Below are 65,000 nucleotides of genomic sequence, written 5' to 3' on the forward strand. Positions count from 1 at the left end.
TTCTACAAATTCCCTCGCCAAGTTTTTATCGGACAGTTCGATGGGACAATCACAATCAAAGTTATAGTTTAAAGTGCCAATGTCACGAATTTTTTTTCGTACTTTCTGGTTGATAGTGGTACTTAAAATTAGAAATAATCGACCTTAGCGCCTGGCGAGTTCTCCTTGTCTACTTTTTTGGGCACTGAAAGTACCATTTGGCGGCCAAAGAGTATCTTCATAAAGCGCGGCCAAAACGATCATATTACATAGCTGTGACGTAGAAAACTGTGAAGACACATCGGTAACTTTAGTGGAGAGAGGAGAAACCCAGAGGAAAGGACGAACGTATTCCGTGGCCGGAGCGCCAAATGATGTGAGCTACAAGAATAATTCACATCCCAAGTATTTCTATACACTACTTTCCAAAGGATGTAGCTATATGGCCAAAATAGACGCGTTTCGATCGTTGTCATCGAGGACTCTTCAATGTCATCGGCCTTATGCTCCGTACCGGCTTCGAAGACGGCTGTTGCGAACATATACCACTAGTAAAACCAGGGGAAGATAACGAATGAATTTTGCTAAAAAGAATGTCTATTTTGCTAAAAAGAATGTCTATTAAGGGTTCCCACACAGCAAAAACGATTGTTCAACATTCTTTTCGGCTGGCGTTTTGCAACCGAAGAATGTTGGGCTCCTTATTGTTGTTTATTTCACGCGCTACAAATGTACTTATATTCCTTGTATTTCCGCGTGACTACATTTGCACTTTTCTTATCATATGAAAATCGAACCAATTGTAGTTTCCATCCTATTTTAATAACAGAAGTAGATAGTTTGTAATAAAGTTCAAGCCCTTTCCTGAGTTCACCGATATCCTGTTGCGTGAACAGTGCGAAACCTCTGGCGAATGTTGGCATAAACACAAGCTCGAAGCGGCCGTGTATTCTCCTAACCTAAGTTTCCGAAAACCCATCCCACGAGCCATCCATTCTCCTTGTTCTTAAGAAACTAAAAGTAGCAACAGTAGCAATGTCATTGTAATAACAGCACTGCAACGAGATAATTCTTTGAGGTTAACTTGAATCAGATTGCTATAAGGACAAGGACAATATTTGTTTCTTTCTCGGAAATTGTATTTTTTTTTATTAATTAGTTTTAATTGAAGCGGTCGCTTGATTTTGCTATCAATCGTATGATTACAGAACTCCACTCAGTCCTATTACGTTATTGATATGGCGTCATGGTGATGGTAAAGCGCTAAAACTGTCAAAAATCATGCGCCTGCTGCCGATTAAAAGTGAAGCATATGTATCGTAATGTGTTTGTCTACACGAAAATTTTATCCTGATTGTATGAAGCTCCATGAGTTCCGCTCGCTGAGCGCTTTTGACGTGTCTTTTACTTAATTCAGTATTTGAAATAAAGAGTAACTTTGTCTTACCTTTAGGAATTTCGCAAATATAAGCCAACTTCTTAGATCCATGGATGTCAGAAAATAGGCCCTGTTCGCCATCAATAGACTGCTTACATATGTAAGCCACAGTTCCCCCACACTTTGACCTTTCTGTCCATTTAAACATGTTCATCAGTTTCCCATTCACCCAAGTCCAATTTTTGCCTTTTCTTTCTAAGCCAATGTACCATGTATCCCAATGACCATAATGGCAACCAGCATAATCACATGGGCCGTTGGACTCTGTGCTGCGATTTTGAATCTGGTCGTTGATGAAATTCCATTCTTCTTCGGTTTCAATGGAAACTAGGTCTCCTCCTTGACTTTGGCAGATGTCTCTGTTCCTATCCCATCCTTCCCCTTTTTCCGTAAATATATACCAAGAGTTTTGAAAAGAAATGTTTGGGCATTCTATGAAATAAAAACAATGATAATGCTATTAATAATGACTACGATGATGGTAAAAAATAAGAAAATCAAAGCGGCAGTCAAGGATACAAATAAAGTGGCCGGTGGATCGGCGTGTCTTTATTATTATTATAATTATTGGCATTATCATCATCAATATCAATTTCTCTTTGCTATTATAAATAGAGAGTAATACATGGACGTGCGTAGATGTGGGATTTCTCTCCGAGTGTTTAAATCGATAGCTCACGGGTGAGCACAGCGAACGAGTGCGATGTCGAGTTGAACACGAGAATAGAAACTTCATGTCTACAAGCAACCATGTATTATTTTGTTTACAAACACGATAGCCCTTTACTGAGAAGAAAAAAACTACTTTATTAATAGATGAAAATAAAAGAATCGCCACTGCCAATAAAGACCGTTGGCGCACTCAAGATGGAAACGTGCGTTGAATCCCTACAAAAACAAACAATGGGCCTAATTTTCTCTATACAAAATTCACAGTTATTTGGTCCTTACCGACAAAAGAAATATTTCAGGTACATGGCGAAAATCGGCCTGTGGCAAATGTTTTAGTTGTTTATTTTCGTTCTCAGCCGCAAGAAATGCCCTTGCAAAAGCCACTGAAAACTTAGCTTTCGGTTTTTCTCTGCGTATTTTGGTTTTCTTCCCATTCCCAGTAAATTTTGAATGTCACTGTTCATTTGTGATACGAATTTACAGCGTTTTAGAAGCCATAATCCGGAAAAACTCCGACGAATGACCATGGATTAAGAGTGGCGAAGGCTTTGCCGTTCATTCGTCAACCTGACCGAGTGGTGCTAAAGGCGAGTGACGTGTCAACAGCTGACTAGCGATATCAAACACACTTAAAAAAATGTCGTATTTTTCACGTGCATTGTTAAGACTTTTCTCAGAACTGGAAATCCTTGCTTAACATCGTAGTTTATATGATAATTGGCATTATCACTGTTATTATAATATTTGCAGCGTTTGTTGATCAGTGTCATTTAAAAACCCATCCACACTTATGCGTTTATGCGTTTTTTATTTACCTTGCGGCATTTCACAAATGAAGGCCCTGCTATCTTTCTTAGTGATACTGTTAAGGCTCCCACTCTTAGTTATTTTGAAAAGAGATACTTTGCGATGCGTTTTGGCCTTCCGTTCGTTCATTTGAAACTGCATGCAGGCATATCATATCGTTTTAGTGTGGACAGTCAAAAACAGTTCTTCTGAAGACAATGACGTCATAGTGTCATACAAACCTCTTTTTCAGGCCTCCCGTCTTAAATTCAAAATAAATATGGCAGACGAGCATAAGGATATGTTTTTGATGTTTAATTAGAGCTTGATATTGCGTTTAATCAAGCATGCACATTTTGACGAACAAGTACGTCAAAAACGCTATGAAACGGCTGGCGTGGACCCATAGAAAACAATACATTTTTGATAAGACAAAAGCGGAGCGTTTCGAAAACGAATTAGAGTGGACGGGGTCTAATACTTTATTCTTCATTACAGTGTTCGCGATATCTGATCTAATGTTTTGAGTTATTTCATCCTAAATCAGCTTAGACTATTTTTGAGTTCATGTCACTAGTATTCTTTTTAGTTTTTTTTTTAGTTTTGTTTTGTTTGCTTAATTTTGTTTTGTTTTTATTTTTTGTTTTTATTTTTTGTTGTGTTTTTTGTTTCGTTTTTTGTTTTTCCTTTTGTTTTACACATTTTTTTGTTTTGTTTTTTTATTTTGTTATATTTTTTAAAATTTTTTTGTTTTGTTTTGTTTTTCATTGTTAGGGTCAAGGATAACTAAAAGCGTGCATTACCCTCGTTACCCGTCTGAAAAGCCGAACAAAAAATGAATCTAGATGCAATATAGATTGTCATAACTTTTAATTGCTTATGTGTTCATCATAAACTTATTCGTAGCCTGCACACGTAAAAGTCGCGTTAAGTTGTGCATATTATGCAAGCAGTATCTTAATTCTTGAAAAGTTGATCTACAAGGGAAATTTTCATCAGATCAGTTCTAGGAAGGTACGTGTCAGCATGCGATGTACTTTATTAGTTGAATTTTTATTTACCTTGCGGCATTTCACAAATGAAGGCCCTGCTATCGTTCGTAGTGATACTGTTAAGGCTCCCACTCTTGGTTATTTCCGCACAATGTCCACTAAGTGTTGCAACAATGTCTCGCCATTTTGAAATATTCAGTTGTTTTCCACTCTCCCAAGTCCAAACTGTGTCTTTCTTGCATAAACCAATGTGCCACGCACTAGTATTCCAAGAGGAACGTTTTTGAATTTCATCATTGATAAAGTGACATTCTCCTTCGGTTTCAATAGAAACAAGGTCACCTCCCTGATCTCTGCAGGCTTGCCTGTTCTTCTTCCAACTTTCTCCCCATTTCGAAAAAATGTACCAGGAATTATTAAAACATGTATCCTGGCATTCTACGACAAATAAATAAATAAATACACCAAAATATCTAGAAGACTATTGATTATCATATTAACAATATTATTCATAAAAAAATGAGCATTAACATCTTACCTCCCTAAAGGAAACATTGAAATGAATCTCAGCTTTAAGAATGAAAATTGGGGAGATCTGGGTGATAGTCATGTTATTCTTTATCTTTGATATTTTGTTCAATCTTGCGTTTAGAATCACAAGCCGATTAATGTACTTTCAATTGGCAGTCAATAACTAATAATTCTTATAAATAAGTCGGAATTTCCCCTTCTTTAAGTTCTGGTTTAGGTACATATATGTTCAAGTTGAAATGGCGCTGTCTCACCTGTTCCTTCCCAATGCATCATTAGAGCGACAACGACTGCAGAAGAGAAATAAATGGAACATGTGCATTGACCTTTTGTAGCAATAATATCATTTGAAACAAATAGAAAAAAGGTTTCTCGATTTCAAGTCAAACCATTACTAATAAATTGATTAAAGTGAGCGGATGGACTCTTACAAGTCTGGCAAGACAGGCTCATCTCTCCTGCTAGGTTAGCCAATTAGAACACAGGATTCGCTTTGTCTTATCTATGGGTGCTGCGGGCTGTATAATAAACTGCGATGTTATTCTATTGTTTGCCTAGGCGCTAATTCAAAAGTTATTTAATTTTTTTTGCGTCGTTGAGAAAAAGAAATAAACTTTACTGCTTATAGTCTTGTAATTCATCGAGGCTCAAAATGTTGAAAGGATCCTCTGATGTCTAGCCTATACAAAGAAATTGCGATAAGAGAAGCCTGAAAAAAAAAAAAAAAAAGTCCGGCCTCAAGGTGGTTCAATTAAATAGTAGTGAGAATTAGAGTGCACCAGAGGCAGTTTCGCCCCAACACAGTCTTGATAGATTAGAAGATTAACCAAACGTGTTTAAGCTTAACTGAATCCGAAGTTTATCAATTAAAGATTTTGACGCCATACGTTAAAAATTCATTGAAAAATAAAATAAAATTATCGCATTCGACGAATGATGGCATACTCTTGCAGCCATGAGATCGGTGCAAAATATAAACATTATAATACATATTTTTTTTCTTTTTCTAAGTAGGTTTGTTTATTTCTACGAGGTCTTTGTGTCCGCTTTGGAAAAACCCGTTTTACAAAGCAAAAAAAATAATTAAAAAAATAATTAATACAACTAGAGGAAGAAGGCGCTTAATCAAAAAGAAAACTAATCAACAAACCTGTCACATGTCTATATCTACAGCGCAAGATATTCGTTGTTCCCCGTGCAAAACTTTCTTCTGTATATCATACTCAATGTTTTCTTTGAAGCATGATTCTATAAATGAGCTCGAATGAAACTTCCTTTTCGTTTCGCAAAATACTTTTCATTTCGTCTGGTGAAATTTCTTTCGCATTTTATTCATCGAACGACGAATTTCGTTTGGCGCTCAATAGATTTCTTTGTATTTCCCCAGTGACATCCTGTGAGGGTAGCCTCAGAGGATAGTGACTGAGCTTTTGTGTTTCTTTGAAGCCAAATATCGGTGCTAAAACTGTGTTGAGATCGTCAGGACAGAACACTAATTATGGGTAACAATGACGATTTCATTTTTAAAACTGCATAATTATTATTATATAAGTCATCGTGTCAAATTCTTTCAAATCATATTGCATCGTATTGAAACTAAAATAAAATTTTAAAACACACCTACACACATCGCGTGCATAAGTTTTTACTTTATGCCTTACGTATTCATTCATTTGTTCTCAATTTAAACGTGTTTTGTTATCAAGAAGCTGAATTTTAGGTTTAATCTTGGCATGGGCCGCTGCCTGTCCCGCTACCTCAATTTCTTCATCATAGCATTTACTACTAATTTTACATGCGATGTAGTAAGGCTTCTACTTACTCAGCGAACATCCAGCGGCGATCATTTTTACCGGATTGAAGCCCTTTCATCGCATTATTCAACATGAGATTCCGTTAGCAGCTGTCACTGTTTGTTTTGGTTCGCGACTTGGTGGCATCTCTTCTGCTTCAGATGTGTCGGTGTATTTTCAAACCCCTTTGTAGGAGGCCAATGCACTTCAAAACACTTGATCGTTACTTGTTGACGTAAATAAAATTTATTTTTCCTTTATAAACGCACCAATAAGTCTAAAGCATTTTTGGACCAGGTGCGGAAAGATGTTCTGCGCAATAAAACAAAAAAAGAACTGCGACGAGAAAAATTTTACTAATTTCTCCTTTCGTAATAGTGCAGATCATGTAGCATTACCTAGTCGATTTTTTTAACTCTTAAGGACTATTTTATGAGTCAAGTTCGGCGATAGCTATCGTCTTTGAAGCAATTGCTCGAGCTATACTCCTCTTTCTTCTGCACATTTTTTTTTTTTTTTGTAATTTTCATGTATGAAATGTATGACTTTCGTATTAAACGACGAACTTCGTTCTCTGCAGTTGAGATCATACATGTACATGTATTTTCAGCGTGATTTCTCGTTACAATAACTTAAGAAGGTTAGTAACTAGGTTACTGTGTCCCTGAGACCCTACACATTACTTCTGATCGAAGGTGCTGTACCGAACGTCAATTACGAAGCAGTCATAATGAATCAAAACGACCACTTCGGTTTTAAAATCGCATATTTTTTTATGTAAATGTGGCTAACTGTTCCTGATCGTTTAGCTTCGAATCGAAACCAAATACTTCTTGATAGGAAAACAAACTAAAAGATATCCCTTGCATTATTTTTATTTATTTGTTGTGTTATGAAGGGTTGGGTTAACATAATCGAAAGCTGTAATAACCCTGGGTTCCCATACTGGACATCAAGTTTTTCGCGCATGCGTGGTGACGGCATCCTCCATTCATCCTCCATCCATCCATTTAATGTGATGCGAATTCTTGACATCTTGTCTTCGGTTAAATTCTTTGCACATGCTTAAAACAAGCATGGCTAAATAATCCATTTATATCGAATGAGACTGTTTCATTTCGTCATTCTTTTAATAGAATAGAGTTCGATCCACAATCATGCAGTGAGAAAAAACAAATTGAATTAAATAGTTTTGATATCCCCAAGCTCGAGAAAGTAACTATTATTAGCAATTATGACAAAAAAAAAATTATGCTGTGGCAATATTTATGAGCGATGGTGATGAAAAGTTTTCGTACTTCTCGATATATGTCTGTGCTTGTATCTTGCTCGAGTAATATATCCTTAAAGAATCGCTACAAAGCTTTGATATCTCATCTATCCTCTTTTTAACGTAACGAGAGGATACAAAATAGGTGGGCGTAGCTAGGTCTTACTAGGTACCCCCTTCCCCCCTTCTGAAAGGAGGGGGGAAGCGGGGGTGTCGTCGTTACGAATATCCGGCGCGCACCCTACGTTAAGTCTAAGTTATTTTAAGTCTACTATTCAACTGCCCACACACCACCGACATCACTGAGATTAACCTGTGAATGGAAATTGGAGTAGGCATTCTCTTGAAAGACGGTAGATATTTAGTTATGAAAATCTCTAATAATAGACAGTCCTGATGTAGATAGGAAATAACAATAATATTACCGACAATAATAATAATAACAATAATAAAAATATTAATGAGGTCTCAATTAATAAGACTCACAACTTCAATGAAAGCTACAAATGTGATGAAGATCCAGATCAGGTTGTTTGTTGAGGACAGCCAGCAACTGGAAACGAGAATATAAAAAGATAAATTTAAATAAAATAATATTTGCAGCACGACACAAATCAAACACAAAAACACAATAAAACAAGACAACTCTAAGTGAAAAACAAATGGAGTGATAAAGTAAAACTGGGAAGAGATCTTAACAACAGCAATGCGTCCTGACATGCTGATTATTTAAATGAAAAGAGAGAGAGAAGAAACTGCAGCTGTATTATTTACTGTTTCTCATACTATTTTTCACTGGTATAGCTTTTAATTCCATCTTTTCCAGCAGCGATGCTCACTGAAATGCTAACCATGATGATGGGCAAACCTAAACATAAGTAGAATGGAGTTAGTACAACTCGAGAAGTCATGCGTCCGATTTTGAGGCGATTCCGATTCAGCAGCTTACAATAATTTACAACAAGCGAAATAACAATACCCCATGATATGAAGTGATACATATGCACCTTGGTGTCGATGTTATAAAATTTCACAACAAACAGGAAAAAATAAATTCCCTCCACCAGCATCCAACAGAAAGCTGCCATCAAGAAGTACTGCAAGAAAGCTGCAGTTAGGACACAGAGAGCCTGCGAGAGAGAAAAATAAGTTTTTTTCTCGGTTTTTCATGTTATTTTCTGAAGAATATTTTATGCCCCTAAAAAGCAAATAAACCATCAACAGATGAATACCACACTTACCGTATTTTCTGTGGCGTTTATGCCGGCGAGAAAGATTATTTGTCCAGCTCCGAGGGCCACAGAAGGAATCAGTCGTATTTGAGTCAGAGGTTGCCATACGTCTCTAGTGAAACAAGCAAGCAATAAAAAAACTAACAAACAAACAGAAAAAAAAAAACTCAAAGACGAGACAGAAACAAACACAAAACGAAACAATATTTAACAAGGTATTCTATTAATTTTGAACTGTACTAGTTTAGATATCTTACCCGCCTTCGCTCATAAATTTAATTAATCTCTATTCTATTTAAATCATTGTTATTATTGTCATTATTTCATGTGTTCAATATACTTTTTAATTTAATCGATATATTTTTTAAAGAACTCGTCTGTTGAAAGCCCTAAAGCCTTCATTGTCATGCAAAGACTTAGTTCTTTGAGCGTATAGCTACAGTACTTACGTGAGGTAGGAATATAGAATAATTGTCAAAATAATCGCGAAGATGGAGGGGCTCAATCCCACGTAGGTGGTAATTTCCAGAATAGTTTCGTCTTCCTCTGTGAGCTGTGAAGAGAGATGAAGAGACAGCAAACATGTTACTTGAACCAATGAAGTTTTATACCAGTGCTAAGGTAAGGTGAAAATCAATTTATTACCCCTGGGCTACCATTGTAGTCAAGTAAGATAGCAAAATGAGTCAAATGATTGCAGCTGCAAACTGTTACTTCTGAGTTGCTTTTCGAAGTAACCACATGGCATCCTGTCTCTGAAAATCCGCCTGACCTGAAAATTGTTTAAATAATAAATACTACTAATAATAATGATCAAAAGAAAAATGGAAATTACACCGAAAACTCATCAGGGCACCGATAGCTTTAACTTCTGTCTGACTTTCACCGAGGTCATAACCTCTACACATCGTTGAGTACTTTCGAAATTGGCGTTTGTCGACATCTTCTCCCTGTCACTCATGGATTTGCCTTTGAGTGATCACTGTCAGCACTTGCAAACTGAGGAAAATGGTATAGTGATGATATTGATAATCAGGCTTGACACAATTCTTAAATAGACTCTTAAAAAAATACACCCTACAAACAAAGAAACAACAACCACAATAAGACAAAGAAACAAACCAATGAACATATAATTAAAATAAATAGAAGGAGTCTGTAAGCAATGGATATATAGATATAGCTATGAAAACAGAAGAAAAAAAACAGTAACAACAAAACCTCGTCCAAAAAAAGTAACATTCAACAAATCAATGCGTTCATTTAAAGAACAAAAAGATTGGCCTTGAAAGGCCCTATTTAGAACGTAGGGAAAGTTTAAAAGTCTCGTCAAAATCGAGTGAGGAATGATTGACGGCTAATAATTAACCTACCTAGAATAACACTCATTTAAGTATTCATTTCATTTTTCTTTATAATTTGAGAATGAAGAATCAATCACTCCTGGAGCGGGATGAAATATATATTCCAGCTGTTACCTTTCACTTAAACCACTCCAAGACATGCATTTCTTCTTTCCTTCATCAATCTGTACTCGGAATATAAACATTAAAATCATTTACTCGGCATAAATATCACAACGTAAAACTATTGATTCTGATTTTGATTGTGTTCTTACCTTCAGATCTCTGAAAATTAGGATGACATTCTCTTGTAATTTTTCTGGTTTTGGATCTACAGCCACGGCCGTTATCTCAGAGTCCAAATACCTTCGGAAGAAATAGAATATCAGTATGAAACAGTTTTATTTAAAGCATAGTAATTATTTTAATGAAAATAGCAAGCTAGGAGCCTTTACAAACTTACTTAAAGGCTAATTTATCAAACACGGAAAGATCATTGATTCACATGACTAATTATCTCTCAATATGGTTTTGAAAAATTAATGACTCATAGCTCTAACCCCTCGAGTTTCTATTTTGTGTATTTTCGATGGAAGAGGCATTTGGTTAAGAAGGTTTGGGAGGTAACCTCACCATGTGGTGCCCGTTATAGTTCCGAAGGGTTGATCTGTAATCAATACTTCATGGAGATCCTTGTACACGATCCCAACAACCACTGATACTAAAAAAGTAAAAAAAAGAAAGAATAAGGTTACAACATGGAAATATGAAATCTAAGGCAGATGTCTGAATCAAACGCATTATGTAAACCAACACACAAACTTGTATGTGTTTGAAGATGTATTTAAAAACTGAAAAAAATTGTGATTTGTCGTAGCACATCGAAGATTTAAAAACTGAAGTCAATACAAACCGTTGTTGGCAAAGTTTTTAGAGGAAACCTTCAGGCTCGTTTGCAGGTCTTGTTTCTCAAGAGAAAAGTCACTAGCATTTTTGCGGTAGGTTTTTTGTATAGCCAACACTGATGGAGAAAAAAAAATAGAGATGAAATTAAGAGTAACACATTTTCGAAGAAATATTTTTCGTGTTGGTTCGAAATTAAGTCGTAATCCTAATATGATAATTATCCTTGCTTGAGAGCTATGTGTTCTCCACATCATCCTCTAAAAAGTGTAATATTCTAGAGATCATTAAGACATCGAAAACCGGAGGATTTAACGCTTTTTAACATTCTAATCGCCGAAAAAAATTGTTCATTCTCACTATGATTGATTAAAATAAATGGTCAACGGGAGGGATGAACCAGCTCGATCCGGCTACAGCACTGATCAACAGGTCCCATGAAAAAAAAATAGTTAAATCGGTAAAGCAGCCATTCTTTCATCGGTCATAGTGTCAGTCAATAAACAAGTAAGTCAAACCCTGACTCACCAAGTTTTCGGCTGTTTATCTCCACTGAAGAATTCGCTCCGATCATTTGGTGTTTGCCATAATAAACGGCGAATACCTCTAAGGCGACGGCCACCTTAAAGATGGAATTTCTTATTATTTCGATTTCCCCTTTTAGAGGAGGTTTTTGAAGGATTTGGATACTGGTGATGAAGTCTTCAAAAATCCATATACCCTCCTGTAATAACATAACATATCTCCGTTAAAGTAAGATGCTAAAAATTGGGATCCGTGTGAGTCAAACAAGATATTTTAGTGTCACATGAGTATTAAGCCTCAGAACCCTTGATCGTGGTCGAGCATTTAAACAAAACAGTTTGAGGTAACGGTAACGCATTCAATATGCTAGTAAGGCCCATATCTCGTCAATTCTTAGTTAGATTATGGAAAAAAAAATGAGAAAAAAAAAACATCCAGCATGATGGCCAAATGATGTGTAGGATGTGCACAAGTTAAAGAGGTGTCCAAAAACTCGTCTAAGGAGTCGGAATTACCTTTTTCGGGAATTATTTTTTTACTCATGCCAGTTCGTATCTTAAAAATGATAATAATAACGATAGTGAGGATGATCATGTTATAATAACTATAATAATGATAATGATAATGATGACGATGGCGATAATGATACAGTCTTATTTAATCTTGTTCAAAAGAATTCGAAGTTTTTTTCAAGCTTAGAAAATAGTGCATTGTATTGGTCATTCTTTCAAATCATTTCATATAAACTAAGTGGTTCAGTCATAAAAGATAAGCAAATAGTAAATTCATACCATCAAGGACCTGTTTGTACTGATTTCGTCTCCTTTTATTTTGAAAACAAAATCGTTCGCCTGAGGTAGAGAAAGAATAAAGTTGGCGAACAACAAGGTTGTAAATGAAAAGCTTGAGAGAAATATTTTTCCTACCAGATTCTTAACAACTTCCATCGTCAATGGCAGAGGCGTCCGTAGAGACGGAGACGGTGATGATCTTGTTGCCGATGTTTCTGATGATGATGACAGTAACAATGATGCTGCTGATGCCCCTGCTGTTGATATTGCTGCTGATGATCCTGATACTGATGCTGATCTTGCTGCTGGCTTTGATGATGATAGTGATAGTGCTGATGAATATACTGATGCCCCTGCTGGTAACACCGCTGCTGTTGGTGAGTGTGATGGAGATGATAGTAATGGTGAAGGTAAGACTAATGATAAAGGTGACTGTGACATTGATTGCAACAGAGCTGAATATTGAAGAAAAAATATTGTCAAAATAAAAACTGATGCTATGGTAAGACAGGACGAATATTAAAAGAAAATATTTTCTATTTTTTTTTCAGAATCTTAAACAGTTTTTCGTAAAATAAAAAAGAATGTTTTAAGTATTTAATGCACTATTCTACTCACTGTAAGTTTCTGTTCCATGTCCTGTTGAAGTTTTAGTTGCGAATACTCGAAATGTTGAAGCCCCAATAGATGTAATGGAATTCGACATGGATAAATTTGAAGTGATGCTGTGACTATTTGGAAATTTGGTGCAAATGCAGCTTTTATCTTGGCCGCAGACGGTCTGAAAGATTCTCGTCGTGAGGGACCATGACTTGGAAGACAGCATGAGGATTTTGCAACATTGACCATTTCCAGAGCACATTAGCTTATCATGAGAACTGGTTGGCCAAGTCCACGTGATATTACACGTACCGTCACACATCTGTATACAATCGCCAGCGTTACAATGCATATTGCACATCTGTACTGTTCCTGTGAAATGTTGTTTTTTACAATTTATCCCGCTACGGTTCAGGTTACATCTCTCAGCGTCGCACGTTTTTTCACAATCCTGACTGTTACATTCTAGTTCCATGTCACATGTATATCCTTTACCTTGGCACGTCTGTGTTTTACAATTGCTCCCGCTGCAAGTCAGGTTACATCTCTGAGCGTCGCAGGTCTGTTCACAATCCTGACCGTAACATTCTAGTTCCATTTCGCATGCATATCCTTTACCTTGACACTTCTGTGTTTTATAATTCCTCCCACTGCAGGTCAGGTTACATCTCTCAGCGTCGCAGGTTTGTTCACAATTCTGACTTTTACATTCTAGTTCCATTTCACATACATATCCTTTACCTTGGCACTTCTGTTTTTTACAATAGCTCCCGCTACAGTTCAGGTTACAAATCTTAGCGTCACACGTTTGTTCACAATCCTGACTGTTACATTTTAGATCGATTTCACATGCATATCCTTTACCTTGACACTTCTGCGTTTTACAGTTGTTCCCGTAGCAGGTCAGGTTACACCTCTCAGCGTCGAAGGTTTGTTCACAATCCTTATTGTTACATTCTAGTTCCATTTTACATGAATATCTGTTACCTTGACACTTCTGTGTTTTACAATTGCTCCCATTGCAGTTCAGGTTACAAATCTCAGCGTCGCATGTTTGTTGACAATCCTGATTGTTACATTCTAGATCCATTTCACATGCATATCCTTTACCTTGACACTTCTGCGTTTTACACTTTTCTCCGCTGCAGTTCATTTTACACCTGTTAGCCTCGCAGGTTTGATCACAATCCTTACCTTTACATTCTACTTCCATTTCACAAATATTTCCTTCACCTTCGCACTTCTGTGTTTTACACTTTCCCCCGCTGCAGTTCATTTTACACCTGTTAGCCTTGCAGGTTTGATCACAATCCCTACCATTACATTCCAGATCCATTTCACATACATTTCTTTCACCTTCGCACTTCTGTGTTTTACATTTTTCCCCGCTGCAGGTCAGGTTACATTTATCAGCGTTGCAGATTTGTTCACAACCCTTATGGTTGCATTCTTAATGCATTTCGCATGCAAGTCCGCCTTCTTTAAGGCACTTCTGTGTTTTACAAAATTTCCCGCTGCAGTTCAGTTTACACGTGTTAGCCGTGCAGGTTTGGTCACAATCGTTACCTATACACTCCAGATTCAATTCACACAACTCAACTCCAGTATCACACGTCTATTTACAGCCTTCCCCCTTGCATTTCATAAGACAATTATAATTACCACTGCTGCAATTCCGGAGCGGATCACAATGATCGCTGTCCTTCTTACATTTCGATTGACATTTACTCTCATCGCAATCCTCACCGCCCAGCCCAAAACCTGACACAAAAAAACAAGAACAGAAACAAAAAATATATGAATACTAACTATGAAAATGAAAATGACAATAATTATGAAAAATACAGAGGTATCACAAGACCTTCGTTGCGCAAATAAACAACTTTATACCACTTTTGCATGAGACTACTGAATACAATTTCGTTTTGGCTTCCTGAAAAAAGCCTGTGTGGCCACCCGCCACCAAGAATGTTCTAATCTAGGTTTCAGCGGTCTTTGTTTGCGCTCAATTTTATTTCGAAGACTTTTCAAAGGGCAGCCATGAGATGGACTCTTCGGAGTGCGCTTAAGATGCATTCTGAATGAAATCAACCCTTTAAAAGGAGCTTTGGTACCCACTCAACATAGTTATTGATAACAGGAGTGTTCCCCACGACTGGCAACTTCTCGTCATCACTATTTTTTTCCGTTGAGTGAGTTTAGTTCCTGTAAGCTGAACCAAATGCAACCTTCTGGAATATTGTCAGTGGCTGGAGATCAGTCTGAAATATCCTTTGCCAATATAAATGCAAGGCTTGTGATAATTCTACTTTTAGCAAGAACCAGCCGCTTACTCAGTGCTGGCAAACACTGCAGAATATGGATTGTCATGCAAATTATTTCCGTCGGGTTTTTCTGCCGCAATTTAGTCGCATTAAGCCTTTTTACTTAAGTAAAAAATATAAAAGGTATGAAACTAACTTTTCAAGCAAACGCTTCATTCGAATTTTAAAGCTTTTTCAATAATTTAGCATGGGATACATAATACTTGGCGAAAAATAGTGCATTTTTGAATAGTATAGCCCTAGGCTAAAGATACCAACTCGTGGTGACGGTTTTTATTCGTTTTAATGTTACTGTCAATTACTGACAGTTGCCACTCTTTGTTTGTTAAGCCCTTTTACATCGAATGAGGTTTTTTTTTAAGAGTGTTTGCATCGTAGGAGTTGCATCGAAACAACTACGCCTCCTCTTGATGTCTATCTGTTACGTTGCTAAATCAATTACTTTTTACTTTCTTTCTAGTATTTAATTAACGTCATCGCTTTGTTTCTAAGACTCTCCCTAAACAGCTCATATTTCACTCAATTGCATGTTTTCGAATAAGAAGCATTAAATAATACGGCATCGAATGAGTTTTGCGTCTCGTTTTAGTTTCGTTTGTGATTTGGAACTTTTACTGTGTGGATCAGATACATAAGTAATAATTTTCGTTTTTCTTTTCGTAAACAAATTTGTTGATTCAGGTTTTTTTTATTTATTTATCCCCTCATCGGCATGCATGTGAACATTTTCGTGACAATTTCGAATATTCCGTGTTTTCCATGCAACAATAATATTCTCCTCGTGCGGTGCTCCGCCTCAAAAAATGCGCCACTTAGTGCATCATCATTAAGCCTTTGATACACAATTGTTTTATCGCCTTTTGTTTCGATCGCTACTCGTTTTTAATTGATTTCTCCTATAAGTTGGTTCATTTAGTTGTAATCGTTTGAAGTTGACGAGAAACATTGACTGCTAGTGAGGAATAAATTTAAGTTCGGTTCTTTCATCGCCTGCAAGTCTTTGTTAGTTCGTAGTCGTAATTATACCGTCATTAGCCAGCGACAAGTTTTGAGCTTCATTTAATGACGAGCATGACCGTCGCCTTGCTACAACACTTATGTAATTAGATATATTTTTTTAGCTCTTTCTTATGGTCCTCAGTAATTAGTGCAGAGCGGAAGATCTTACCTGCACATGCCACACACAAGAGGGTGTTTTTGACAAAATATGTGACGTTTTTCGTTTCTTAGAACAATAAATGGAGATAGTAGCTCACCGAAGCTTAATTAGTCGTTTAACTTCAAAAACCCACAGAGTTAGAGACTTATTTGCTAGATATGAGTATTCCCTGTTTTCGTCGTATATATGTTAAAATGAAGAATCTCTGATGTCAGACTTTGGGAAGCACAGTCACGCGGAGTATGGAAACGGACAAATCGTTATTTTTCGCCTGGGAGGGAAAAGGAGGATTTTGTAGAGGGGAACACATGGTTTTCAGGAGTAACAGAATGGAGATCAGTCGTCGCTAATGGTGCATAAAGAGGAAGACTGTAGATAATTGACTTCCAATGAGGGGGGGATTATTGAAATACTTCCCAGTCTTTGGGAGGATCGGGTAATTTTTATGTAATACGACTGAAATCCTGCGAAATCCCCACCCCATCCGATCCCTTATCGATACTAATCTACAAAAGAAGATCAATCGTTGGTCTCACAATGTGGTCCCGTCCGATATGGATCCGCATATTGATTTTATGCCTTCGAAGATCTTAAAACACAACTGGTATTGGTAAACCCAGTCCACCTTATCGCTTAAGAAATACTTGCAAATGACTATCTCCTGAAAAAAAAAAAATATATATATATATTATTCTTCATATACAACTGTGTTGATTGCAATCTTTAATTACAACTCACGTTGTAGTTATAATGATAATAGTAATAATAATGTAGTTATAATGATCGAAGATCTTAAAACACAACTGGTATTGGTAAACCCAGTCCACCTTATCGCTTAAGAAATACTTGCAAATGACTATCTCCTGAAAAAAAAAATATATATATATTATTCTTCATATACAACTGTGTTGATTGCAATCTTTAATTACAACTCACGTTGTAGTTATAATGATAATAGTAATAATAATGTAGTTATAATGATCGAAGATCTTAAAACACAACTGGTATTGGTAAACCCAGTCCACCTTATCGCTTAAGAAATACTTGCAAATGACTATCTCCTGAAAAAAAAAATATATATATATATATATATATATATTATTCTTCATATACAACTGTGTTGATTGCAATCTTTAATTACAACTCACGTTGTAGTTATAATGATAATAGTAATAATGATAACAATTTACTGTTTTTAAAAAGTGGCATAACAGCTCTAAAAAGTATGCCGATTAACGGTTTTCTAAAAAATTGACAGGGTTATACGTAGAAGCCAATAATAAGTATTTTTGTTATCAACCAGCTGTTTCACACTTCCCCTGGGGTTTTTCAAAATGTTTTTTTTTTTTTTTCATTTTTCTCTTTTTGTCTATATATATATATATATATAGATATATATAAATATAAAATAAATGTTTTGTTGGTTCCCGTGCCGTCTTTGTTGTCTTTCGTGTAAGGTGAGTGGGACGAGTGTAAGATGCGCTTGTTGTGGCTGTCGATGACCTGTTTGGTGTTGTTCATACAGCTGTAACTGATTTTGATGGTGTTGCACGAAAGACAACAAAGACGGCACGGGAACCAACAAAACATGCAACTGCCGACAAAAGAACAATTGCCCGCTCAATGGTAACTGCCTTCAATCCTCAGTCGTTTATCAAGCCACCGTCACACGGAGCGACAACAACACCTCTGAAACATACATTGGACTCACAGAAACCGACTTCAAAACAAGACACAGAAATCACACCGCATCATTCCGCCACGCCAAGCACAAAAACTCTACCGAACTTAGCAAACACATCTGGACACTCAGGAACGACAACATTGACTACTCTATTTCATGGCGCGTCTTATCATCTAACTCTCCTTACAACAGCTCCAGTAAAAGATGCAACCTCTGCCTAAAAGAAAAATTCCTGATAATTTACCGACCCGACCTCTCATCACTAAATAAGCGTAACGAACTCGTATCTTCATGTCGACACAGAAACAAAGCGTTGCTACGCAACAGCTGAACTTTAAAGTTTTTAAGTTTACCGCGTATTATGTAAATTTTCCTAGTATATAAACGATAGTCACATGAATATTCTTTCATTAAACCCCTGAAGAGTGAAGCGATTCACGAAACAGGCTTGTCGGGATATGTAGTTGCGTCGTTTTTTCCTCTCATAATTTTTCTCTGTTCCACGCGAAAATCGACTTGCAGACTTCCTATAGATATATATAAATATATACCATATAAAACCGTTTTTTTTTAAACGTAGCAATTTAGAAATATGTATCAGATAAAGTAGCTGCTGTTCACTATTGTGCCTCGCAGTAACTGGATGAGGACTACAAACAACTGGGTAAGATTTCACTTGCCTACCTAGAGTGATGCAAGTAATAGCGCCTCTAAGTCTTTCTTTTCTGTACTATTTTAACTTTAGTTAACCCTTCAGGAACATTCCATCATTCTTCCAATCATTCAGAGCTCAAAATATGAATTAAACAATTATTTGTAAGCTAGAAAATGTTCGATTCTCGGAACAGATTTGGATGGTGTCTGAAAGATAGTTTTACAGGCATACCTGATAAAAAGAAATACATATGTGTACTAATATTGCTTGATTTTAGACATCCACCAAAAAAAGTAAAAAAATGATTTAAATGGAAATGAGAATTGAAATGCATTTGATTCAATTTCCCTTCTAAACTTTCTCAATGGACTAGAAGATTAACTTAACTGAATCCGAAGATTATCAATTAAAGTTTTGAAGCCATCATTTAAAAATTCATTGAAAAATAAAATTATCGAATTCGACGAACGGTGGCATACTGCTGTAGCTATGGGATCGATGCAAAATGGAAGTATTGTAATTTTTTCTTTCTTTTTTTCTTTTTGCTTTTTCCAAGTGGAATGAAACTCATTCATTTCTACTGGACTTTAGTGTCCGCTTGAGGAAACACCGTCTTAAAAATTAAAGAAAAAAATAAAAAAAACTAAAAATAATTAGAGGAAGAAGGTACCTAATAAAAAAAACTGACCGAATAATCTACCACGTCTATTTTTATAGGTAACGGTATTCACTGGGAAAATTCCTTGTGTAAAATATACTTCTGTATATCACAATCAATCTTTTCTCTAGGGCACGATTATATAAATGAGCTCAAATTTATCCAAACGACTAACTTATGTTTGGCGCTCAAGAGATTTATGCGAATTTTCCCAGTGACATCCAGTGGAGGTAGCTTCAGAGAATGGCGACTGAGCTTTTTTGTTTCTCCGATGCTAAATATCAGTTCTAAAAACTGTTTTGCTGACCATCAACACAGAATACTTATTATGGATAACAACGACGAATTTATTTTTAAAACTTCATGATTGTAATCATTGTGTTTAATTATTTTCAAATCATTTTGCATCGTATTGAAGCTAAAATAAAATTTAAAAACACAGTTAGACACATTATTTTTACACTATATCTTACTTATTCATTCATTTGTTCTCAATTTAAACTTGTTTTGTTATCAAGGAGCTGAATAAGCTCCAATTGACACATCATTTTCAGGTCTATTCTTGGAATGGGCTGCTGGCTTCCCGCTACATTTCTTCATTGTAGCATTTACTACTAATTTTACATTTACAAAGCATAACCAATCGATGTAATAAGGCTTGTATTTACTCAGCGAACGAAGGGCTGTGATCAATATACCGGATTAAAGCCCTTTCATCGCATCATTCATCATGAGATTCCATTAGCAGCTGTCAGTATGCTTGTTTTGGTTCGTGACTTGGTGGCATCCTGTGTGCTACAGATGTGTCAATGTATTTCAAACCGCTAATGTATTGGACATTTAAACACTTAGTCGCTTCTTGCTGACGTAAGTCAACATTTACTTTCCGTTCAAACAGGCACCTACAAGTTTAAATAATTTTTGGACCAGGTGCAAAGATATGTTTTGCGCAATTAAAACAAAAAAAATGCGATGAATAAGAGCTTTGATCTCTTAAAGACCTCTCTTTAGTTAGCTTTGTTTGTAGGCGGATAAACGCTCGTGCTGCTGCACTAATAATGAGGGCCTGGTGGAAAAAATCATTTTTACCCAAATCCTCTAACATTTCACAAACACAGTTTTCTTTCAGTAATCTGAATCAAATTTATCGTTGCCTCGATACATTCCCGTGTACATGGGTTTTCATTGGAAGCACAGATATATTTGTTAAGTCTTGCATATCCTAGAAAAGTAAAATTTGGAAGGAAAATAATAACATAAGCCGTGAACATATAAAAAGTGACAAGAAAATTTTTGCCAGGAGTTGCGTGCAGCTCCGCAGATTTATCTACCGCAGACGGTTGTATTTCACGGTTTTTCTCCTCACTTTCAAATTCAATGCCTGTGTGGGCTGAAAATAATTCATTTGCATTTGCATTTGCATTTGCATCACAGCACCTTAATGAAATTCTCCAGTGCGCTGCAAAGTCGATCTTGCTTGGGCTGCTACAAAGTTAGCATCCTCTAATTTACAAACTTTTCCTGTGTTCTCCTGACGTCCCAAGTGATTTATTAGGCGTGTTTACCGATAAAAAGTGTGGTTTATAGTGTTAGTTTGTAAGATTTTACTTGGAGATATTGTTTTTCTGTCGTTGTGAGGGCAATAAGCTCGAGTCTCGCCAGAGAATTCTGAAGAAGTCACGATTTTCGGAATAAGCTTGTGGCACTAATCTAGTGAACAATGATTTATGTTTTAAAAAGAACTTTTGTACTCACTCAACAGAGTCATTGATAATAGGACTGTTCCCCATATCTGACAAAATTTCGTCAACATTTCTTTTTCTCTGTGAGGTTAATTTTCTGTCAGCATTATGTTTCCCCAACTCTGATCTTTTTCCCTGTTTGGCAGTATCAGGTAAATGGGAATTCCTTTTTGTAAACCTTTCAAGACGAGTCTCCTGCTAAAAGGATGAGCTTTCTAGCATGAGTTGTTTTAAGTGAACATCATCCTTCTGTTGCTAATAAATTTTGCAGGAAGTTGAATGTCATGCGAATTCTTGACGTCTTGTCTTCGGTTAAATTCTTTGCACCTGCTTAAAACAAACATGGCAAAATAATCCATTAATATCGAGAGAAAGTATTTCATTTCGTAATTCTTTCGGTAAAATAGAGTGCGACCCACAATCATGCAGTGAGAAAAAACAAATTAAATTAAACAATTGTGAACTCTCCAAGCCCGAGAAAGTAACTATTTAGTAGCAATTATGACAAAAAATTGCTCATGTCATTTTTACGGTTGCCTACTCACCATTAAGATTCCTTGTTTACTTAGCTATTGAAATGGTACTTTTGGTGTTTTTAGAGCGCCTAAAAAATTCCAACTGCCACGGAACAAATATGTTTCTACTTGAAATGATTTACTAATTTAAAATAATCCTACAACTTAGATGATAACGCTGTCCTAACTTTCCCTGCCGTTACTTCTCCATGGACACTCAAATATCATCTTTTAATTTATTTAATTCACTTTGGATACATTAGTTTGGAATTTTTGGGGTATGCAGACCATTCTTTATCATACTATCATTATATCGAGAGAATAACAAGAAGTATATCTGGGTCATTTCGCTTAAATGAGATATCAAAGGTATCGCTCAACCACGACTGTGTTCATCGCTATTCCGTTGCATCAATAATTAAGAGCAATGGTGATTAAAGGTTTTCGTGCTCCTCGATATATGTCTGCACTTATATCTTGCTTGAGTAATATATCCTTAAAGAATCGTCATAAAGCTCTGATATTACATCTATCCTCTTGCTAATGCAACGAGAGAACATAAAATAGGTGGGCGTAGCTAGGTCTCTCTAGGTCTCCCCCTCTTCCCCTTTCGAAAGAAGGGGGAAGTGGGGGGTTGTCGTTACAAACGTGTGCGTGCGCACCTCACGTAAAGTGGCGTTAACTTATATCTAACGAGCTTGTAATCACACAGTGGAAGGATTATTCAACATTTCAGAAGATTTTGTGGCAATGGCTTCATATTTAAAGAAACAAACCAAAAAACAGACAAAAACATAACAGAGCAACTTAAACACTCACTCGGTAGTTGGACTTCTCAGGCATCTTAGAATCTTCCCCTGGGGAGATGGGGTTAGGGGTGTGAGAGCGAAGAGAGGGTGGTGAAGATGGATTTAAAACCCCTTCCTCTCTTCCACCTTATAATGGTTTACTCTAAGCATTGATCAAAACTCAGAGGGATTCTTCCCTACGGGACAGTGGAAGTTTGTTTCATTGCTTCTCAGTACACCAATTTTAATCCAAAGTGATCAAAAGTGACTCGACAGGGTACAAAGTGCCTCGTCATGAGAACAAATATAACAGATTACTAAAAGGTATAGTTGGTTCACTCGTTTTTAATTATTTATCATTTTATCTGTTGATTTAATTAATTTATTAATTAAAAATTAAAAACTTGACATTTACCACTGCTATTACAAAAGTACGATCGTATTTGGTATTTTCACAGGTAGCTTAGTGTTACCTTGTGTACTCAAAATGTGGACCAATATTAAGTCGTTATAAATATTGGTGAACAGTGGTTTAAAGGAAATACAGTAAAATGTGTATTAGTGTTAAACAAGTGAGACTTGAATGTATGATACGATTTTAGATAATCGACTCTTATTTTCGTTCTAGTGAATCCAGTTATTTAAGCTTTTTTTTTTCATTCCAACTTATTTTAAGACTGCTATTCAACTGCCCACACATCACCGACATCACTTGGATTAACCTGTGAGCTTTTCCTTGTGGATTTTCATTTTTAAAGTTGGAAAAACGGTATCAATAAAAGTCGTTAAAATTGGATTACTGAATACTGTATTCTGCTATTCTTTGAAGGACTGCATTTCTACTGCCCTCACTTCGCTGGCATCTCTTGGATTAACTTGAGAGCTCTTCTTCGCAGAGTTTCCATGATCTACAGCAGATGGGAAAATGATGTTCATCTTCCTTTTTAATTGCTCTCTAATCTGCAGATGAACAAGCAACCAAGTATCAATTGGTAACCGCCAAAATCTTTAATGATATCTAGCAAATTTACAATTCGTCTTATGTACATCCTCAGTTTGATATTCATCATACCTGGCTGTTCCGCACACAATGAAGAACGAAAATCAGGATTCCCTGAAACAGATAATTATATCAGTATTACACTTTTTGTAATCCGGGTGAGAAAGGTGATAACGGTATGATCGTTTGAGATGAAACCACAATAAAGGTGGCGAAAGAATGAATTAAAGCAAGTCGCATATCTCTTAAACCAATAAAGATTGTCTGCTGTTAGGTAAATTGTTTTGAATAGGCAATATCATCTGACCAAAAGAGACTTTTTTAGGCAAAAGAGTGGTTTGAGCATTTAAGTATGTGAACAGATGGCTGAAATTTAATTATAGACTAACTTTTATTAAAAGCTCACCTGAGTAGAGCTGAAAATGGTGAAAAGGTAGGCGAGAGCTTTGTGTGATGATAGCAAAAGACCAAAAAGCCATGTGACACCCAGCAGTGGAATCATCACCGCGCATGTTTTAATGCCAAGTCTGAATAATGAGAACAACATATCACGAGGATCGATTAACCATTTCTTTCCGTCACGGGAAAAAAATCGTATTGCTTCATCGTTGCAAACGAACGAGAGTGGAATCTAGGCAAATACTGCTAGACTAAATGCGGCAATAATTTGATTTCATTACTCGAGGAGTCTTTGCAGAAAATAGTTTTTACTTACCTTTCCCCCCTCCCTGAATTTTAACTAGTTTACCACAATTATCTAATAAATGTTAAATTTGAAAACTTCCCGTATCTGCTGTAAATGGTTGTCTTCCCCCGTGGGTTGTGTTAATGTGCTCATCTCCTTTATCATTCGGACGAGTATCAAAATGTTGAGCTGAAAAAAATAAGGATTATGAAATGTATCGCTGAAAACAGAAAAATTGTCATTCGTTCTGTTACGAGCGTTTGAAAAAAGAAAATTCTGAATCTTTATAGAAAATTAAACCCTGGTGTTCAGCTAACCAACGCGCTCCGACGTCTCTATAATGAGCAGCAGAGAACTGTGTGCTGCGCCACGCTATTACTTGGTTCATACACAGGCCAAGAGGAATGGAACTTGGAAAGACACAAGGGAATATCAATTGGAGTTGATATTCTTTAGAAAGACGGTGAAGGTTTACTAATAAAAATCTTTAATAATAGGCAGTCCTGGTGTAGGAAATAGCGATAATATTACCGACAATTATCATAATAATAATAACAATAATAACAACGCAGACTCACAACTTCAATGGCAGCTACAAATGTGACGAAGATCCAGATCAGGTTGTTTCTCGAGGACAGCCAGCAACTGGAAATGAGTATATAAAAAAAAATTAAATTCCAGAAAATAATCTTCAGAGGACAACACAAATCAAACACAACAGCATAATAAAACAAGGCAACTCCAAGTGAAAACAAATGGAGTGATAAAGTAAAAAAGTTGTTTCTCATACTATTTTTCACTGGTATAGCTTTCAATTCCATTTTTTCCAGCAGCGATGCTCATTGAAATGCTAACCATGATGATGGGCAAACCTAAACATAAGTAGAATGAAGTTAGTGCAACTCGAGAAGTCATACTTCCGATTCAGCAGCTTACAATAATTTACAACAAGTGAAATAACAATACCCCATGATATGAAGTGATACATATGCATCTTGGTGCCGATGTTATAAACTTTCACAACAAATAGGACGAAATAAATTTCCTCCACCAGCATCCAACAGAAAGCTACCATCAGGAAATACTGCAAGAAAGCTGCTGTTAGGACACAGAGAGCCTGCGAGAGTGAAAAAAAGGTTTTGTAGCTTTTTCATATTATTTTTAAAAGAGAATCTGTTTGGCCCCTAAAAAGCAAATAAACCATATATAGATATACAACACTTACGGTATTTTCTGTAGCGTTTATGCCGGCGAGAAAGACTATTTGTCCAGCTCCGAGGGACAAAGAAAGGCTCAGTCGTATTTGAGTCAGAGGTTGCCATACGTCTCTAGTGAAACAAGCAAGCAATAAAAAAAAACCGACAAACAAACAAAAGAAAAAGTAAAAACTCAAAGACGAGACAGAAACAAAAACAAAACGAAGCAATATTTGACAAGGTATTCTATTAATTTTGTACTGTACTACTTTATACATCCTACCGGCTTTCGCTCATAAATTTAATTGATCTCTATGACATTTTAATCATCTTAATTCGTTATTATTTTATTTGTTCAATAAACTTTTGAATTTCATCGATATTTTTTTTAAGAACTTGTCTCTTCTACGCCCCAAATCATTCAAGGTCTTGCAAAGACTTGGTTCTTTGAGCGTATGGTTACAGTACTTACGTGAGGTAGGAATATAGAATAATTGTCAAAAGAATTCCGAAGATGGAAAGGCAAAATCCCACGTGGGTGATAATTTCATGAATAGTTTCGTCTTCCACAGTGAGCTGTGAGGAGAGATGAATATTCACCGGATTCGTTACTTAATCAAATGAAATTTTATTACCAATACTAAAGGTAAGGTGAAAATCAATTCATTACCCCTGGGATACCGTTGTAGTCAAGTAAGACAGCAAAATTAGTCAGATGATTGCAGCTGCAAACTGTTTCTTCTGAATTGCTTTTCGATGTAACCACATGGCATCCTGTCTCTGAAAATCCGCCTAAGCTGAAAATAATGAAATAATAATCAAAATAATAATCATAATCATAGTAATAATTAAAATATAAATTGAAACTACCCCGAAAACTCATCAGGGCACCGAGGGGTTTATTTTCTGTCTTCCTTGCGCTGAGTTCATAGCCTTTAAACATCGTCGAGTTCTTTCGAATTTGACGTTTGTCGACATCTTCTCCTTGCCACCCGTGGATTTGCCTTTGAGTGATCATAGTCAGCATTCCAAATTGAGTAAAATGGATGCTGATGACATTGATATTCAGGCTATGCACAATTCTTAAATAGACTCGTACAACATTGATACAACCTAACTTAGGTAAAAAAGCAAACAAGAAAACAAGCAAGGCTGGATACACACTGAAACAAACAAACATGATAATACAACCAAACAAATCAATAAACATAACGATAATAAATGGAAGGAATCTATAAGCAATGGATATATATATATATATAGCCATGGAAAGAGAAAATAAAAATAGCAACAACAAAACCTTCCAAAAAAGGTAACATATACCAAATCAATGCCTTCATTTTAAAAAGAAAGAGATTGACCTTGAAAGGCCTTTTAATAATGTAGGGAAAGTTTCAACGTTTCTTCAAAGTCGAGTGAGGAATTATTGACAGTTAATAATAACCCTAGAAAAACACCCATTAAAGTATAATAATAATTACATTTTTCTTCATAATTTTAGAAGAATAAATTACTCCTGGAACAGGATGAAAAATACATTCCAGCTGTTACCTTTCACTTGAGCCACTCCAAAACATGCATTTCTTCTCTCCTTCATGAATCTATGCTCGGAATATAAACACCGAAATCATATACTCGGAATAAATATCACAACTTAAAACAATGTATACTGATTTTGATCCTATTCTTACCTTCAGATTTCTGAACCTTAAGATGATATTCTCTTGTAATTTTTCTGGATTTGGATCTAAAGCCACGGCCGTTATCCCGGAGTCCAAATACCTCAGGAGGAAATAGAATATCAGTATGAAACAGATTAATCTAAAGCATAGTAATCACTCATGAAAATAGCAAGCTAGGAGCCCGCCATTATCAACACGGAAAATCGTTAATTCACATGACTAATTATCTCTCAATAGGGTTTTGAAAATTTTACGACCTTATAGGTTCAACCTTTTGTGTATTTTCGATTGAGGGGGCATTTGGTTAAGAAACTTTAGGAGGTAACCTCACCTTGTGGTGCCCGTTATAGTTCTGTTGGGTTGATCTGTAATCAATACTTCATGGAGATCCTTGTACAAGATCCCAACAACCGCTGATACTAAAAAAAGTAAAAAAAAATAGGCTACAACATGACAATATGAAATCCAAGCAGCCAAGGCGGATATTTGAATCAAACAGATTATGTAAACCAACAAACAAACTTGTATGTATTTGTCGATGTATTTCAAAACTGTAAAATCTTGGAGAGCAAATTGTGCTTTGTCCTAGTGCATCAGAGATTTAAAAACTGAAGTCAATACAAACCGTTGTTGGCAAAGTTTCTAGAGGATACTTCCAGGCTCGTTTGCAGTTCTTTTTTTCCAAGGTAAAAGTCACTAGCATTTTTGCAGTAGGCTTTTTGTATAGCCAACACTAATGGAGAAAAAAAATAGAGACGAAATTAAGAGTCACACATTTTCGAAGAAATATATTTTTTTTATGTTGGTCCGAAAGTAAGTCATAATCCTAATATGATTATTATACTTGCTTGAAAGCTATGTATTCCTTACGTAGTCTTCTAAGAGGTGAAGTTTGAACGCTTTTGAACATTCTAATCTCCAAAAAGATTGTCCATTATCACTATGATTGATAAAAATAAATGGTCTATGGGAGGGAGGAACCGGCTTGATCTGGCTACAGCACTTATCAACAGGTCCCATGCAAAAAAAAATTAAATCATGAAAGCAACCGTTATGTCATCGGTCAATGTGTCGGTCACTAAACAAGTAATAGATTATTTCAAATCCGAACGAATAATCATGCTCTGACTCACCTAGTTTTCGGCTGTTTATCTCCACTGAAGAATTCGCTCCAGTCATTTGGTGTTTGCCATAATTAAGGGCGAATTCCTCCAAGGCGACTGCCACCTTAAAGATGGAATTTCTTATTATTTTGAATTCTTCTTCGGCAAGAGGTTTTTGGAGGATTTGGAGCCTGGTGATGAAGTCTTCAAAAATCCATACAGCCTCCTGTAATCACATAACGTATTTCTGTTAAAGTAAGATGCTAAAATTTTGGATCCATGTGAGTCAAACACGATATTTGAGTGTCCTATGAGTATTGAGCCGCAGAACCCTTGATCGCGGTCGAACATTTGAACAAAACAGTTTGAGTTAACGGCAACGCATTCAGCATGCTAGAAAGGCCCATATTTCGTCTACTCCTACTTAGATTACGAAAAAAATTGAGAAAGAAATGAATTAGACCAAAAATAGGTAAAAGAAATAAATCCAGCAAAATGGCCAAATGGTGAATAGGATGTGCATGTGCTAAAGAAGAGTCCAAAAACTGGTCCAAGAAATCGGAATTATCTTTTTCGGGAATCACTTTTTTTTCACTCATGCCAGTTCATATCTTAGAAATGGAAATGATATAGATAGTGACGATGATACTGTCATAATAACTATAATAACGACGATGATAATGATGACGATGACGATAATGGTACAGTCTTGTTTGCTCTTGTTCGAATGAACTCAAAGTTTTTTCAAGCTTAGAAACTGATGCAATGCATTGTTCATTCTTTCTAATCACTGTGCATTTCATATAAACTAAGTGGCTTAATCATAAAATATAAGTAGTAAATTCATACCTTCAAAGGCCTGATTCTACTGATTTCTTCGCCTTTTAGTTTGGAAACAGAATCGTTTGCCTGAGATAAAGAAAGACAGTAAAGTTGGCGAGCAACAATGCTGTAAATAAAAAGCTTGAGAGAAATAATTTGCTCACCAGACTCTTAATAATTTCTAATGTCGATGACAGAGGTGTCCGTAGAGACGGAGACGACGATGATCCTGCTGCCGATGTTTCAAATGACGATGGTAATAATGGTGATGATGCTGATGCTGCTACTGATGCTGCCTCCGACGATGTTGCTGATGATAATCGTGATGTTGCTTTTGACTTTGATGATGATGGTGACAGTGCTGATGAAGATTCTGATGCCCCTGCTGTTGATATTGCTTCCAATGATGCTGCTGATAATAATCCTGGTGTTGATGCTGATGCTGATGCTGATGCTGATGCTGATGTTGCTACTGGCTTTGATGATGATGGCAATAGTGCTGATGTCGATGTTGATGTCCATGCTGGTAATATTGCTGCTGATGGTGGGTGTGATGAAGGTGATGGTAACGGTGAGATTAATGCTAAAGGTGACTGCGACATTGATTGCAATCGAGCTGAATGTTAAAGACCATTTAATTGTTAAAATAAACTTGACGCTATGGTAAGGTGCGACGAATTTTGAAAGAAAATATTTTCTTTTTCTTTTTCAGAATCTTAATCACTTTTTCGTTAAATAAAAAAAAGATGGTTTTAAGTATTCAAAGTATTATTGTACTCACTGTAAGCTTCTGTTCCATGTCCTGTTGAAATTTTAGTTGCGAATACTCGAATTGTTGAAGCCGCAATAGATGTAACGATATTCGACGTGTATGAATCTGAAGTGATGGAGTGACCGTCACACATCTGTGTACAAACGTTAGCGTTAAAATGCGTATTGCACACCTGTACTTCATCTGTGCAACTTTGTGTTTTACATTTTCTCCCGCTGCAGGTCAGGTTACATACTTTGGCATCGCAGATTTGTTCACAATCCTGGCTGTTACATTCTAGATGCATTTCACATACATCTCCTTTACCTTGGCACTTTTGAGTTTTACAGTTTTTCCCGGTACAGTTCAGATTACATTTTTTAGCCTCGCAAGTTTGTTCACAATCCTGACCGTCACATTCTAGATCCATTTCGCATACATTTCCATGATCTCGACACTGCTGTATTCTACAGTTTCTCCCGGTGCAATTCAGATTACATTTTTTAGCCTCGCAGGTTTGTTCACAATCCTCACCGTCACATTCTAGATCCATTTCGCATACATTTCCTTTATCTAGACACTTCTGTGTTTTACAGTTTTTCCCGGTGCAATTCAGATTACATTTTTTAGCCTCGCAGGTTTGTTCACAATCCTGACCGTCACATTCTAGATCCATTTCACATACATTTCCTTTACCTCGACACTTCTGTGTTTTACAATTTTTCCCGCTGCAGTTCAGATTACATTCGTCAGCGTCGCAGGTTTGGTCACAATCGCTACCTTCACATTCCAGATCCATTTTACAGAACTCAACTCCAGTATAGCACGTCTGTTTACACTCTTTCCCCTTGCATTTCATATAACAGCAATAATTACCACTGCTGCAATTCCCGAGCGGATAACAATGATCGCCTCCATTTTCACTTTCTGAGTTACATTTTTTGGAATCGCAATCTTTACTACCCAGGGCAAAACCTGAAACAACAAAAACAGGAACAGAACCAAAAATTTAAGAATTCCAAATATGAAAATAATGATGACGATAATTATGAAGAATACAAAAGTATCGCAAGACCTTCTTGGGCAAATAAACAACTTTAAACCACTGTTGCATAAAACTGCTGAATATGATTTTCATGGAAACTGCCATTATAGTAGAGTAATTGCAATCACCATTTCGTTTAAACCAAATCTTCAAGCACCGCGAAGCTGACAGAGGTTTCGAATATACAAGTTAGTACAAAGCGGTTTCTTTAAAAACTAACTTTCTAGATAGGTGAAATGTATCTCAGCATTTTTTCTTGTTTTGTATCACTGACATAATTTATTTATATTTATTTATCCATGTTTTTGTCTCTTTACTTTAATTTTTTTTATATCTTATTACTTTTTGCTAAGATAGGCGGCCCTTGTAAGATTAAAGAGTGAGCCTTCTTTCCATAACTACGTTTTGCAACTTAGGAATTGATAAATACATAAGGGCATCGCTGGGTTTAAAGAACATTTCCGCATGACGTCGTTGGCTTCTCAGATATTGTCTACAGATTAACGAAAAACTACACACCTACGAAAATCTGACTCATATAAAAACTTTTAAGGAGAAAACAAGACTTCAAAGACTTGAAATGATATTGTTAAGCTTCCAGGCTCGGTAGTTGGTGATAGGTGAAAGGCGACCTAAATTTCGACTATCTTTTTAGCCATTACAAAATTTGTGTATCTTTAAATTGGAAAAAAACCCGAGCTTAAAATATCCCAGCGCAATTTGCATGTTTGCGCTGAAGCCTCACTTTTTCATGATAGACCCATGAGTTAGAACAGGCTTTAAAGGTAAAATGGTTCCCTGAAATACATCCCCTAAATTATTCGTCTTGGCTTCCTGAAAAAAAAGACTGTGTGGCCATCTGCCATACAGGCTAATCTAAAACTATTCTAAGTTTTACCGGTCTTTTTTTGCGCTCAATTTTCTTTTAAAGACTTTTCCAAGGGTACCCATTAGAAGGACTCTTCGGGGTGCGCTTAGGATGCATTCTAAAGGAAAAAAATCTTTTAAAAGAAGCTTTAGTACCCACTCAACATAGTTATTGATAACAGGAGTGTTCCCCACAACTGGCAGCTTCTCGTCATCATTATGTTTTTCCGTTGGGTGAGTTTAGTTCCTGTAGGCTGAACCAAATGCAATCTTTTAAAAAAATTGTCAGTGGCTGGAGATCGGTCCGAAATATCCTTTGCCAATGTAAATGCAAGGCTTGATAATTTTTCCTTTAGCAAGAACCAGCCGTTTACGCAGTGCTGACATACATTGCGGGAAATGATTGTCAGAGATTATTTTCCGGTCAGGTATTCCCACCGAAATTTAGTCGAACCTAAGCTGAACCAAATGCAACCTTTTAGAAAATTGTCAAAATGTTCGAAATTTAGTCGAACCTAAGCTGAACCTAATGCAACCTTCTAGAAAATTGTCATTGGCTGGAGGTCGGTTCAAAATATCCTTTGCCAATATAAATGCAAAGCTTGATAATTCTCCTTTTAGCAAGAACCAGCCGTTTAGTCAGTGGTGACATACACTGCGGAAAATGATTGTCATGCAAATTACTTTCGTCGGGTTTAGTCGCAGTAAGCCTTTTTACGTAAGTAAAAATATGACAGGTATGCTTCATTTGAATATTAAAAGTTCGAATTAGGTTTTTGTTGAGAGCAATAGCATCACAGGAGTTGTTTCGAAACAATTACGCCTCCACTTGTAGTATGATTGTCATAAAGAGATATTTTTTGTTCGCTTTTCTAACGGTCCTCGCTAAGTAGTGCAGAGCGGAAGATCTCACCCGCACGTGCCACGCACTAGAAGGTATTATTGATAAAATATGTGACGTTTTTCGTTTCTTGGAACAATAAAGGGAGATAGTGGCTCACCAAAACTAAATCAGTTGTTAAACTTCAAAAACTCTCAGAGTTAAAAATTGATTCGTTAGATATGAGTGTTCCCTGTTTTCGTCGCCAATATATCAAAATAATTATCTGAGTAACAATGAAGAATCTGTAATGTTAGACCTTAGCGGAATATGGTAAAAGGCCAGTCATTATTTTTCACCCGCAAGGGGAAAAGGAGGATTTTTCAGGGAAGGCCGACTTTATGCGTTCGAAGACCTAAAAACACAACTAGTATTGGCATTCCCATTCGACCTTATCGCTTAAGAAATGCTCGCAATAAGCCTATTGCCCACGTACTGTCTGTTTTTGCAAGATCGAACAGATTATTGGGCTTACTCAAGCGGACATTTGGATCTCACTCTAAGGCTCTATTTACTGGTTTTAGATCCATGATCCGTCCAATACTCGAGTACGCTTGTCAAGCGTGGAATCCTCACCAAGCATATCTGATTGAAAAACTTGAATGCGTGCAAAGGAACGTTACGAGATGGATCATTGGTAAAGACACTCCGTATGAAGACCGACTGAAATCCTTGAAACTAGCTGACTCAATTGATGCTTTTAAGAAAGCTCTTAAATCAACTTTTTTTAACTAGGCCCATAACTAGAAATGAAATTATTCTATGTATTATACATTATTTAATTATAATTTTAAATAAAATTTTTATCTTAGATATGTCTTCTTTATTTAGATTTTTTTAAATAGATATATGCCTGTATGTAAAATGTTTCAGTATGTATATGTATATTGCATAGTATTAAATTTTTATATCTGGGGTATAGTTTACAATGAGGATTAAGTTCCTCCCTTCTATAACCCTTTTTTTAATAATAATATGTTATATGTTATTGTTTAAATAAAGTTGTTATATATATTTGACTCGAAAATAACTACATCCTGAAAAAGAATAAATACATAAAAAAGAATTATCTTTTTGTACAGCTGTATTCATTGCGATCTTTAATTGCAACCCACTTTGTTATAATAATAATAATAATAATAATAATAATAATAATAATAATAATTTACTGTTTTTGAACTCGGGCATATTAGTTCTGAACAGAATTCCGTTAACCGTTTCTTAAATATTGACGGATTAATACCTAAAAGCTGATAATAAATGTTTTGGTCATCAACCAGCTGTTTCAGACTTCCCCTAGGGTGCTTTGAAATGTGTTGGAAGTGATCTAGAATAAAGTAAAACACATAGACTGAAATAATATCACTGCAAGACATTTTTTTTTTGCGGAATGATAATTTAGAACAGCTCTGTCGAAGTCGTCAATCGTGTTGATATGTTTGATTTAATATTGATTTCTTAATGAATTTGGTATATTTTATGCAAACATTCCAAAGACTAAAAATTGTCCACCTTTTTCCCTTATTCACTACGTGATCGTACTTAAATACATAAATTAGTTGTGAAGCGAAGGCATGTTCTTTTACGATCTCTGTTCTTAGTCACTTTTATCGGGACTGGGGAGCTGTTTAAAACTGGAAAAGCGACACAAAGATGGGTAACGGTAAAGAGTTTAGTGAAGCGATGTTAGAGAATGGAAGTATCCAACTTTCGAGTCAAAACGATTACATTTCTCCTTCGCCTATGTTGGCTAGAAAAAGCTTTCCAATAGCAGACTGCTGTATTCCATTGTGTCAACGTTTGCGTTGATTGGCCTTTGTTCGCACTTCCTACAACAACAACTGGTGTCAATGTTTGTGTTGATTGGCCTTTGTTCGCACTTCCTACATCAATAACTGGTGATTATCATCCGCCTGACACATTAATAGTATATCACCGAGTGAGAAAGTGCAAATTTTCGAAATGCCGAATTGCTTACTACTATTTCGATACAGTCGAGTATAATATCTTGTTGGAAGCACTCAATACGCTGGGACTTGGGGGCAGGGTGTCCAAGTGGTTCCGATCGTATTTATAAGGGCGCAGTCAGAGGATATTTGTTCGTGGGTATCTGTCGAAGAAGTTTGATTTGAACTGCGGAGTATCCCATGGCTCCTGTTTAGAACCGCTCCTGTTTACCATCTATACGAGCTCGTTACTAGAAGTCGTCGAAATATATCTTCCATCCGTCCACTGCTATGCAGACGAAACCCAACTTTACGTCTCTTTTCGACCCGCAGATGAGACAGATGAGACAGGTCACTTGGATGCCATTACTGCTATTAATTGTTGTATTAAGGCGATCGGGTGTTGGATGCGCGAGAATAAACTATTGTTGAACGAGGAAAAAACTGAGTTTCTTTTAATTGGCACGAAGCAGCAGCTCGCCAAAGTTGATATTGGACACATTAAAGTTGGCAAAGTAAATATAGCTCCGCACTCTCCTGTCAAAACCTTGGAGTCTGGTTTGACTCAAACCTATCTATGATATATGATATATGATATATCATATCACCAAGACTTGCTCTGCAGCGTTTTACTATCTTTGTAACATTAGAAGAATTAGAAAATATTTAACAAAATAATGCACAGAGAAACTTATTCATGCCTTTATATCTAAGTCGCTTGGACTATTATAACAGCCCCTATTCGGAGTTCCTGAGTGCCATCTTCACAAATTACAGAGAGTCTTGATGCAGCTGCACGCCTTATATTCCAGGAGAGCAGATTTTGTCATATCACGCCTCTGCTCAAATCATTACACTGGCTGCCTGTAAAATATCGCATAGTTTTTAAAATTATCTTAATTACTTTTAAAGCCCCGGCCTACATAAGTGAGCTTATTTCTGTTAGAGACACCAGAAGATATGATTTCCGTTCCAATGACGGCTTACTCCTTGCTCCTTGCAGGCGTAAAACACTCACCACGCTCGGCGATCGATCTTTCCATGCCGCCGCCCCTAAATTGTGGAACGATCTTCCGGGCTCTATCAGAAACAACCAATCTCTAAACAAGTTTAAGAAGGCCATTAAGACTGTTTTATTTGCCAAATTTTATGTAATTGTATCTAATTTCATATTTTTACATTTTCTTAGTGATCATTTTTTATTTATTTAATTTTTTTTTTTTTAAATTTTTAGTATATATGTAGGGGTTGAATTTTTAGCATTTAATTGTAATGCGCAATTGAAAATGCTTATATTGATAATTGCGCAATATAAGTCTATAAATTATAATTATTATTATATTACAGTTTTATTATTATTATTTTATTAAGGTACATGGTATGAATACTCGACTACATGCAGCAGGCATACTGATTTTAATTAGCTCGTTTTTTTGTTGTTTCGAAAGGTTGCTATCTTTGTGCAATATATGTTTTTGGTTTTTTGGTCCATATTTCCAAAGCCTTCTCGAAATGCGAAGACAGCTGAAAACTCATCAGGCGATTCGCATAAATTTAAAGAATTCCTTCATTCCCATCCCTCCCTTCCGATTAAATCCTATACCTTAGATATACACGCTCAAAGCACCTGTCGACGGTTGGCGAAAAGAAAGAAATCCCTTAAAGACATCCTTGCGAGAACAAAATATAATTTAAAGGCAATAATGCGAAGCGACCACAAAAGCCACATGGGGAGTCCGTGTCTGTCTTTATAATTATTCTCAGGTTGATAATTTCCAAACAAACCCCATCCTTTATGCGCAACCACTCTAGCGTGGAGGGTTCATGTTCTCATTTTCTCTTTCATCCTACTCATTTCACACATTGCTTACCACCCTCCACTTCCGGTATGTTAACGCACAATTCGACTTCCGGTGTTTCGATTCGTCAGCCACCATAGACGAATATATGTATATATTCTGTTTGGATCTATTTAGAATAGACAGGAAGGTGTTTCAAGCTTTCAAAGAGAGATATGTAATATTCCTGCTCATAGATTCAGGAGCAAACCCTTTCTTGTAAATATTTGAATTGAATAAAGAATTTATTCGGCGAAGTCTTGAATGAGTAGCCCTGAAAATTTTCTTTCACTTTAATGAGACGTGAGAAAAAAGCAAGTAGAGTTTTGACATTCGTAATTCTGTTTGATAAGGAAATTCTGTGAACTCTGAAGAAATTATGAATATCGAGTACACCTAAAAAATTTGAAAAGAATGCTAAGTGTGTAAAGTATCCAATGAGTGATGACTACTTCAGGTTTAGTTAAGCAGCTACAACTTCCAAAACTAAAAGTCCCTTTCGTGTGGGAAAACGGCCTGAATCGATGACTAATTTAGCGAATGACGAGTGACTCCTAACATGAACGAATTCTGTTTGACTGCACCGACTCAAGTTTAACTTTTTAAAACCTGTGAAAGGAGAAGTCGTTTACCAACTTGAAAGGGATTAAAATATAGATTAGCATACAGTCCATTTGACTTGAAAAAGTTAGAATAAGTCTGATAGCGAACTTATACCTTTCGTAAATAATACAAGCTTAAACTTTGTATAAAAACATAAATATTCCTTATTACTTTACGCGCTTGAAGGGAACGGAATTTACACTGATCTCGCTGGAAGTCTATTGCACGTAGATAAACTTTCTGTAAAAGTGGTTGTGATTACAAGAAAAGATAAAATGTAAATAAATTTAACATACAAGACTAAAACAAAGGAAGGAAGGTTACGAAGTTACTAAGAGAAATTTTTCGAGGACTCAAATAGAATTATCTGGGATATGAATATTGAGCTCAGGAATGGACACTCTGAAAAAGATGCAAGTTATTTCACCAATCAACAGCAGTATTTCATCCTATCTTATTCATGTGTTTGTGTGTCTTTTTTTTTTTTTTTTTTTAATTAACAGATTTGGGAATTTTCTGCGCTTGTTCATACGTCAACGGCAGGTGAAATTTAGTTGTTATGAATTCAATAACTTCAGCAATATCCCGCAGGCATGTTTAAGGCAAGCAAAGTGAAAGAAAGAGGAGGAATTTGTTAATTACTTCATGATAATTGTGACGCGATTACCACTACACTACAGCAGCAGAGAAGGAGGGAATCATTTTCTTTTCCATGGATCGGGAATTCGACTCTCTTTGTCTTGGGACTGGAATTTCTTTCATTTTGCTTTCGGTTTTGATATCAGTTCCAAACATCTTCGTTCTGATTGCGTTGTACAAAAATCCTTTTCACTGTTTCAGAAAATCCTTCGCTGTATTTCTCGTTTTCATTTCTTTAGCTGATTTATTTGCTGGAAGTGTGGTTTGCACTGGAGAAGCCGCAATGCGATTTTCCTGCGCCTTTGGAGACAAAACGCTACCAAAGGATGGAGACGTCGTTAAATTGTTGGGATACACGGGAGTCAACAGCTCTATTTTATTGGTAACAGCAATGTCTGTGGATCGCTTTATATCAGTAACTTTTCCCCTCTTCTATCGCAACAAGGTCAAGCGAAAACACCTTATTCTGTGCAATGCGAGTATTATTGCTTTCTCAACAATGTTTTCCATGCTAAAACTTACCGGAATCTCAATTCATACCTATGTGTCAATAGATATACATCTGCATACGACATTTCCTCTTGCAACGACTTCTGTGTGTTATGCCGGAATATTCATGATTCTACGAAAACGTTCTCGGATTGGTATTCCAAGAGAACACAAAATGCGTGGTGAACCAGCACTCTGCGTCATGCGTAGGGTTGACAACGCCAAAAATGAACGGAAAATTGCTATAACATCGTTGTTAATTTTACTGTTTCTAATATCATCATTTGTACCTTATTTCATAACAGTTATTCTGGAGGCAAACTGTCTCGCTTGTCATGGACAAAAGTGGCTATTTGTACTCAAAGAATCATCAGTCGTGTTCTTGTTATTCAACTCTTTAGTCAATCCTTGCCTCACAACCTTTCGTGTTAACGAACTGAAAGACTCTGTAAAAGGAGTGTGTTTCCACCGACGCTAAAACTATAGGGTTTGCCAGCTATTATGTTTGTGTTGTGGATGTTTCAAAGCCAATGTTAATTTATAGCGTCCTTCGGATATTAAAAAAAAAAAACAAAAACAGAGAAATTCATTACACATTCGTGAACGTACACACAAAGGCAAGGGTCTCAATGGGGTCAACCGCTTACCGTAGAACGGCATAGTAATTTGGCCGTTAGGCGTAAAAACCACCAAATTTTAACCGTGAGTCATAACAAACCTATCCGTTATTTTTTTCCTCTTAAATCGCAACGGAAAAAAATATTAGCTGTAAAAATTGCCGAATTTAAACCGTTAGCCGTCAACCCATTGAAACTCTCCAAACAAGAGTGAGTCCAGTAAATTTAAGATTGGCAGTAACTGATAATGAACGATTATGTCGTGAGATTTTGGATACAAGGTAATATTTATCTAATTAACTGTTAGATGATAGTGTACAAATGAGTTTTAGCCTATTCATTTCCAAGGGCAAATACGCAGTAATGGAGAAGGTTAGCTGCGTTATTACATTCCTTCAGTCGCAATAAGACAGTTTCTTTCTCTTAACGGAAAATGCCACACGTCATAGAGAATTGCGACGCCGTGTGGCTACTAAGTATTTGTGATATTACACCTGCTTTTAATTTTCTTCCCATAGGGTTCAGAAAAGACGATGAATCTATGTAATGACTTTTAAGTCCACGAATATGCGGCATTTTAGTTTATTTATTTGGTAAACAATTCACTAATCCACAAGCAGGTTTTGCAAAAAAAAAATTAACGTCTTAAATGTTGCGATGTTGAGCTCTTGGTAGTATACTCCTTGTATTTATATTAAAACTCGGTGCAAAATATTGCATCGACCAACGTTTTTATTAGGCAGGTTGAATAAAACGTTCATTCCAACTTTTATTATATTTGACTGCTTACCGCAAATGATAAGGTTAACGTATGTTAAGCTGATAAGTCTCCAATTAAAGCAGGTGCTAAGATAGAAATTAAATATATTTTGAGCCACTCTTAGACGAATGGCAAGGATTGAAATATTTCCCATCTGTACCATGCTCTCATCTTCAAGTACACAAAATGCCTTCAAAACACTGCCTTTTCAATAAACAGGATCAATGTCACAATATTATAATAATGCCAACTGGATCCCTGTACCTGAAATGGTGGAACATTTGACAGTGAGGTCAGGCGTCGGAGGGTGAATCAGTCGTCTCCAACAAAGGGGGACTACTTGAATACAACAGAGCCTTGTAAGCGGATCGGGAAAATTTTATTTTGATAAATAGTGCGGGTCTTAAGGTGAAAGACTGACAGAAAGAAATTATATTCAACAATTTTCGTCCTCGACTTCGTCTGGGAATTATTTGCAAACAATTACTAATTCTTAAGTAGTTTGCAACTGGATTGTCAGAGAAGTATTATTTTCTTTCGTTACGTTCGATTTTCCGTAGAAGTACGAAGAAACCGCGTTTTCATCATTTTAAAGAGTTTTTGCTTCTTTAGTATTGAAATTACGCTGGACTGAATGATTATGGCAGTTTATTTAACGTCAGCCATAAGTACCTTCGTAAGTAAAAGCATATTGAGGATATTCTCAGGTGATACAGATCTCACGGGACATAAATAACAAAAATTACCATCAGTCCATCTAGCTGCTCGCTAGGTCGTTTTAATTCACAATTTACAGGCAATCAAGCTTTTACACAGTTTTTTAATTTAGCCGAACCTAAAATATAACAATAAAAGTACAGACATTGTGGTCGACTAACTTCAACGGCCTGGTATGTAAAGCACTTCTACAAGTATTAACACTAGGCAGAAATATCTTATGGAGGCTGACAAACCGAGTGAGATTTATATCATTGTATCCGTCCCGTTAAAACGAGGGTCCATGCATGTACTTTTGTTGCTGGCGGTGCTGTCTCCAATTTATCCAAGCTACCTTTGCAAAGAGCCTACTTCCTATCGAAACAGATAGACCCATGATTTTCCAGGATGCCGACTGAGGCCCTTCTTAATTACAAGTAAAGTCAACAGCTAATAGCATTATAGAAGCGGTTTATTCATGTATTTATGCCATTACGTTAATATCCAGAATGGCCCTACCTTACTGAGAGGGGGGGGAGGGAGGGCATCGTGGTCTATTAAACTGCAGAACCGAAAAAAAAACATTTAAAACCGCAACAAAAATTCGCTAAAAGCCGAAAATCGCATCCAAACCATCAAAACCGACTTTTCATATTCTAGGTGTCAAAACCCTAATCGATCCGACACAGTTGACAGATGGAGCACAAAGAGGTTTCACAGCTATGTGAGATCCATTGAGGCAAAAAAACTGCCCTCAGATCGAAGAGGAACTGGAACCCCAATAGGAAAAACCGAAAACTACTTCGGATACCAAATCTAAAAACCTATTAGTACTTTTGATGAAAACCGAAAACCAAGTGCCAAAATTCGGAAATTCGCCAACCACAATAAACACCAAAACTGTAAAACCGAAGTTTTTTTGGCACATAACCGAAGAACCGATCTAAAAAAATGACCAACACCGTAAAACTAAAAATCCCAATGCCCCCTTCCTTACTGATACTACGATACTAACCAGGCTCTACTAAGGAACTACTAAGGGAAGATCATGCTAATTAAGTGATTGCCAATCACTAAAAGAGGATTGACGAGCCTCACCGAGGCGCAGTGCTATTTATGTATCGAAAGACTGCATTTTGACTGCCCGTATTTTCCCGGCATCACTTGCGTTAACTCGTGAGCTCTTCCTTGCAGAGTTTCCAACTTCGGTAGATGGAAAAATTGCGTTCATCCTCCTTTTCAATCGCTCTCTAATCTGTAGATGAACAATTGGCCAAATATCAGTTCTTAACCATCCAAAGCTTAGCGATTCTAAAGTCTTCACAATTCATTTGATCTACCCCCTCAGTTTTATATCTTTCTTACCTGGCTGTTTCGCACACAATGGAAGAAAAAAATCAGGAATCCCTAGGACAGAAAATTATTTTAAGATCAGCCTTTTTTAAAGATGGTAGCGCATCGTTTAAAAAGTTTGATGTAGTGCAAACATCATGTAATCTATATCTTGAAATCGTCGTAAAAAAAGGGTAAAACAGTAAATTAAGAGAAGTTGCAGATCTCAAAAACCAAGAAATAAATCCTCTCTTGTCGACTAGGTTCTCTTTGAACGGGAAATATCATCAGACTAATGTAAGAATGTAGTTCGGACATTCAAGTTTGCAAACAGATGATTAGATTTCCGACAGTTTCATTAAAATCTCACCTGAGTAGAATTGACGATGGTGAAAATGTAGGCGAAAGCTTTTTGTGATGACGACAAAAGACCGAATACTCACCTGAGTAGAGTTAAAGATGGTGAAAATGTAGGCGAAAGCTTTGTGCCATGGCGAAAAAAGACCGAATAGCCACGTTATACCCATCAGTGGAATCATCACCGCGCATGTTTTAAAGCCAAGTCTGCCGGATAACGACAACATTAAAAAAACATTTGAATTATTTTGACGATTGTTTCTTTTAATTTTTCGTTGTTTAATAGGCGTTGTTTAGAGAGGGTAAAAACACTTAGCAGTAGCCCTAACCCTAAGACACAAATGACTCTGTGTTTAAAGCTAACTAGTGTGGAACTGAGGTAAATACCTCACAACTAGATGCTACAGCAATTGGTTCACGTTTCTTCAACTTTTTTCCCTCCACTGATTAAAATATTTCGCTAACAGCAAATTTAAAATCTAACCGTATCTGCTTAATATGATTGTCTTCCCCCATAGGTTGCACTAGCGTGGTCATCTCTTTTATGACTCGGACGAGTATCAAAATGTTGAGCTGAAACAAACAAGGAATATCAAATGTTGGCAGAGTGCTTGTTGCTAAGACGAGTAATGCTGAATACATAGTGGGTGTAAACGGAGTTGGAAAGGTTGTGAGCTTTGAGCCTGGTAGTCGAAAACAGGAATATGCTTTTCGTTTTGTAATAAGCATGGGAACGAGAGAGACAATCTACACCAGTGGTCAGTCTTGGCATGAAAAAGGAAAATGCAATGGATTGACTAATTGTAGACTCACCACTTCAACAAAAGCCATAAATGCGGCGAATATCCAGATGAGGTTGTTTGTGTAGGACAGCCAGCAACTTTAAACGAGAAACGGAGAGAAAAAGTATAAACATATTTTTGCTGCAAATAATCCTCTAACCCAGTAACCCAGAGAAAGAGAAGAGAGGAAGGGAGGGAGACAGAACGAGAGACAGATACAGAGACACAAAACCTGGATAAAAACACAGGGACACAAAAATCTACGAAATGAAAACGAACTAAAAACACAAGATTGTGGAAAAAGAGTTGTACTTAAAAAAAAAAAACACTTTTGTATGAGACAGGATATGTGGATAAGGAGAAAAAAGAACTGATGTCGAAGGATTCTCTTACTATTTATCACTGGTAAAGCTCTCTATTCCATCTGTCCCAGCAGCGATGCACAATGAAATACCGACCATGACGATAGGCAAACCTAAACATAAGTAGGATGTCAATGCAAGTCGATTCAGGTGATCATGCAGTCAAACAATTCAAAACAAGTAAAATGGACATACCCCATGACATGACGTGATACATGTGCATCTTTTCGGTGATGTTGTAAACTTTCACCACAAAGAGGTAGAGGTAAAATCCCTCCACCAGCATCCAACAGAACGAAGCCATCAGGAAATATTGCATGAAAGCTGCAGCTGTAATACAAGAGGCCTGAGAGAGAGGAAAAAAAGTTGACTACTTTTCATGCATCTTTTCAAAGAGATCTGGTGTACTTCTTAATGCTTGTCTTGAGTCTCGTTAAAGAAATATTCATCAATGGATGAAGAAGTCGCTTACCTTGTTTTTTGTGGCGTTTATCCCGACGAGAAAAATAAATTGTCCAACTCCGAGGGCAACAGAAAGACTCAATCGTATTTGTGACAGAGGCTGGTGAACATCTCTAGAGAAACAAAAAATAAAAACAAGCAGACTAAAACAAAAACAAAACCGAACAAAAAAAATGAGAGTAACTTTATGTTCCAACAGGTAGTTGTTCCAATATGCATTGACTGAGTGTCTGTCTTTTCGCGAAGAGGTCTTACTTACGTCTGACATCTTTAAAATAATATAAAGTTTTCAAAATTTCTGGCTGTAGCACTTACGTAAGGAAGGAATATAGAATAACTGTCAAAATTATTCCTATGATTGACAGGCTTAATCCCACGTAGGTGATAATCTCCAGAACAGTTTCGTCTTCCTCAGTGAGCTGCTTCATAAATCGCATGAAAAGAATTGGAAATGTGTCAATCACCTGAATGGAATTGTATTACCACCAGTGAAGGTAAGGTAAACATTAGTCCATTACCCCTGAGCCGCCGTTGTAGTCAAGTAAGACAGCAAAATGAGTCAAATGATTGCAGCTGCACACTGTTTCTTCTGTGTTGCTTTGCGATGCAACCACATGGCATCCTCTCCCTGAAAATCCTTCTGAGCTGGAAAAATAACGACAACGTTAAAAAAAATAACACAACAAAATTAAAACAATAACAACAATATTATAAAAAAAATTTTGAAGAAGACTTTTGGTTACCAAAAGGTCAACTTGCTATCTTCCTCATTATAATCGTAGCCTAGAGACCAAGTTGACCACTTTCCATTTTATTCAGTAATTGATACGTGCTACTCATGAAGTCGGCTTTGATATTCTAACTGTTACAATGTGATGAAAAGGTATATTGACGATCCAGGCTAGTAAAACACAACTGAATCTTACCTTATGTGAAGAAAATTGAATAACGGAAAAACAGAAAAAAACAAAAGGCGAACTTTTACTTTTACGGTAAACAAAACGATTTTGTCAGCAACAATATGTAAGACGATGGCAGAAGCGAAAAAAGGCGACAACCGCGAATGAAAACGAATAAAATGCAGATAGAAATGGCTTCAAAACAGGAAGTATCAGATTGACAGTGACGGATAATTGATAACTTAAGGGAAAGTCATGCCGGCATAATAATCAACTGGGGGCTTTTCCACTCGTATGTTGTTGAAATTTTTTTGGTTTTTCCTGCTGCAAGAGCTGATTGGTGTTTCCTTCACAAACAAAAAATTCATAGCAGTTAACAAAGATTACGTAAGATTAGCTTGCATAACTTCTAGAACAAGGTAGTAATATATTTCAGCTTGTTACCTTTTGCTAAAGCCCCTCCAAAATACACATGTCTTTTCTCTTTCATCAACCTGAAAATGTATATTATTTCCTTGGAATAAATAAACACAATGTAGCGCAATTGATACCAATTTTAATCGTGTTCTTACCTTCAGGTTTCTGAACTTTAACATGACATTTGCTTCCAGTTTGTTTGGTTTTGGATCCATAGCCACGGCCATTATCCTGGAGTTCAAATACCTGTCAAAAAAAGACCAGAAAATCATAATTTTGTATATTTTGAATCATATAATTTTTAGACAATTTTTGACGATACGGTAACCATGGTAACCAAGGAGCTCTTACTGTGTTACTTTAAGCTGATTTCCTTGACACCGAAAATAGTAATTGATTCACACAGGGACCACGAAATACTGCTTTGAAAAATTTAAGAAATTTTGTTGGTTGAATGCAATGCATTTCTTTGTTTTCCGCGGAAGAAACAATTTGTTTAAAAGTTTAGAGAAGTTAAAATTCACCTTGTGGCTTCGCCTGCTTCATTTCTGATGGTTTGATTTGTGTCCAGTAGTATGTGGAGATCCTTATACACAATCCCAACAACCAGTGAAACTTAAAAAAAGAAATTGAGGAAGAAAAGAAAATCAAGCCAGAACATGGTCTTTCATGAAACTTCAGATAACTGAATCAAATGTACTGTGTAAACAAACAAACAAACTCAGAACTATGTATATGCGCAGCTGTACTTCAGTACCACTTAAATTTGTAAGGGAAATACAGGGAATTGTACTTATCCATTGAGGAGTAAACACTGCAGTCGATACCAACCGGATTTCGCAAAATTTGCAGACGAAACATTTATGTTTCCTTGCGATTCTTCATCCTCAAAGTAGAAGTCGCTTGCATTTTGGTGGTAGGCTTTATGAATACCCAGCACTAACGAAGAAAACAACAGGTGATGGTATTAATAATTTCACGACACTTGCTGGACTGAAAATACAGTCTGTATATCATAGTTGCATAAATGCTTTTATTTACTTTACCTCTCAACAGCGCAATCCTTTAAATATTGTAAAATAATTGATGACAAGACGTCAGCATTTTGAAGGGTTCAGATCGCTGGATATTATCATCCAATTCCATAATGATTGATGAACAAAAATAGTCAATGGAAGGACTGAATGGATCGATTGATCCAGCAATAAAGCTTCGCATTCAGTAACCTATATCAATTTACTACATCATCAAGGCCTATAGATTATACGCTGTTTAAACTCACCCATTGTCTGGTTGTCGATCACTTGTGAGGACCTTGTTCCAGTCAGGTGGAGCTTGCTGTATTTAAGAGCAAATTCTTCAAAGGCGATAGCCACTTTAAAAGTGGATCTTCTTCTTGTCTCAATCTCATCTGTTATAGGGGCGCGGTTACGAGCTTTTGTGATTTTTTTAATACCTGTGATGAATATTTCCAAAACCGCTATGGCTTCCTGTAATGACATGAAATATTTTTGTTTAGGTAAGGTGCTAAGCATTTGTGGTAAGAAAATAAAAAAAAATCATTACAAATAGATAAGAAAATTATTCAAGCGAGAGAGCCAACCAATTTCGGACACAAATGCATGTGCACAGTTTAGAGATCGACTAGACCAGGAAGTCAAAATATTTCACTTGGAGGATAGATTATTCAGTTTTCGTCTACGAATTAAAAAAAAAAAAAAAACAATCATACTGGTAATTATGATAATAACAATACTGATAACGATAACGTCTTAATCAAGTAAAAAATTATGAGCCATTAATCTTTTACTGCCACGAGCAATATGAGACGAAAGCAGAAAAACTAACAAACAAACCAAAAATGATTTATACGCTTAATGAAAATTCGTATTTGCGGATTCCGTTTGAACATTCAAAACATACTGACTGGAACTTCAGTTCCATAACTGCGTATAGAAATTAGAAGAATGAAATACCTGTAAGGAACTGGCGTTGGTGATATTCATTCTGCTAAGTTTAGAAACATATTCCGCCGCCTGAGGTAAGGGAAATAACAGTTATAATTATAGAGCATGAGGATCCTAAAAGTAAAAAAACAAAACAAAAACAAAAAAGAAAAATTACACACCAGCTTTTGAATCCTTGTTGACTGCAACGTGGGTTGTGGCCTTATAGATTCGGATGGTGAAGATTTTTCTGCAATTTTGAATGAGAAGAATTATGGTGCAGCTGAAATCGACACAAATAACGCCAACAATAATTACTAAAGAAATGTTCTCAGAAACAATTTTTTCCCATATTGTTTTCTATACTACATTTTAAGTTCAATTTATATTCATTGAAACAAATTGGTTCAGGTTTTTTTTTTATTTAAATTTTTTTTTATTTTGTAATATTTAGCTCTAAAACTGCCTTCACGCCTCTTACAAATAACTTCTAAACTCGGGAAAGGACGGCAAATAATTGAATCGCTTTCTCCGATTACTTTATCAATGGAAACCTCATAATAGTCAGTATATTCTGTACTCTGAATATTCTACATCGCATTGAAACTAGCACCCACAGTTAACTTCTATTATTTTCTAAAAGTCACATGCCAAGTTTTTATCGGACAGTTTGTTACCAGACGGTTTAATGAGACAATCACATTCAAAGTTGTAGTTCAAATCAACCAGTCACATTTAAAGTTGAGTTCGAATCAATAACCCACAACTTTAGTTTAAATCACCACACAGTGTACAGTGTACAGACTCCTAAATTAAGGCTTTCTTCAAAATGGACAATGTTCTCACTTTAGCAATGACAATATTTCTTCCTTTCTCAGAAATTGTAATTTTTATGATTAATTGGTTTTACCACTCGTATGCTTACAGACCGAATTGGATTATACTCAGTCCTATATATAACTATTATTGATACGGGGTCCAAGTGATGGTTAGGTGCAAGAACTGTCAGAAATTATGCATCTCCTGCCTTTTCGTTGTCCACAAGATTAAAAGTGAGAAATATGTATCGTGAAATATTTATCCACGTAAAAATTTTATCCTGATTGCCAGAGGCTCCATGAGTTCCGCTTACTATAACAGCAATGGTAAGTATACAAACAATAGGTAATTTGCATTACAGTTAATGAGCGCTTTTAGCGTACCTTAACCTTATTCAATATCAAAAATAACGAGTAATTTTGTCTTACCTTTGGGAATTTCGCAAATATAAGCTAATTTCTCAGAGCCATGAATGCCACAAAATAGGCTCTGGTTACCTTTAATAGTCTGCTTGCATATGTGAGCCACAGATCCCTCACACTTTGGCTCTCCTGCCCATTTAGACAGTTTCAGTTTTCTAATAAATGTGTTATAATACCATAAGTCGCCACTGTTACGAAGTACTTAACCCGTAGTGTGCTAAACAAGTGGACACTATTGGAATACATTACAAATACCTCGAACGTCCCCGTTTTTAACGCTACTATAGCTACTTGGGTTGATGGGTTACTTCTAACTTTCATAGGTATGGGCAATGCTGCACGCGCTGCAAGCTAGGCCATGACAGTTAAGTGCTATACCTGAGTACATAGGATATAGTGTATAGTATATAGTATCATACCTTGCTGTGACGGTGACGGCGACGGCGATGGCGACAGCGATGGGAACGGCGACGGCCATGGCCCTGGCGACGGCAATGGCCCCAGCGACGGCGATGGCGAGAGCGGTGGCGATATTGCTGCTTAAGATGGATGAGAATGTTAATCTTCGATTAGAACGACATGTCAACCGAGCTTTTTTTTTTACTGTGTACAGTTTTCCTCCTGGCACAAGTTTTTTATATTTTTCAAAATATTGGGTAGCGAGTGACACGAAACGCAGAGGGCGTAAAGTTTCGTAATTCAAGCTTGTCACCGTTACTCAATTTACAAAACTTGAATGAAACGGATATTTTATAATAAGTGGACGCTAGCGAGGACCTTTTTGATTTCCTTTCAACGCAGGTTTTACTAAATGTGTTATAACACCATAAGTCGCCACTGTTACGAAATACTTTACCCGAAGTGTGCTAAACGAACGGACGCTATTGGAATACATTACAAATACTGCGAACATCCCCATTGTTAACGCTACTATGAGAAGAAAAGACTAATAATCACATTACCGCATTAGGGTATTATGTTGCACTAATGACATCATAACATTCAGATAACCTGTACCAATATCACAGCGTTTAGGTATTGTTTTCTCGTAAATGATATTATGGCATCAGGGGGCCGTGCACAAAGAATAACATTAACCAGAAACTTTGGACTCATCTGATAAGAGTAGTGGTATGTGGCTTTTGCAAGAGCCTCGTCGATTAGAGTCCAGAGTTATCGGGATATGAAAGGGTCGCATTTAACTTGTTGTATCATTTCAAGTTTAAATATGTCCTTTCCGCTCTTTTTCTCACAACGCACACGCTTAACAACTTACCTCCTATCTTAATTCACGACTCATACACAAGGAGGGGGTGTGCAGATCGAACTAGGAGCGTGAGTGCTTCATGCCGTCCGACAAAGGTACAGAGTACGATAAACAACTAGTTACAACTGAATTACTTCTCGCGCAAAAAAACATTTTGTGTGCCGACGCGTGACAAGAAACCCAGAAGACCCACTGGAAAAAATGGGAACGTATTCCCTATCCTAATGCTGGGCACCAACCTCTGAGGGTTAGAGGTAAAACAGGCTAAATTATGTGAAAAAATTAACTTAAAGCTCGAAAAGTTCGAAAAATGAGATGTATACATTACAAATGTCAAACCTTCTTTTCGAACTACAGCAATATATATTAAAATAAAATAGAATAAACACAGAACTGATTCCGCTATGCGAAGAAAAAATAAATTTGCAAGTCTTTTGTATTCGCTTTATAAAACTATAATTGACATGTATCTCAACAGACATGAGTCCCTGGCATGGCTCTTTGCAAAAGATAACGCACTTCACGTCATCACACGTTGTTATATAAAAAAGCAATTGGACTGATATTTCTTCGCAATTGGTATTCATCATCACTTTGTTCAATCGAAACAATAAATTAACTACATGAAAATAACTGATAATTGAAAGTTTACTTTTATTACTGGTAACAGAACCATCTGTAGTTTTCTTCTGCTCACAAAGCTAAAAGTTAGACATATGTATCGTGAAAACGTTAATTGATATCGTTTCAAACATATTTTCATTCATTCAAATGTTAGTGTAAACTTGATTCTGACTGTCAGAGGGTTTATGTAAATCCTTTCATAAGTTCCACAAACGATATCAAATAATGTTTTTATGATGCCTAAGCGCTTCTGTTGCCGTTAGTTTCCTCAAAATAATATTAAAGAAAGCAAACAAACAGAAAAAACAAAACAACAACAAAAATAACAACTTACCCTCGGAAATCTCACAAATATAACCGTGGACATATCCTATTCTCGTGCCATTAACACCACCAAACACGCCCTGCTCCCCATTAATGGACCGCTTGTACATGAAAGCCGCGTCGTGTTCACCTCTTGGCTCCCCTTGTTCCCATTTGCAAATAGTCAGCGGTCTTCCATTCTCCCAAGTCCAATTCCCGGCCTTTTTCGTTAAACCAATACTCCGTTTATTTTCATAGCGCGTAATATCTCGCCTTTGAATCTGGTCATTGATGAAATTCCATTCGTCTTCGGTTTCAATGGAAACTAGGTCCCCTCCTTGGTTTTGGCAGGCTTCTCTGGCCCAGAGCCAGTTCATGAACCACCGTCCGGGCACCGAAATTATGTACCAAGAGTTTTTAAAAGTTATATTTAGGCATTCTACAAAATGATAAAAATAAAAGCAAAAATACTAATTATCATAATGATAATCAAAGTGATAAATAATAATAATGATGATGACATAAAAAGATTAAAATCACAATCACAATAAAGGAGAAAAATAAATGAGAAAGAAAACGGGACTTATTTTTTTCAGATAATTCCTTTTTTTTTACAGTTTTTTTTTATGATTCCTGTTTTTTTTTTTTTTTTAACACCTCCAGTTTATGTTTGATCATTGTCAATTAATACTATACATCTTTCTTCCTTACGGCGTCCGCCATCTCTAACCTGCTTTTCTGAATTAGTTAACTTCACATCCATTAATTAGTCATCATCACATCTTTTGACACTTCTGCGTATACGTAGCTTCTGTTTAAATATACATTTGTAAATAGTTTAACGTGATAACTAATAATTTAGATTTAAGAATTTCAGACTTTGTAAATTATTTTATAGTCAGTCACTTTTATCATGAGCCTCCGACTCGGGAGATTGGGCAACTACTCCGCGTGTACCTGACGATAAATAAATCTATTACTATTATTAATACTATTACTAAGATTATCTGTGAGTTCATGCAATTTTGGTAGTCGAGTTTTTGAAAAATAATTATTTCCTTGTTGAGCTGACACCACCCTCACCCCGCCCCCTATTCTTCCTCCCCCATCTGAACTAACTTAAAAAACGTAAAATTAAATGTGAATGTAAGTTCTTATAAATGTGCAACTGGAGATACGCAGCTCACCGCATACAGTTGTTATGGGAAAGGTTGTGGAAAAAACAAAAACAACAATTCAAAGTACATGAGACAAAATCAAAAGATTATCTAGGTGGCGGTAATCAACATTGACATGTAAAGTAAGTAAAGATAAATTAATTAGGGTTTGCTTGCACTTTTTTCCCGTTTTTCATGCAGTTTGGAATTTAAAGTCAGTCGTATTAAAAACAGATTCAAACCCGTGATGACTCGTCCTTAAAATGACATTTTCTCAGATTTCCCTGAAATCCTGAGGTCGTCTGACCATGACCTGAAAGCCACCCACAATACCTGTCAAGGTTATCGCTTGCACTTCTGACACGCTTTTTCCTGAAAACTTCTCCCAAAAGAGCTGTATTTATTATTTGTTTTTCTAAGAGGGCACGGTAACGAGTCCTGCAATCTTTGTGGTTCTTAATGCGGTCCGGATTTTCTTATCTCTGCTCAGCGGCACGGCAACGCTTGCTCGAGTCGCTAGCTGCAACGTTAGCTTAGTTGCCTTTTTTCATAAATATATTTCCCTTTGCCAGCTGAGAAGTATTTTTACGTTAATCACTTTAAAGCAAATCAAGCTGATTAATTACTTATTAATCCTCTCCTTCTCTTTCTCAAGTCACTGTGGCTGCCGGCAAAAATAATGGTTTTGAAATGATTTTTGGTAGCAAATATGCCATTAAATGGGTTGACACGCGGCATAAAAACCGTTTGTAATTAACCTAGACCTTCACTAGAAGTAACTCAGGAAGTTAGAACGTAACGTATTTGTTTAAAATTGAATTAATTGATGGGGTTTTCATTCATTTTATATCTGAAATCGTTAAAACAATTTGTTCATTAAAAAACAGTGAGCGATATCTTCAGTTCTATACTTTAAAATACGCTTTCGGTAAGTCTTTGCAAGTCCGCTCAATATGGACATTTGTACCGTAAACTTCACAACAGAAAATGAAGGAATTCAACGAGAAAAAGCGGCATTAAAATTCCACTTTTGACAAAAGACCAGATTTACACACGTGATTGCACCAAGTAAACGAGCAAACTCCCTCAATCTCGAAACAGATTTAAATTTACTTACAATTACTTTCCATTTACCGACTGAGCAGAGCTATACTTCGTTCATCAATAGTTGATGGAAGTGAGTAATACTTTCTGTAAGATCATTGACTGTTTTTAAAAAAAAAATTCCCATGACAGACATTGAACTTAAGTTTGTTTGCCAAACCAGTGCCGTTGATGTTGTTGTTGTTTTCTTTTTTTAAAGCGTGCATGCACTTTTGTTTCTTACACGCTCTCTACTTTACAGGTGTCAGGTTGTGACAGATAATTGTTAAAAAAAAAGTTTCAAAGTTTGTTTGGAAGCCTTTTAAATCACCTTGTCCATTACACAAATAAAAATATTTCTGTAAAGCCTCTATTTAATTTGCATTAGCTCAGTCTGTTTCAACTACCATTTACTCGTTCAAAAATTGTTCAGTTCATGGAGGATCTTGCCGTAATTACAGCCCTAAATCATTAGGGTTCTTTTGGAAAATATTTCGTTGAGTTTAAAAGAAAAAAAACTGTTATTCATAAGCTAAGGTCGGGAAAAACTGTGCACTCTGTCTTCAGTACCGGTACTCAGGACCTTGGGCATACGTACTTCGATGCGTTATGTTTAAAAGAACACGGATTCACTCACTGACGTCAGTGATCACGCCTTGTAACTTGTGGCAAGGGAAAATTCCGTTGGTTAGATCATCCCAATCTCAGCGCGCTCGACAAAAGTTGTGAAATGTACAGTTTCCATCGCTGTTTTCCAGCTGCAGGCGATGCAAAATAGGGAAAATCCCAGGGTGATCATTTTTTTTCGAAAGATATGTCCCCGTTTTTGTCATGGCCATTATGTTCAACTACTGATACACGCTTACAAGTTCATTCGTCGCTCACACGTACAAGTTAGGTGAGCCGAGCTTATTATGTGAACAACATTTTTACTTTTAAGAAGCAAGAGAAATTTTCCTGACACAAGTGCAAGACTGCTAATGTTTCAGCACATAATATAATTCATGGTTGGAATGTGATCTTACCTCCGGGCATCTCGCAAATGAAGGCGTTTTTATCGTAACAAGAGATACCATTGAAGAGGCCTCCATTCTTAGATATTTCCGCGCAAGAGTCGTTACCATCTGGCTGAGAATCTCGCCATTTCGAAATATTTAGTTTTTCTCCACTCTCCGAAGTCCAAACTCCGCAATTCTTCTGTAAACCAATGTGCCACGCACTAGTATTCGAAGTACCACGCTTTTGAATCTCATGACTGATAAACTGCCATTCTTCTTGAGTTTCGATGGAGACTAAGTAACCTCCCTGTTTGTAACAGACTAACCTGTTTTGATACCAATCTCTTCCGCTTTTCGAAAATATGTAGGATGAGTTTTTGAAACAGGTTGCTTGGCACTCTATGGGAAAAAATTAAAGGAATAAATAAACGAAAAAAAATGTATACTGATTGTAACAATAGTGATAATTCTGATGATGGAGACAAAGGAATAAATAAATAAACGAAAAAATGTATACTGATGATAACAATAGTAATAACGATGAAGATGGAGAAGAAAAAAAAATATACCATTAATGATAATAAAACAATGGGCATCAAAACCCTCTACCTCACCGAAGGAAAAATTAGAATTAGGCAAGTTTTAAAAGTGGAAATTGGGGAATCAGGGTAATAGCACCGTTAGTCTCTGATTTTTTTTGTTTTGCTTTCCAACTAAAGTTTTTAATCGCAAAACGATGTCATCCCAGCAGGAAGTCTGACTAATTATTTTGATAATTCAGTCAGATCTTTTTTTTTTCAGTTCATTTTAAGATACTTAAATATTGAATTGTAATTACGCTGCCTCACCTGTTCCTGGCAATTCCATCATCAAATGAAGGATGACTGTAGAAGAGAAAATGGGCAAAGTATTTTATTGTTATGTCGAAAATAACTTTTGAAACGACCAAAGAGTTTTTTAGATTTCAAGATATACTAGTACTAAAGCATTTTAATTGTTAAAGAAATTGAAAGAAAAAAAATGTCTCCGCAACCGGCTGAACAAAACTTGTTGCATATCGAAAACATGTCAAAGGGATTCGTTTGTTTGGCGTTACTCGCAGACGTAACTTGGAAAGTATTATGTAAGTATTACCAGCAAACAGAGAAAAAAACGTTTACGACTAAAGATGTTGATAGCGGTGGCTTGCTGCAAAAAGTATGATTTGAAGAATAATACGCAAAACAGGTTCAATCTGTCATATATCTCTTTCATTTGATTTTGTTTACTTGAAGCTCAAAACTAATATGAAAATGAAAGAAAATTGCGGTGAAAAATGACTCGGTTTGTAACTGTGCCTCGAATTAACCGGGATGGGCGCTGATTGCATTGGGCAAAGACTACACATGCTCGGAGCAAAGCAAGTACTAGCGTCTCATAGCCTTGTTTTCCATGAATTTACCTAACTGCCACTGATAGTTGAAGATAATTCCGTCATTCTCTTTATCGGGAGGTCAAACATGTGGATGAGACATTTAATTTAAATTCAAAAAGTTTAAAATTGTCACTTCTCGGAATAGATAACTTTAAATAAATGCACCCTACTCGATGAGGAAGTTTTGCACGTCGCGCGGTATTATTCCAAGTCAAGAGAGTGCCGTTGAGAAACCATTAAAGTGTTCTTTATGACCATCAGAGAAAAGTCTGGTGTGCTCAGAGACTTGCTACTTGAAAAAAAGAAAAAAAAAAAAAAAAACCAATAACAGCGTTAATTCCGGTTTGTTGGGTGCAACCTTTTTGTTGTTCTGCTTTCCGTCCGTATTTTTGCGCTGTGGGAAATTGTACATGTTCATTGCCCAAATACGGCAAGTGGCGCAGTAGTGGAGTTATAAAAAGGTATATTTTGCAACAATGAATTAAACGACGAGGAACTGTGAACTGAATGAATCTGAATGAATCTTTATCTAGATTTATAAAATTGAAACTATGCGTACCGAATTCTTTGAAAAAAAAACTTTTGACACCGATGTTTAATGCCAAATTTATCATGAGATCGATGAAAAGCATGAAGACGGTACTATGTTTCATTTTCTCTTTTTCTAACTGGAGTGGAATTTATTAATTAACTGTCTGCGGGGTTTTTGCGTCCGTTTAGAGAATGATATTCTACAACTGAAGCTGACAAAAAGGTCGAGCCAGCAGGGAGTTAATTAAAAGGGACATAAAAGGTGACCCGTCAAAAGCTGAACTGTCGCTGACAGCATTCATTTTAAAAAAACTTTGTTCAAACTTGCCTTCTGTTTACCACAGTTATCGTTTCCTATGTAGCGTGTTCATAAAATAAGCTCAAATGCAATTCCCATTTCTATAAATGCAAGATTGCTCAAGGAAAACGACTGAATAAGTTTTAGTGGACGAATTTAATTCGTTTTTTCGCGAAACAGATCGTACATGGTTTTTGTGTATTTCTCGGGTGACATCTTGTCACACCAACTTCAGAATTGAAGGTAGGCAACTATGCTATTATGTTCCTGCAATACTTCTTAATATTTCTGACAGGTTTTTTATTAAACATCAATTAGGCACAACAATCGTGAATAATAACTACCATTTCCACTAAAAAGGTTAAGCATTTTTGAAAATTTTTCATCATGATATACTTGGTCTGATTCCTGTTAGGACGCGCTCAAGGAAGCGAGACTATCTTCCCAGTTTGTATACGCTAAAACTCACACCAATACCTCCCTACAAGAGGATAAGAACAATTTGTAGTTAAAGTGACGAGGATCTTGTTAAAAGGATGGGGTTTGCAGCTTGTGTTGTTTTGAGTCAGAACCAGCTGTTTATGGCTAAGTAAGTCGGGAAAATATACTGTCGTTTACGATATTGACATCGTGTATTTCCAAAATAATTAGTTCTTTTGGTCTTTTGCACCCGCTTAAGACTGTACCAAAGCAAAAAAAAAGCACTTGAAGCAATGCTGTAAAAAACAATGATCAAACTGATCTTAATCAATTTTACAGCATGGTGCAAGAGCGTCATTATCGTGCCAAGTAAAATGCATAGCCTAAGGTTTCAAATATCATCTGACACGTCAACACGGAGTATTCAAATTTATCTTTCGATTCAATATGTATGCTAGTTATCGCCTTTTATTCTTCCCCAGCCATTTAATAAAACGATTTGATAAGCAATGAAAAAAGCGTCTTCTTTCAAACGGTCTCGACCATCTTGTGCCTATAACCAGATCATTCTTTCCATTCCACGCATCAAACTTTCACCATTGAAGACTTTATTTCTTGTTAACATAGCATCATCGAAACGCAAGGGAGGTTGGGAGAATTCATAAAATATTTCATCTTGATATTCCAAGCAACTATCCAAGAGGATATACAAGAGATTAAAAAATAACCCTCAAGTATAAACTACCCAAGAGGGTATAGAAGAGATTAATAATTAAGCCTCAGGTATACACTACCTCGGAGGGCACGAAAAATTGAATTCCCACTAATTTATATCAGGAGACCGCTCTTTGTCTGGACTCTTTCTTTTGACTGAAAGTCACTAGGCATCCACGGTTAACTTATGTAATTATTATCCTTTACTAGTTCCTGGGTGTATTTGTCAAGCTCGGCTATTCTTGACAGACATCATTGCGGAGTGGAGTGATAAAAAGGTATGTTTAGCAACAATGAATTAAACGGCGAGGGATACTTAAACTGAATCAATCTGTTCTTTATCTAGATTTATAATTTTGAAACTATGCGTACCGAATTCTTTGAAAAACAAAACTTTTGGCATCGATGTTTAATGCCATATATGTCACGAGATCGATGAAAAAAATGAATACAGCACTATGTTTCATTTTCTCTTTTTCTGACTGGGGTGGAATTTATTAATTAACTGTCTGCAGGGTTTTGGCATCCGTTTAGAGAATAACATTCTACAATTGAAGCCGATAAAAAAGTCGAGGAAGCAGGGAGTTAATATAAAGGAAAATAAAATGTAGACCCGTCAAAAGCTGAACTGGCGCTGACGGCATTGATTTTAAAAAAACCTTTGTCCAAACTTGCCTTCAGCTTACCTCAGTTATTGTTTTTATTTAGCGTGTTTATATAATAAGCTCAAATGCAACTCCCATTTCTTTTGGGATCAGGATAAAATTTACTTCATCCTCCCCCTTTCCCAAGCCGTCATTAATTCTGACTTTAAAACAACGCACCATCGCTAAAGAAAGTGAATTTTGACCTTTTAACAATCAACGTTTTGACGATTATTCTGACCGAAGTATTGAAATTTCGTTATTGCAATTTCACTCATCATCAATTAAAATTTTTGACAAACACGTACTTTAGGAATAAGACCTTTTCACTGCTGCTAAGCATCAACTGTTTAGTGAAATGGCTGGTGACGGTATCTTAGCTTCCAAAATAATCAAGGATTACTGCTAGCTCACCACACAAGCGAGTTTATTTGTATTAATGTCAATAGATCTGAGAACTTTGTTTCTTTTGGCATCTATTAAAACCAGCTTAAGACGATTTTAAAATGGTATTGTATTTATTTCTCTATAATTGTCTTCTTTTTTCAACATAATGGTTCCGCAGGTTTCGTTGGATCCACTGCGATGCACTTTTACATCAGTTGGCGGAAGGAACTTAGTAATTAAAAATCGGCAACAAGTGAGGCATTTACAACTTCGTAGAGTCTCATAAAATATCTAAGGTATCCGCGGCCGCACTCCCAAGAAGTATAGTAAACAGAAACGATACTGGTGACTCTATCTTGTCAATGTTCTAAAATAGCATTTTTCCAGATTATTTAAAACGGACTGCTCGAGCCAGGGTACCCGGCAAGAGTCGCATAATCAAGCGAAGGTAGTTATACGCAAAACAGCTTCAATCTGTTATCTATCTCTTTCCTTTAATTTTGTCTAATTGAAGGTCAAAACTAATATAAAAATGATATGAAATTGCGGTGGAAAATGCCTAAAAATTATCCGGCTTGAAAAATGAGAAAGACTCGGTTTGTAACTGTTCCTCGAAGTAACCGGCATGGGCGCTGATTTGATTTTTTTTGAGCAACGACTTCACATGCTTGGAAAAAAGAAAATACTAGTGTCTCAAAGCCTTGTTTTTCCCTGAATTTCCTCAACTGCCACAAAAATTTGAGGAAATTCAGTCATTCTCATCTAGAGGTCAAACGTATGGATTAGACATTTAATTTAAATTGAAAAAGTTCAAAATTGTCCCTTCTCAGAATAGATAACTGTAAATAAATGCACCTTATTCGATGAGGAAGTTTTGCAAGTAGCGCGGTATTATTCCAGTCAAGAGAGTGCCGTTTAGAAACTAATAAAGTATTCTTTATGACCATCAGAAAAAAGTATGTTGTGCTTAGAGACTTGTTGCTTGAAAAACGAACAAAAAAAAAACAAACAAAACGACAACAGCAACAATTTCGGTTGGTTGTGTGAAACCTTTTTGTTTTTCCGCTTTCCGTCCGTATTTTTGCGCTGTTGCACAATGCAATACTGTGGGGAATTCGCCTATTCCCTTGCCCAAATATGGCTTAAGTGGCGTAGTAGTGGATTGATAAAAAGGTATATTTTGCGACAGTGAATTAAACGACAAGGAACCATGAAACTGAATCAATCTGTTCTTCATGATGTAGATTTATAATTTTGAAACTATGCGCAGCGAGTTCTTTGAAAAATATAACTATTGACATCGCTGCCTGATGCCATATTTGTGATGGGATCGATGAAAAGCATGAATACTCTGCTATGTTTTATTTTCCGTTTTCCTAACAGGGGTGGAATTCATCAGTTAACTGTCTGCAGGGTTTTAGCGTCCTTTTAGAGAATAACATTCTACAACTGAAGCCGATAAAAAAGTCGAGGAAGCAGGGAGGTAATTAAAAGGGAAATAAAAGATAGACCTGTCAAAAGCTGAACTGTCGCTGACGGCATCATTTCAAAAAATCTTTGTCCAAACTTCTGTTTACCATAATCATTGTTTTCAATGTAGCGTGTTTATAAACTGAGCACGAATGCAACTCCCATTTCTTTTTTTGCAAGATTGTTCAAGCGAAACGGCTGAATAAGTTTTAGTCGACGAACTTAATTGTTTTTTTTTCGCGAAAGAGATCTTGCGTGGTCTCTGTGCATTTCTCGGTTGACATCTTGTCACAGGAACTTCAGAAGGTAAGCAACTATGCTATTATGTTCCTGAAACCCTTCATAATATTTTTGGAAGGTTTTGCGCTAAACGTTATCACATAATCATGAATCATAATTACCATTTCAATTTTAAAACCGCAAAAATTGTTTTACTGTGGTTAACTGTTTCCAAATCATTTTGCGACTCATCAAAACTTAAAACCACATTTGTAAACAAGTGAAAACATATCTCTCCTTTTTTTAATCTTTTTTCATATTTTCATTACCTTCATTATTTTCAAGTATTATAAAACTTAAGAACGGACACGTTACCCGGTTCAGTTTGATAGAGGGAGACCAATAGAAGCCACCGATAATATCATCTTATTTCCGGTTGGATTTCACTTGGGGTCACAGGATGTTCCAATACCGAAATATTTATATCTAACCAGTCAGTATTTACTTAACATTTCTATAGAATAACCACAACATGTAGTAGAACTTCAGTTGTACTTACTTAGCGTAGAGTGTAAAAACATGGCTGTGAACATTTTACCACATTAAAGCCCTTTTATCGCCCAATTCTTCAAGCTTATAATATACAGAAGTTGCCCTCAGCAGATGCCAGTATGCGTATGTTATATAGTTCTTGACTTAATAAGAACGCCAACGCGACAGATCGTGTAACGTATTAAAACTCTTTTGAAGGAGGTGATATGACACATGATAATACTCGATCGCTTCTCACTGACATAAGTCACCACTAGTTTTTTTTTTCTTTGTAAAAGGACCAATGAAGCTAAAGGCTTTTTCTACTAGGTGCAGAGCAATTTTTCGCTTTCGCCGGAAGCTTTATCGAGTATCTCAGGTGTTCAACTGCACGGATGGAAGAAAATTACCATCTATCCATTAAAGAAATGAAGCTGCTCGTTGTAACATTTATATCGTATGGCAAATAAGAGCAACATCGATAATCAGGGATTACTGCTAACTCGCCATACAAGCGCGTTTATTTCATTCAATGTCAGTAGATCTGAATTTTTTTTAATCCTTTTGGCATCTATTAAAATTTAGTCTAAGACGATGTTAACATGGTGTCATATCAAACTTTGTGTTTAATTTTTGGTAGACAATGGCACTGGATTACCTTCCTTTTATGGGCATTTTAATTGTTTACAGCTTAGAGGCTCTATTGTTTCTAGAACACAGGTTTGAAAGAACCGACGCTTTGCCAATTTGCGAGCGCGAGATTCAAAATATTCGTTGACTACCAGATGTTGACAATAGCACAATTGAATGAAAGTGATCTTCGCAGTGATGTGCACTACTTAGGCAGTAGTGAAAATAAGGCCTGAAAAAAAATTCAGGCCTGTACGGGATTTGAACCCATGACCTCTGCGATACCGGTGCAGCGCTACCATCAATTATGTTCGAAATATCAGTAAACTGTTGGGAGAGTTGAATTCTCATGATAAAATTATTGAATTTCTCACAAGTATAAGAAAACAAAAGCGTCTTTGGTGTTATTTAAAAACATAATTGTTGCGCTGTTACAAAAGTTACTCCCCCAATTCAAACTAATCGATTTTAACTCTTCGCAAACATATTCCAGATTATACTAAATTAGTCAATCTAAGAAATTGTAACAGGGTTCTTGGGGAATTTAGTTACGAAACTTTCAATGCGTTAGTTCCACTAGAGTATTCATAACTTGCAACGCTTTCGTGGTCAGTTGTGTATTGTTTTCTCGTCTTTGTCTCTTAATCGTCAAAGGTTAAGTTACCGGCCTATAACATATTTTGAGCGTAGCTAAGCGTCTTTGAAATTCGCGCTCAGTTGACACCATTGTTGTCATGCTAATGGAGTAAATGGTTATAGAGACGCGTGCACACGACAACGATCATTTCGCTATTGTCACTTGACAACAATCATTTCGCTCGTGTCGTGTCAAGCGCCCTCTGCAGACGCGAACCGAGCCATTTTGAGGTAGAGCAGTCTGCCATCTCTTTGCCACTCCTTGAGGCGTACGACCAGCGTATTCGCCATCTGCGCGCTGAGAATGAGCAGGTACGAGCTGAAAAAGTGGATCATGTTAAGATCATTAATGGCCAGACGACGGAATTGGCAGAGAGAAGAGCTGAAGTTTTCCAGCTTCGCCAGGAACTTCAGCTTCTAAGACACGAAGTTTCCCAAAAAAAGAACACCGTCAAATTTAACATCAGCCGCAAAAGCTATTGGGACGTAGAAAGGGCTGCGCGGTCTTTGAAGAGGAAAAAAATCGGAGACTACCTCCGAAATGCTGCAAAGATTTTACCAGCAGAATTTAAACCAATCTAGGTAAGTATCATTGCAAAAATTTCCTTGATAATTACTCGGTATTATATTCACCTGTTGCTGTTTATTCCTTTAAAGCTATCAGCAAAGAATCTTTGTGAGAGCGTCTGAAATAAAATTTTTATGCAGGTAATATAAGGTGAAGACAAAACAGTTTGGTTACTATTATTTTGCCAGAGTTTAGTGCAATTTAAAAAAAAAAAACACTGTCAATTTAAACCTCAAATAAATTTTTCTTTGCTTTCGATTCGCTTTGCCGCTAATAATTTTCATGAAGAAGCTGATATAATGCCATCGCTGCACAAGCTGAAAGGGTGACGTATGAAGTGTGCCCACGGTATATCGATAACTTTCAGCGGGCTTTCAGATGAAGCAGTAGAGGAAAATGGCTGAAAATGGGAAAACATTACACGTACTCGCAGTTGTGCTGTTGTGCACATGTTACTAACATTTAAACCTCATCGCCGCATCTCTTTTCTTTTGGCCGACCTCAGAGAATCATTTATTTTGCGATTCTTTTGTTGATTAACGTAGTTTACCTGATTTTACTCGTGCAGACGTCTCTTATTTTCTAGCGTAATTATTTAGATGCTCTTTGTTTGTTTTTTTCACACAGGTTAAATTTGATGTAAGCGGCCGTGAATTAGGGATCCCACTATCTGACTACCAATATAAAGGCGATGACGATGAGGGCTACGCTCACGAGGTCGTACAAAGGATGTTGGCAGCGAAGGATGAAGGACTTGTAAGTGACAAAGCATACCACGAACTGAGGATGGCGCTCCTTGAGAAAGTTCGAAGTCACGTCCCGCCACTGTCCGCTATCAAACAGGAAAGGAGGTCCAAAAATAAGGAAATCAAAGTAATTCAAATCCCGGAGGTAAATTAAGTTTTAGAGAACACTTAGCAGTGCTTTTGACAGTTTCCCACCATGCTTGTTGGCAAAATCATGCCACATATTCCACCTAGGATGATTTCCGGATATCATAAGTGACACTGTGCACCAGTACTATTAAAGTTTATTTTGATTTGTAGTGTTCAATTCGTAATGTGACTGTGGCAAGCATAATAATTTACAGAATAATGAATTTTTTTGGGTTTTAAATAAATGCAGGCCAAACAAGCTGATGGTTCCCGGAGGAGTGTTCGTGATGTTTTACAGTATTTAATCGCAATAGCAGAAGTTAAGGATGCCATAAAAAAAAGATGGATCAAAAATTAAACTTAGATTTGCAGCTGATGGGAGGAGGACAAGCAAAAGGATTGGCACAGTAATGGCTGTTTTCAACATTCTGTGTGAAAATAAAGCAACATACGAATACCAGTATACTCTGGCATTGTACAATGGTAAGTGCAGAGATTCTAATATCTTAACATCTAAATTCCTGTCAAATAAGAGCAACGATACTAATGATAAACTGTTACATGCCAAGATAAGAGACATTTTATTAATCAAAAATAAAACAGTTGCCAATCTTATTAATTTTGTATTGGTGCTCAAAATATGTTACAGTCAGTGGATCATGTCTAATATCATTCCATAGGTAAAGAAGACTATGAAGAATTGAAAGCTTGCCTTGGACACACCTTTCAAGAAATTGATGAGTTAAAAGCAGAAGGAGTATCAATTGATGGGGAACACTTTGATGTTGAGTGGTAAATAAAATCCTCAGATGCTAACAACTAATGACCTTAAAGGTGTTTACTGCTTAATTCATGTTTAATAATTTGTTTATTAACAGGTATTGTTGCTCTGCCTGGAAGTTTTTTTTATATTATATTAAGTGATCTTTTTCCAGTTGATGACTGGCCAATTGAGAGAAAGCTATTAGAGTGCACTTGGTTGGGCCAGCGCTCCACCACGGCTGCAAGGAAAGGCTGCACAATGCCTCCACTTCTTAACGTCCCTTTTGAGTTTGTTGTGGTGGATACATTACATTTATTTTTAAGAATAATGGGGCTACTATTCCATCAGGTGAGCCTACATGCATCATATAAAGAAATGCCATTTTCTCATGCAAACCCTCTCAAGGAGAAAACAGACACTTATTAATTTTGTGTTATTTATTGTCTCAATATAGGTTGTTGAGGTTGTTGTTAACAATGATTGCCCAGACATTCTGTCAAAAGAAATGGAGAAAATTCAGGTGGAATTCAAGTTTTATGAGGAGTACAACAGACTGGCAGAAAAAACAGAAACAAAGTGGACAAGTCTAAATGGTACTTTAATAAGTTAACAATGTATCTACATTTGTTAATAACATAGCTGGCATGGCTGCACAATCAAATTCAATATGCATTTACAACCTATGATGCACTCAAGAAGAGAAAAGTTTATCTTGGCTATTATCCTATTTTATTAATATTTAAATTTTCTTTGAAAATCAGGGAAAGAATTGCAAAAGGTTTTGGAGAAACTCGATATTAAGAACGTTATGGAAGCTGTTGGCACCGAAGATGCAGAGGGCATAGAAAATCTGTGGAAAGTAAGTTGGAATTAACCTGCAAATATCAGGCATCAGTTTTATTGAAAAATTCCTCAACTATCAAGTAAAACTTTGGAGAAAAGGTAGAAAACTTTTTTATTTTCTGTCAAGTGGCAACCCCTTTTTGATAAAGACAATTAATAATGATGTCTAATTGTTATCTGTATTTGCTTCTTGCTGTAGGGTATTCAGACTTTGATGCGTGCGCTACAGGTTCAAGAAAATGATCCAGACTACCTTGAGCCTCAGCACTTTAAAACATGCGGGAGTGGGGAAAGCTCTTTCTTGAAATGTACTATGATGATGACATCACCCCCTACATTCACAGTAAGTCAACAAAAATTTAACCCTTAACAAATGTCTTCCTGGATGGAAGTAATGATGATGATATTAAATAATAATTTCACAATGCATCTATTATTTATTATTAGCAGATAAATAGGCCTGAAAGTTATTGTAATTATATAAGTAGGAAGCTTTTAAGTGAAACTTGGTGGTATAAAAATAAATAAAATTAAATATTACTCTCTTTCTTCAGCATTTGTATATCATGTACCACAGTTTTTGGAGATGCATGGTACTTTGATGCAGTTTAATCGCCAGCCTGTGGAAAAAGCCTGTTAAATGCTGTTCTGCAGACTGTGAAAAAAACAATGTCTCTTGTAGTGTCTATCTCAAGGAAACTTGGACGTGACAGGCATAAGGCGGAAGGGGAATGGGTAGAGTGAGTCTACGCTCGAGACCACCAAAATACCTACCTACTGTATACATGAATTTACTTCCGTTAGAATTTCTGGGTAGCATGGTGGTGT

General features: G+C 36.4%; 7 protein-coding genes across 7 annotated transcripts; 2 read left to right on the plus strand and 5 right to left on the minus strand.

Moving 5' to 3' along the window:
• Positions 1 to 4,182: 4,182 nt before the first annotated feature.
• LOC136280814 (adhesion G protein-coupled receptor L4-like) lies at positions 4,183 to 10,251 on the minus strand. The gene is made up of 9 exons (XM_066166528.1): positions 10,172 to 10,251; positions 9,339 to 9,465; positions 9,143 to 9,246; positions 8,703 to 8,805; positions 8,441 to 8,591; positions 8,248 to 8,329; positions 7,948 to 8,014; positions 4,653 to 4,688; positions 4,183 to 4,305 (listed from the first exon to the last, which is right to left on the minus strand). Exons 1-8 carry the CDS (start codon positions 10,249 to 10,251, stop codon positions 4,674 to 4,676), a joined length of 729 nt encoding a protein of 242 aa, XP_066022625.1. The 3' UTR covers positions 4,183 to 4,305; positions 4,653 to 4,673.
• A 2,614-nt stretch (positions 10,252 to 12,865) lies between these two features.
• LOC136280815 (keratin-associated protein 9-1-like) lies at positions 12,866 to 14,191 on the minus strand. Its single transcript, XM_066166529.1, has one exon. It carries the CDS (start codon positions 14,189 to 14,191, stop codon positions 12,866 to 12,868), a length of 1,326 nt encoding a protein of 441 aa, XP_066022626.1.
• An 8,952-nt stretch (positions 14,192 to 23,143) lies between these two features.
• Positions 23,144 to 29,478, minus strand: LOC131770379 (adhesion G protein-coupled receptor L3). Its single transcript, XM_059086084.2, has 17 exons — positions 29,033 to 29,478; positions 28,896 to 28,955; positions 28,077 to 28,272; positions 27,569 to 27,676; positions 27,275 to 27,362; positions 26,953 to 27,043; positions 26,813 to 26,862; positions 25,932 to 26,058; positions 25,734 to 25,837; positions 25,291 to 25,393; positions 25,032 to 25,182; positions 24,856 to 24,937; positions 24,644 to 24,710; positions 24,170 to 24,254; positions 23,787 to 23,911; positions 23,453 to 23,494; positions 23,144 to 23,340 (listed from the first exon to the last, which is right to left on the minus strand). Exons 1-17 carry the CDS (start codon positions 29,468 to 29,470, stop codon positions 23,197 to 23,199), a joined length of 2,061 nt encoding a protein of 686 aa, XP_058942067.2. The 5' UTR covers positions 29,471 to 29,478; the 3' UTR covers positions 23,144 to 23,196.
• Positions 29,479 to 29,620: 142 nt separating this feature from the next.
• Positions 29,621 to 30,769, minus strand: LOC136280816 (uncharacterized). The gene is made up of 2 exons (XM_066166530.1): positions 30,679 to 30,769; positions 29,621 to 30,594 (listed from the first exon to the last, which is right to left on the minus strand). The coding sequence occupies exons 1-2, from the start codon at positions 30,767 to 30,769 to the stop codon at positions 29,621 to 29,623; spliced, it is 1,065 nt and encodes a 354-aa protein (XP_066022627.1).
• Positions 30,770 to 37,510: 6,741 nt separating this feature from the next.
• Positions 37,511 to 38,404, plus strand: LOC131790473 (melanocyte-stimulating hormone receptor-like). The gene has a single exon (XM_059107690.2). The coding sequence runs from the start codon at positions 37,511 to 37,513 to the stop codon at positions 38,402 to 38,404; it is 894 nt and encodes a 297-aa protein (XP_058963673.2).
• Positions 38,405 to 40,722: 2,318 nt separating this feature from the next.
• On the minus strand, positions 40,723 to 46,761 carry LOC131795538 (adhesion G-protein coupled receptor D1-like). The gene is made up of 17 exons (XM_066167123.1): positions 46,739 to 46,761; positions 46,587 to 46,646; positions 45,893 to 46,100; positions 45,442 to 45,549; positions 45,135 to 45,225; positions 44,766 to 44,856; positions 44,638 to 44,687; positions 43,813 to 43,939; positions 43,610 to 43,713; positions 43,305 to 43,407; positions 43,028 to 43,178; positions 42,864 to 42,945; positions 42,502 to 42,568; positions 42,173 to 42,261; positions 41,775 to 41,895; positions 41,365 to 41,406; positions 40,723 to 41,254 (listed from the first exon to the last, which is right to left on the minus strand). The coding sequence occupies exons 2-17, from the start codon at positions 46,614 to 46,616 to the stop codon at positions 41,114 to 41,116; spliced, it is 1,605 nt and encodes a 534-aa protein (XP_066023220.1). The 5' UTR covers positions 46,617 to 46,646; positions 46,739 to 46,761; the 3' UTR covers positions 40,723 to 41,113.
• Positions 46,762 to 62,976: 16,215 nt separating this feature from the next.
• Positions 62,977 to 64,203, plus strand: LOC131769844 (uncharacterized). The gene is made up of 5 exons (XM_066166531.1): positions 62,977 to 63,049; positions 63,247 to 63,358; positions 63,488 to 63,677; positions 63,784 to 63,922; positions 64,091 to 64,203. Exons 1-5 carry the CDS (start codon positions 62,977 to 62,979, stop codon positions 64,201 to 64,203), a joined length of 627 nt encoding a protein of 208 aa, XP_066022628.1.
• Positions 64,204 to 65,000: the final 797 nt, after the last annotated feature.

Source organism: Pocillopora verrucosa, chromosome 5 (genome assembly GCF_036669915.1).
Source record: "Pocillopora verrucosa isolate sample1 chromosome 5, ASM3666991v2, whole genome shotgun sequence".
NCBI lineage: Eukaryota > Metazoa > Cnidaria > Anthozoa > Scleractinia > Pocilloporidae > Pocillopora > Pocillopora verrucosa.

Bases quoted from the DNA above. Each gene is read 5' to 3' on its own strand.
- LOC136280814 (XM_066166528.1), bottom strand. From the start codon at position 10,251: ATGATTTTAATGTTTATATTCCGAGTACAGATTGATGAAGGAAAGAAG. The intron at 8,806-9,142 runs GTAAGTACTGTA...TTGTTTCACTAG, and splicing joins ATTCTATATTCCTACCTCAC to AGACGTATGGCAACCTCTGA. The intron at 8,015-8,247 runs GTATGAGAAACA...TCTCGTTTCCAG, and splicing joins AGCTATACCAGTGAAAAATA to TTGCTGGCTGTCCTCAACAA.
- LOC136280815 (XM_066166529.1), bottom strand. From the start codon at position 14,191: ATGGATCTGGAATGTAATGGTAGGGATTGTGATCAAACCTGCAAGGCT.
- LOC131770379 (XM_059086084.2), bottom strand. From the start codon at position 29,470: ATGTCGCAGTCACCTTTAGCATTAATCTCACCGTTACCATCACCTTCA. The intron at 27,044-27,274 runs GTGAGGTTACCT...TTTCCTCCTGAG, and splicing joins ACTATAACGGGCACCACAAG to GTATTTGGACTCCGGGATAA. The intron at 26,863-26,952 runs GTAAGAATAGGA...TTCCGAGCATAG, and splicing joins TAAGGTTCAGAAATCTGAAG to ATTCATGAAGGAGAGAAGAA.
- LOC136280816 (XM_066166530.1), bottom strand. From the start codon at position 30,769: ATGGCAGTTTCCATGAAAATCATATTCAGCAGTTTTATGCAACAGTGG. The intron at 30,595-30,678 runs GTATTCTTCATA...TTGTTGTTTCAG, and splicing joins GAAGGTCTTGCGATACTTTT to GTTTTGCCCTGGGTAGTAAA.
- LOC131790473 (XM_059107690.2), top strand. From the start codon at position 37,511: ATGGATCGGGAATTCGACTCTCTTTGTCTTGGGACTGGAATTTCTTTC.
- LOC131795538 (XM_066167123.1), bottom strand. From the start codon at position 46,616: ATGAATATCACCAACGCCAGTTCCTTACAG. The intron at 45,550-45,892 runs GTGAGTTTAAAC...TTTCTTCGTTAG, and splicing joins GATCGACAACCAGACAATGG to TGCTGGGTATTCATAAAGCC. The intron at 43,940-44,637 runs GTAACAAGCTGA...TTATTTTTCCAG, and splicing joins TGGAGGGGCTTTAGCAAAAG to CTCAGAAGGATTTTCAGGGA.
- LOC131769844 (XM_066166531.1), top strand. From the start codon at position 62,977: ATGGCTGTTTTCAACATTCTGTGTGAAAATAAAGCAACATACGAATAC. The intron at 63,050-63,246 runs GTAAGTGCAGAG...ATCATTCCATAG, and splicing joins TACTCTGGCATTGTACAATG to GTAAAGAAGACTATGAAGAA. The intron at 63,678-63,783 runs GTGAGCCTACAT...GTCTCAATATAG, and splicing joins TGGGGCTACTATTCCATCAG to GTTGTTGAGGTTGTTGTTAA.